The 72,089-nt window shown below is 33.3% G+C and overlaps 6 protein-coding genes across 6 annotated transcripts; 4 read left to right on the forward strand and 2 right to left on the reverse strand.

The window, feature by feature from the left end:
* The first annotated feature begins 11,633 nt into the window (after positions 1 to 11,633).
* LOC133802026 (LRR receptor kinase SERK2-like) lies at positions 11,634 to 13,022 on the forward strand. Its single transcript, XM_062240257.1, has 7 exons — positions 11,634 to 11,662; positions 11,942 to 12,013; positions 12,120 to 12,191; positions 12,295 to 12,363; positions 12,413 to 12,478; positions 12,813 to 12,878; positions 12,980 to 13,022. The coding sequence occupies exons 1-7, from the start codon at positions 11,634 to 11,636 to the stop codon at positions 13,020 to 13,022; spliced, it is 417 nt and encodes a 138-aa protein (XP_062096241.1).
* Positions 12,801 to 41,510, forward strand: LOC133801496 (probable LRR receptor-like serine/threonine-protein kinase At1g53430). Its single transcript, XM_062239717.1, has 10 exons — positions 12,801 to 12,878; positions 12,980 to 13,018; positions 13,114 to 13,148; positions 13,235 to 13,611; positions 13,693 to 13,888; positions 14,005 to 14,142; positions 14,390 to 14,508; positions 14,605 to 15,056; positions 15,141 to 15,291; positions 40,938 to 41,510. Exons 4-10 carry the CDS (start codon positions 13,435 to 13,437, stop codon positions 41,250 to 41,252), a joined length of 1,548 nt encoding a protein of 515 aa, XP_062095701.1. The 5' UTR covers positions 12,801 to 12,878; positions 12,980 to 13,018; positions 13,114 to 13,148; positions 13,235 to 13,434; the 3' UTR covers positions 41,253 to 41,510.
* Positions 41,511 to 43,547: 2,037 nt separating this feature from the next.
* On the reverse strand, positions 43,548 to 44,375 carry LOC133802027 (putative receptor like protein 25). The gene is made up of 2 exons (XM_062240258.1): positions 43,720 to 44,375; positions 43,548 to 43,563 (listed from the first exon to the last, which is right to left on the reverse strand). The coding sequence occupies exons 1-2, from the start codon at positions 44,373 to 44,375 to the stop codon at positions 43,548 to 43,550; spliced, it is 672 nt and encodes a 223-aa protein (XP_062096242.1).
* Positions 44,376 to 44,480: 105 nt separating this feature from the next.
* Positions 44,481 to 46,019, reverse strand: LOC133802028 (receptor-like protein Cf-9 homolog). The gene has a single exon (XM_062240259.1). It carries the CDS (start codon positions 46,017 to 46,019, stop codon positions 44,481 to 44,483), a length of 1,539 nt encoding a protein of 512 aa, XP_062096243.1.
* Positions 46,020 to 52,348: 6,329 nt separating this feature from the next.
* Positions 52,349 to 56,312, forward strand: LOC133801493 (uncharacterized). The gene is made up of 2 exons (XM_062239714.1): positions 52,349 to 52,518; positions 53,038 to 56,312. The coding sequence occupies exon 2, from the start codon at positions 53,695 to 53,697 to the stop codon at positions 56,080 to 56,082; it is 2,388 nt and encodes a 795-aa protein (XP_062095698.1). The 5' UTR covers positions 52,349 to 52,518; positions 53,038 to 53,694; the 3' UTR covers positions 56,083 to 56,312.
* A 6,035-nt stretch (positions 56,313 to 62,347) lies between these two features.
* On the forward strand, positions 62,348 to 63,313 carry LOC133802029 (uncharacterized). The gene is made up of 3 exons (XM_062240260.1): positions 62,348 to 62,504; positions 62,604 to 62,903; positions 63,051 to 63,313. Exons 1-3 carry the CDS (start codon positions 62,348 to 62,350, stop codon positions 63,311 to 63,313), a joined length of 720 nt encoding a protein of 239 aa, XP_062096244.1.
* The last annotated feature ends 8,776 nt before the right edge of the window (positions 63,314 to 72,089 follow it).

Genomic DNA, 72,089 nt, shown 5'->3' on the forward strand with positions numbered 1-72,089 from the left:
TCCCCACTGGAAAGGGCGGGGTCCGTTACGCCGTGGTGGCCATTGACTACTTTACTAAGTGGGCTGAGGCAGAGCCGTTGGCAACGATCACGTCTAAAAAGGTGCTAGACTTCGTGGTTAAAAGCATTATCTGTTGATTTGGCCTGCCCAAGAAGATCATCTCCGATAACGGCACTCAGTTCGACAGCGACCTGTTCACCGTGTTTTGTGAAAGGCACGGAATTGTGAAAAGTTTCTCCTCCGTGGTCTATCCTCAGGCGAATGGCCAGGTCGAAAATGTCAACAAGACTCTAAAGGCGAGCCTCAAGAAGAGGCTAGATGAAGCAAATGGCGTCTGCCCAGAACAGCTCCCCCAGGTCCTATGGGCATACCGGACCTTGCATCGGACTCCTACGGGTCATACTCCTTTCTCCCTAACCTTCAGGAGTGAAGCAGTCCTCCCCGTGGAAGTTAAGGTTCTGTCGCATAGAGTCCAGTCGTATGACCAAGATCGGAACCATGAGCTCCTGTGCCATTCCCTCGATCTGATTGATGAAAGGCGAGAGGATTCGCAACTCCAGCTCGCCCATTATCAGCAGAAAATCACCCGCTACTTCAACACCAAGTCAAAAAACGCGCCTTTGGCATGGGCGACTTGGTCCTAAGGAGAGTTTTCCTGGCTGGGAAAGATCCCAAAGAGGGAGTTTTGGGACCAAACTGGGAAGGACCATACCAGGTCATCGAAGTCATCAAGGAGGGAACTTATAAGTTAGCTCGACTTGATGGAGAGGCGGTCTCGCGGACTTGGAACGCCATCCACTTAAAGAAATATTATCAATGATCCACTTGTAAGGCCTGGAAGGCCACTTTTTATGTATTAATGAAAATCAGCTTTTTACGCATATTTGCAAGTGTAATCTTAAAGTAACCATGAAAGACCCTTTCCTAGTTACTTGGGGGGCATATGGTACCTGGATGTAACCAGGTCTCCTTAACGACTTAGATGTTGATTCTTATTGATTGACCGTTGTTTTCTTAAAAATGCGAGATATTGATAAGGGTTAACGCTGACTAAGTCCTATCCTGGTTTTAACCGGGTCACAAAACTTTGAAGTTAATTTAAATCTATTGATCGTTGTTCTTCTTAAAGAGCTCGAGATATGGATAAAAGTTAACGCGAACTAAGTTTTCAAATTAAGTTCCTGGTTTTAACCGGGTCACAAAACTTAGAAGTTAATTTAAATTTATTGATCGTTGTTACAAAACTTAGAAGTTAATTTAAATCTATTGATCGTTGTTCTTCTTAAAGAGCTCGAGATATGGATAAAAGTTAACGCGAACTAAGTTTTCAAATTAAGTTCCTGGTTTTAACCGGGTCACAAAACTTAGAAGTTAATTTAAATCTATTGATCGTTGTTCTTCTTAAAGAGCTCGAGATATAGATAAAAGTTAACGCGAACTAAGTTTTCAAATTAAGTTCCTGGTTTTAACCGGGTCACAAAACTTAGAAGTTAATTTAAATCTATTGATCGTTGTTACAAAACTTACAAGTTAATTTAAATCTATTGATCGTTGTTCTTCTTAAAGAGCTCGAGATATGGATAAAAGTTAACGCGAACTAAGTTTTCAAATTAAGTTCCTGGTTTTAACCGGGTCACAAAACTTAGAAGTTAATTTAAATCTATTGATCGTTGTTCTTCTTAAAGAGCTCGAGATATAGATAAAAGTTAACGCGAACTAAGTTTTCAAATTAAGTTCCTGGTTTTAACCGGATCACAAAACTTAGAAGTTAATTTAAATCTATTTGATCATTGTTCTTCTTAAAGAGCTCGAGACATGGATAAAAGTTAACACGAACTAAGTTTTCAAATTAAGTTCCTGGTTTTAACCGGGTCATGAAACGTAGAAGTTAATTTAAATCTATTAATCGTTGTTCTTCCTAAAGAGCTCGAGATATGGATAACAGTTAACGCGAACTAAGTTTCTCAAAAAAAAAATATATTGTAACCAAAGGCATGAAAAAGCGTAAATTAAAAGCGTTAAGGAAAATTGTCTCGAGGTGAAAACACCTCATGCAAAGGTTACATAAAAAATAATTAAAAATATTCAAAGGCAAAAAAGAAAAAGCGCCCTAAGCTCCGTCAGTTGGCCCCTTGGAGGTCGTTGTCTCACTCTGCTCCGCCGCACCAGAGCCTTCCCCAGTCTCCGAAGGCGGCGCCTCTTTGTCAAGGCGAGCTTGGAACTTCACCAGCAAGCGCGCCTAGAGACTCGGTGACATGAAGGAGAAGTCAGCCTCCGGATTGTAGACCCAGCAGTGATAGAACAGATCTTCCATGGACTGCTCCGAAGTGGTCCGTTCGGCCTCTAGGGCGGCCTGGATCTCAGTCTTCGCTGCCTCGAGGTCTTTCCGCGAGGTGGAAAGGGAGGTCTCGAGCTCTTGGACCTTCGAGCGGGTTCTCCAACTCGGCCTTCGAGGTCGCCAAGGCATCTTTAGTCGCCTTAGCCTCCTGAAGAGAGGCCTGGTGCTCGGTCCTCATATCCTCGAGCTGAGTCTTGGCCCTGACGATGCTCCGGTGGAGAGCAACGACGCCCTGCGAGAAATGAAAGATAAATTGCCTTAGAGGAAAAATAGGGCAAAGTGTAATGGTAAAAGCCTATGAAAAAAAAGAAAAAAGAAAGGGGGCAGCTTACCGTTAGGGTCATGCCCATTGAAGACTCCATTACGCCAACCGGGCTCATTGTTTCAATGGCCCGGAGTTCCTTCTCGGTGAACTTGTATATGTGGCTGACGGCGTAGTTCGCCGACTCATACACCGTTCCCCAGAAGGCCTCTGGGATCTTCTCCAGGTCCTGGGGATTGACTGGGATGCGTACATCGGAGGCCACCACAGCCGGAGTCCCGAGCTCCGTTCCTACGTCCTGGGTGGCGGCTGGAGCTCGGTGAGGTGGTGGAGGCATTTGGCCTGCTCCTATAGCAGGGAGAATCGCTCCCGCGACCTGGGCCGCCGGGGCTTTCTCCTTCTCCTTTGCCGGAGACTTGGTGGAGACCCCAGCAGCGCTTTTGGACCCCCGGAGTCTTTTCAGTCTTGGCCCGGCTGAGGGGTTCCCCCCGAAGACTGCGCCTCGCAAGCTCTCCTCGGGCTGAGACATCTCTTCTGTCAAAACAAAGACATGGTTACTACAAGTTAGCAATCATACAGAGAAAAAGACAAAGGGTTAAAGGTAAAAAGTATGCGAATACTAAGGGAGCCCTACCCCCCGAGCTGGAAGAACCTAAGACGATTACTTCCCGAACTGGTGCAAGTTCTGGCTCCGGGTCTGATTCAGGGCTAGATTCTCCTACATACTGCCTAATCCCCGGAGCTAAGACGCCCCTCCAGAGTGATGGCCATGTGCGAAGGTTGGTCCCATACTCCTTGAAAAGGATCGACCTAAATGCTAGGGTGTTATCTACTACTACGGTACCCCTAGGTCGGCTATCTTGGTGATCCAGCACGAGCCAGTCGACACAATGGAGCAGGGTTGTGTTCAGGTCCGGATCGCTTCGGTGACGATGGACGAGTTGCCTAGGATTGAACCTAGCCAGCCGGGGGTCTGCAGTGGCCCTATCTAGATTCCTAAACATATAAAGGTTACCTTGGCCAGAAGGACTGGATCCTCTCCTCGCCCATCCTCTGGGCGACCTCCAAGGTCCTCTTCCTGTTCCTCACAAGCGGAATTTCGTCACCCTCGTCCTCCTCACCTTCATCTCCCGCGACCTCCTCCACGTTGATAGGTCTGATGTCGCGAGCTGGGGGCAGCCCCCGGGGCCTCTTTAGGTTCAGGGTCTGATTTGGAAAAATCAGCTTGCAGGCCACCATCGTCTCGTCCGTCACGAGCACGCGATAATCCTTCTCACTGGGGGGCAAGCCCGCCAGTGTTTCATATTGTGCCCCGAGGGTCACAAATTTCTCTGTCCTCGCGAAGATGGCTGCATAATCAGTTTAAGTCAGAAGGGGGTACGGGAGGAGCTAAAGTGATATTTAAATGCATGAGCTAAGGTCGGAGAAAACTTACGAGGACGATTGAAGTAATGGTGCTCGCAGTTCCGGAACCCAGTTGACATGAAAAACTGGTCTTTGAAATCATTAGGGTGGCTGGGCAGCTCGATGACCGCCGCCGTATTGGGAAAATGGGTTAAGTAGTAAAACCCGTCGCCTCGCCCCCGCTGGTCCGGGCTGGCCTTGAGGCAGAAAAAATATAAAATGTCTGCAGGAGTGGGGACCTCCCACTCTTGCTTTTGGAATAAATACCTCAACCCTGCCAGCAAACGGTAGGAGTTGGGGGGGAGCTGAAATGGGGCCAACCCCACGTAGTTAAGGAAATCAGTAAAATACTGATCCAGTGGGAGGAAGGCCCCTGCCTTAAAGTATTCACTGCTCCAGGCCGCGAACGATTCGTCGAGCGGCACGCAGCTCCGCTCGCCCTCCGAGGCAGGTCGTGCTATAACAGAGGCTTTCCCCAGCGCGATGTTATGGGAGAGGAAGATTTTGGTAATCTTCGTTTGGTCGGTGATCTTTGAGACGATCCTCTCCGCCTCAAAGAATGCGTTAGGAGCCACCTCGACCTCCTTCTCCACTGCTGGCCCGAAGCGGGGGATCGGGGAGCTGGGTATCACCGCCTTTCCTCTGTCCTGCTGAGAGGCCGAGCTGCCAACGTTCTTCTGTGGGAGATTCTTCTTTGGAGCCATCTGGTCGCCTAAACGAACAAAAGAAAACACTTCAGAAAAGGCGACCCAAGCGGGAGGAAGAAGCAATTATTATTTGCACGAGCTGAGGTAAGCCCAGCCCGTGGAGAGTGGGACCACGCGGTTCAATGAACACGCGCATGTACTCCCAACAGATCCCTGATTACTCAGAATTCGTGTGTCAGGAGGGTCAGGATAGAATTTTCCTTGGGGGGAAAGTTTCAGTAGGCAAGAAAAATTGCAAAACCGCTGGTGAGGCGTGCTCCCTAAGCTACCCGGTTTTGCACCCAAAGTTCTATAAACTCCTACCCAGAAAATTTCCCTAGAAAAAAAAGAAAAACATCCTGAAACCCATATTCTTAAGTGGTTTCCTACAGCAAAAATTCCCTAGCCTAAAAGGCTTTCACCCTCCGTATCCACAAAACCCTTGCATGCGGCTACGGTAAATTTTTTTACCTAAGCTACAGTGACATATTTTCAAAACACACATGGTCAGGAAACTTACAGTGTGTGGCTGGGAGGTGGACGAAGGTGTCGTTTTGGTAAGAGCTTCGCCGGTGTATTAGCTTCCAAAACCTTGAAGAGATCCGTGCGCCTAAGCTTCTTGAACGCTGAAAAGGGCAGTGACAGAGTAGAGGGTTTTGTTCTTCTCAAAGGGAGAGAGAAGAAGAAAAGAAGTTCGGAAAATTTTGAATGAAAGGGTGGCCCATGCGTAGGGTGGCCACCCCTTTTTATATACGTGAGGGATCACGTGTAGAGGGCCGTTGGATGGCCCTGATGAGGGATCCGAGGCCCTCCACTCGAAATACGAAACGACGGCTGGGCATAGGCTAGGCCATTAAATGCGGTTCTCGTAAGACGTACCGTCACCTCCCACAGTGTTCCACGTATCAGGCGCCTGTGTAAGAAGTGGAATACGAAGAGTTCATGAGGAAGTCTAAAAGCCCCTACTGTGGTCTTATATACGACGTCATATACCACGAGCAGGAGCTTGGGGGGCAGATGTACGCCCTGATTTTCCCACGGGCTGATTAGCAAACCGAACTTCGGACTAATCATGATTAGTCCATGGACCTCCCCAAGACCGGAGCTCCTGTCTTGAGGTCGTGCATCCTTAGCTCGAGGAATCCCCAAGGGCTCACCCCCGTTGCCTAAGACCGGAGCTAGGACTCTGAAGGACGAAGGTCGAGTCAAGTATGCAGCTTGTGGTGTGTGCTAAATATGGAGGCTATGACCCTCTATAAATTCAACACACGCAAGGTAAACGTGCATATATCTGACATCACGTGCCGATATCTCCCTGACTTCTCGGACACGCAGCAGGAACGTGCGTGTTCAGGCACCCACGGCTGGGTTGGGCCGTGCGGCCCATTATCTCCTTACCTATCGATTTGACCACACTTATGTGTCAGGTTTAGGAATTAATCATGAATGTCACAGAATTGATATTACAAGTAAGAAGGTCACAGGATGACCTTCTTACCAACTTCCAGGTGCCTTCTCCTATAAATATGGAGATCCTGGGAGTTGATAAGGGTTGGAAAAAATAACCTCTTGTAAGGAATACTTTGTAACTAAATACTCAGAATATATCAATAATATTGACTAGTGGAGTATAAGGATTTTAACCTTTGAACCACTTAAAAAACGTGTCTTGAGTCACCTCTTTCATCCTCTAAGATCATATATCTGTTACGGTTCTACATCCAGCACTAATCCCTTTCTCTTCCTCTCTTAATTACCGGTTGGCGAAGAACCGCATCAACACAAAGGTTTTTGGCTGAGTTTCAGGTGGGGTTGCGGCTCTGTTCTAGAGTGTCGCGGCCTAAGCTTGAGGAAGAGGAAGGGAGAAGCTGCAGGGCCGTTGTGTCGCGGCATGGAGATGGAGGACCGCGGCCTGTGTTGGGGAATTGAGAGGGGGCCGCGGACCTTAGTGGCATTTTGGCCAAAAGTAGGTTTTTGGCTTAGGGATTCAAACCTTAGGCCTCAGGATTGATTTTACTACCCGGTTTAGTAGGATTCGATGTCTCGGAGGCTTGGTTTTGGTTTGGGAACCTTTTGTGATTTATTTTATTGATGGAATCCCCTAATTGGTTATGACCAGGTGACCATCATGGAACTAAAAGATTGATCGTTCTTAAGGGTCGTTCTTTTACTAGTTCTCGCTTGAACCAGAGGTAAGAAAACTGCACCCTATATATATGACATGCATGGTTATTATTGAGGCATGTTGAGTGTTTAAATGTGGACAATGATTGCATATTAGATGCTTAGCAAATCTTGCTTATTTGTGAATGGCATTGACTTACTAGTCAGAGTTGGCAATGGTGTCAGACTGTCTGTGAAGCTGTGATTTACTAGTCAAGTTCGACAGCGGTATTGAACACTGGTCGTATGTTACTGACTTAAGAGTCAGGAACGGCATAAGTGTCATGAACGCAGACCGATAAAATATTAGATCTAATCAACATCTGCATTGAATGACTCAATATGAGCATTAATGCCGGATCGACCCTAAGTTCGATGAAAACTAAAAGCGCTTGCCTAGTTCTATGACTAGTTATTCAGAGCCGGGGCCAGAAGGCCCAAGTGACCCTATCGTCACATGGCTAGAGGGAACAGAACCCATGTTAGTGACTCTATGGTCACTCGGTTGGTTTGCATTGGTGACTTGCTTATCAATCACTTATTCTGTTTAAGCTAGTGACATGATCACTTATTTGTAAAGGGAACGGTACTCATCTATAGTGGAGTCACGGGGAAATAATACGTTAGTAAATTTATTTGTTAGATTTATGATAACTTATTGGAGCTTGATTTCATAGGCCCATGGTCCCCATTGTACCTTGGATAAAATCATCTAGATAGTCTCAATTAATTGATTTAATTATCAATTAGAACTATCAAAGTTGACTAGGTCAATTTTGGATATTTCATAGAGTTATATATTTTTTAGAAGAAAAGAGAAATTATGGCAGATTTATTAATTTAGATAAATTGGTATCTAAATTAATAAATAAGTTTAAATCAATGTTCAAATTATAAATAATTAATTTGATAAAGGATTTAAATAATTATTTAATTAATTAAATCAATAGAAAATAATACAGGCCTTGATTTTAAGTCTAATGGGCTTATAATCAAATGGGAAATTTCACGGGCCTAAATCCCATGATAATTTCAACCTAGGGCTTTAAAATGGCTATTATTTTATTGATTTTTTAATTAAATTAAACGACATAATTGAGTCTATAAAAGGAGTTCTTAGAGAGAAGTCAAAACATAAGTTTTGAAAATTTTAATCACTGGTTTTCTGATAGTTTTAGATTCTCTCTAAACGCAAGTCCTTTTCTAAGCCTCTTTGATTATTTTCTCTTCTTCTTCTCTGTATCTATCTCACGTGTTGAGAATTTCCGTCACTAGTCTAGGTGATTCTAAGGATACATTGGAAGGCTGTGAAGAAAATAGAAGATTGGTTCAGTTTCTTGATAATACTCTGCGACCGAGAGGATACAAGAGTTAGAGAAACTGAAGGAATGACTCTTTCATTCCGCTGCGTATACGGTAAGTATTCTTATCTTAGTTTCTCTTTGAATTCAATTTTAGAAACATGTTCTAGGTTATCTCATATTAATTTGTTTAATATTAGATCTACATGAAAATAAATAAAGATCCTGTATAAGTTTTCCTAACAGTGGGGACCTCTCACATCTGCTTCAGGAAGAGATACCTCAGCCCGGCCAGTAGACGATAGGAGTTCGGGGGAAGTTGAAATGGTGCCAACCTCACATTATTGAGGAAGTCCGCGAAGTACTGGTCGAGGGAGAGAAATACCCCGACCTTTAAGTGTTCATCACTCCAGGTCATGAAATCTTCCTGGAGTGGTGCACAACTCCGCTCCCCCTCGTAGGGAGGTCGGGCGATGAGATCCCCGTCCCAGCCTCGATGTTATGGGACAGTAGGATCTTGTTGACCCTTCCTTGGGTCGTTATCTTAGAGACAATCCTTTCGGCCTCGAAAAAGGCGTCAGGAGCGACCGCGACCTCCTTCTCCACCACGGGGCCGAACTCAGGAAGGGGGAATCAGGGACGACCTCATTTCCCTTGCGAGATTGTTGGGACGATGAGCCAGCTACGTTCTTCTTGGATGCGCCTTTCTTGGGTGCCATCAGCTTGCCTATCGAATAAGAACGCCGGAGTTTTTAGTGGGCGACATAGAATTTATTGAACAAGAGAAATAACAAAGGCCAGGGGTCCTAACACGCGAGCTGATGCAATAACAGCCCATGTGATGCCACGCGTTGCCTATGCTACGCGCCTAGATTTTCCAACAGACCCCTGATATTCAGGGATCCGTGTGTCAGAAGAGTCAGGCCATTACTTGCCTTGGGGAAAGGGTTTTAAAGAAAAACCGCCTAAGAAACGTGACCCCTAAGCTACCCGGTTTTATACCCTAAAAACCTCTCGTCTTCCATATCCCGAATGTGTATTTCCTAAACTTACCCAGAAATCACCTAGAAATTACCTAGTTATGAACATCAAAATCCTAGACATGTTTTAGGATCTACTCAATATGCCTAAAATCGGAACCTATGCACCAAAGTTATTTAGGAACAGCCTACTATTGGTGACTATAAAGTGCAGATTCACATGACAAAGAAAAAGGAAGAAAATTGAAACACGCGAAAAACAGTAACATACAAGTCTCGGAAAAACAGGAAACTTACAATATGTTCTTCAAATGAAAGTTGCAAGCAAAGTGGAAGAAGGGCTCCTGGGGAAATCCTTGATGACTAGGTTTCCGAGGGTTTTTTAAGATGAGATTATGGGGATTTCTGGGATTTTAATCATAGGAGGAAGAAGAGTTTTTGAAGCTCGGAAAAGAGAAAATGAAGAAAAATTTCCAATGAAAGGTGGGGAGTACTGAAAATTGTCAGCCCTATTTATATGTAAAAGGCATAAGGAAACGAGGACCGTTCGATCAATCTAATGCGAGATACGAGGGTCATGATTCGAAAGATGAAACAACAACAAAAAGGTGGCCAGGCCATTTAATACAATCCTCGAAACCCGAACAGACGCCAATCACGGCATTCCAAGAGTCCAGTACTCAAATGATGGGCAGGGCCTGGATAATCGCAATGGAAGTTTAAAAGTCCCTGCTGTGAGAGTCACGAGTGGCGTCATAGAACATGAGCAGGGACTTGGGGGGCAAATGTACGCCCTGAAAATCAGCAAGTATCTTTTTAGGCAGCTCGGGTATAGCTGGCTAGCAAAAGGCTATAATCGATGTTCCACGTGTTAATTTTTCATCCGGGGGAATTTAGCACGATTCCCTAGATAAATAGCTCGAGCTGATGAGTTCAAAGCAACATACTGCCTAGAACCATTTGTGGAGTATAGCATCAGAAGGCACAAGCTGACGTTACGCTAACTCGTGGTACGCCAGAAGTCTGACGTACCCCAGGATCTTTATAAAGTTGACCACGCAATATAAATGTGCGTAAACAGACATCACGTGTCTATTTATTCCCGAATTTCCAGATACGCAATATAAACGTGCATGATCAAACATCACACGCTTGATTTAGACCATGCGATCCATGATCTATTTTACCTAATGATTAGACCACACTTCAATATAAAATGTAAACGTTAGTCATTAGTGTCACAAGATGATGTGAGGGATCAAGGGATCACGGGATGACCCCAACACCTACCCAGGGATCATTCTCCTATAAATACGAAGACCTTGGATAGAAAAGGGGTTGGGTTTTCTCTGTGTAATGCAAATATTATGTCAAAATAGAGAGAGTCATACACTAATAATATTGACTCGTGGACTAGGGGGATTTTAACCTCCGAACCACGTAAAAAGGAACGAGTGTTCTTACTATATCACTCTAAGTAGCTTAAAGAGTGATTATTCTCCTAACGGTTTACCTTTAAGCACTAGTTCATTCCAGCTAATTTTCATAATACACTGTTGGCGAAAAACCGCGTGAACAGTCAACTTTAACGAAATATTCTTATATTTAACACAATATACTTATATTTAACGGTAGTTTGTAAACACTTAAACTTAAATAAAATAAAATAAATAATTAAAAAAATTAAAATATGATATTTTTGAGATATTTTACAATGATAATTATTTAAAAATAATAAATAATTAATCAAATTAAAATAGGATATTTTTGAGATATTTTACAATGATAATTATTTAAAAATAATAAAATCATATGTTTTATAACTTAAATAAAATTTAATTAAACTTAAACTCACTTATTAGAATAATATCATATTAAACATATAATATAATTTACTGTTAATTAGCAACAAATTATTTTAAAAAAAAACTAACAAGAAACTTAAATTTAAAATTCACCTATAATATTTAATATTACATTAAACATATAATATATAATCTCTTCTTGTCGCTCCCAAATTCAAAAATCAGAACAAACATAAACTTAAACAAAAATAAAATTTTTTTTTTTTTTTTTGGTAAGCAAGCAAATTCATTCAACAAAAATCACCAATACAACCTACAGTCACCCAAGAGGGAGACCAAACCAATAAAGAACCAACAAATTCTAAACAACTAATTCCCCAAACCAGCTTTTATCTACTTCAGAAACACTATTCTTCACAAAATTACACCCTCTAATTTTAATGTCCCTTTTAATATGTGTAATTCTACAATCAACACTCCAAACTTTATCCTCCCATAAAGCAAGATTCCGCACTCTCCATTCTTATATGAATTTAATTTAATCTCTTGAAATAAGATCTAAATTAATTTGTTATAGGTATTTGTCAAGTAAGTATATATTTGAGAATATATATATATATATATATAAGTGAATTATTATACAAAAATATTTATACTTATATATATTAATATAATTAAAACACAAGACATAAAAATGGTTCCCATATATCATGCAAAAACAGGGTTGGCCGAGGAACCAATACAAAATGTGATATTTTTATAAAAATATATATATGGAGGCATTTGATATTTTTATAAAAATACTATGGAAGCTACCTCACCTTAAGGCAGTGTATGTAATATTTTGATATATATCCCATTCTAGTTATGTGTATACTAATAATATATAGCAGTAATGTATGATCTTTCTCAACCCCTAATTTCGCTCTTATAATTAAATTACTCCTTTGTTTTTTTTTTATAATGAGATTCTAATCTTGGGAAGAATATATGCTTTTTCAGGGCCTTTGAGAGCAACTCTTTTTCTGGAACTATTCCTTCTGAGCTTGGGAAATTGGTGAACTTGGTTTATTTGTGAGTACACCTAATCTTTTTCAACGTAATAACCACATTTGATTAGCTACATAAAGTTAAATAATGATATTAATTTAGTTTCTTAACTGAAATGGTGTGGCTGCAGGAATCTTAATTCAAACAATCTCACTGGAGAGTTCCCTCTTGATCTCACCAATCCCACCAAGTTAACTGAACTGTAAGTGTCAATGTAGACTATATGTCCATACCTGAAAATGAAATGAACCAATATTTTTGGGATGAGCAATCGTCCGTTTTATGTCACATTTTTCGCATTTCAGTAGGATCAGTAGTAACTACTTCACAGGAAGGATGCCTGAGTTTGGCAATTGTAAACAACTTCAGATATTGTAAGAACTGCTGATCTCTTATGCTATTGTGTTGCACAATAATGAATAGGTATTTAACAAGTAACTTATTCAGTGGACCTATTCCAGAATGGATCAAACTCAGAGATGGTCACTAGTAAGTTACCCATCTCAGAAATTGTATGCATTACAGCTGGCATAACAATGTGAAAACATGTTTAGATTCATGCTTTTATAATTTAGAGATTTAAGGAAAAATACAATGTTCTATGGTTAACAGTACTTGATACACATTATGGCCCCCCTTTGGATTATATTCAATCAATAGTTAGAGGAAGAAATCCTAGTTGCATAGATAAGATACAATGATTGGTTAATTCTGTTATGTTTCACAATTGTTAAACATTCTCTCTTTTACTTCCCTGTCAACTATTTCTTCTCTTGGTTTTACAATAATTAGCTAATGATGAAGTTTCTTACTACATATGCAGCCAAATAGATCTTTCTTACAATAACTTTTCCGAGACATCTGAACCATCTACTTGTCGAGAAACTTTGTAAGAATCTCTCTCTTTTTCTTTCTTTCTTTCTTTTATTCCTATATTCATTGCATGATCACAATCATGTCAAACTAAATACACTTGTGTTTTTTCATCAGCAATCTCTTCAGGAGCTCATCTGGACAGAAAAACAACTCGTAAGTTTCAAAAAACTAATGCAACAAAAAGTTCATTATTTTACATGATGATTATACTGATATACTAATGCTTTCTTTGAATATGATTAATATAGAATACTCAGCAAGTGCCTGACTCAATGTTCAGAAGGTAATTAAGTCCTTCAAAACTAATCATTATATTAACTCTAAACCAATTGTTTTGTATGGTATTAACTAATGCCATTTGATGTGTAGATCATTATTCATTTCATATTAATTGTGGTGGAAAACAAACTACCATTGGTGACATCACGTATGAAGGGGATCAGGACTCGGGAGGCGCTGCAAAATTTGTCCATAACCGAGCTATTTGGGGATTTAGCAGCACTGGTGATTTCTGGGATATTTGGAGCACCACAAAGGACTACATAGCAGAAAATGTGTCTGTACTGAGAATGAACAATTCAGATCTCTACACAACTGCGCGCCTCTCGCCTCTTTCACTAACTTATTATGGTCGATGCTTGGTAAATGGAAATTACACTGTGAAATTGCATTTTGCAGAGATAGTACTAAGAGACAACAGATCTTATTATGGTGTTGGAAGGCGAATATTTGATGTTTATGTTCAGGTAGTCATGATTTTTGTTGACTTTGCTAAAAGAATCAATGCAGCTTGTGAACTTGTGTTTGATTGAGTTAAGTTATTGTAGGGAAAATTGGAGTTGGAGGATTTTGACATTGAGAAGGAAGCTAATGGAGTTGATAAGGAATTTATCAAAGTAGTTAAGACAGTTGTGAGTCATAAGACACTAGAGATTCGCCTTCAATGGGCGGGGAAAGGGACGAGGAATGTTCCAAAGAGAGGAATGTATGGTTCTCTAATTTCAGCTATCTCAGTGGAGTCTGGTTAGTATTTGCTATAAGGAAGAAACTAACATGTTCATAATCAAAAGTAAATTGATTTTCTTAATATTTTTTCTGCTTTAAAAGTAATATCATCCCACTGATGTTTTCTATTGTAGATTCCAAACCTCCAGAAAAGAGCAAAGCAACAAAGTTCATCATCATTGGAGTTGTCTCAGCTTTTTGCCTTCTTCTCATAGTTTTAGAAATTCTTTGGTGGAAAGGCTATTTTAGGAAGAAGGAATCAAGGGATGAAGGTAATTAAAGATCATACTTTCATCAACTTTCTAAGGGTGGATTACTGAATTTTAAATATGAATTTATGAAGATGCCACTTAGTGAAAAGAAACTCCAATAGTCTTCTGTCAAGCTCAGGCTTAGTTATATTGACATAATCACTGAGAACACATTCTAGTTTCTAATTTTATTCTTTCTTATTTTTCTCACATTGCTTTCCTAGTTACTTTATCTATAACATGTATGAAATTGTTATTGATTGTACAGTTCTAAGAGGATTAGATCTAAAAACCGGTTTCTTCACGTTTAAACAAATTAAAGCTGCCACTAACAACTTCGATGCTGCAAACAAAATCGGAGAAGGAGGATTTGGATCAGTCTACAAGGTATCTATAACTTTTTAATTTTCATGATCATGAACTTGATGTCAAGATAGAATGAAGTACACAATTGAATGCATGTCATGTTTAATTTTATCGCAGGGTGTGCTATTAGATGGCACTATTATCGCAGTTAAGCAACTCTCATCCAAATCGAAGCAAGGAAATCGTGAGTTTATAAATGAGATAGGCATGATTTCTGCTTTACAACATCCAAATCTTGTCAAATTGCATGGATGTTGTATTGAAGGAAAGCAACTATTGCTGGTTTATGAGTACATGGAGAACAATAGCCTTGCAAATATTTTATTTAGTCCTGAAGAAGGTCAAGTGAAAGTAGATTTGAATACAAGGCAAAGAATATGCATAGGCATTGCAAGAGGTCTGGCTTTCCTACATGAGGAATCAGCAATTAAAATTGTACACAGAGACATCAAAGCCACAAATATACTACTAGACAAGGACCTTAGTCCAAAAATATCAGATTTTGGTTTGGCCAAACTAAATGATGAAGAGGAAAACACCCACATCAGCACCAGAGTTGCTGGAACTATGTGAGTTACAACTTTCTTTAAGCTAGAACATAATGATTAATTAACTATCATGGCAATGATACTAATAAATTGTTGTTATTGCAGAGGATATATGGCCCCAGAGTATGCATTATGGGGTTACTTAACTGATAAAGCAGATGTATATAGTTTTGGAGTTATGGCTATGGAAATTGTGGCTGGCAAAAACAACATGAGATATCGTCCAAATGAAAACTTTGTTTGCCTTCTAGATTGGGTAACACACAACTTCATAACATGTTCTTCAGCTCATAACTAATTATTTCATATTGGTAATGGTTTATCTTCTTCATATGCAGGCCCTTTTTCTACAACAAAAGGGAGATATAATGGAGCTGGTGGATCCAAAGTTGGGGTCCAAATTCAAAAAAGAAGAGGCAAAAAGAATGATCAAGGTAGCTCTATTGTGCACAAATCCATCACCTTCACTTCGCCCCACCATGTCAACTGTAGTGACCATGCTTGAAGGCCGAACTACCATCCCTGAACTGGTCATGGATTCAAGTATTCTTGATGATCCATTCAGGTTCACCGGGTTGCGAGACAAGCTTGATTAGATTTCACAACAGAGCTCAAGCGAAACAATATCATGGATTGATTCTTCCTCTAAATAAACTTTTTTTTTTTTCTTTAGTGAGAGTTACATTTGTTTTCATTATAGCTATGTCTAAATATTTAGGTGAGTTAATTGTATTCTAGAATTTATTAGGAAACAAGAAAAGAAAGCTATTCTTATATGATTTTATTTATCATATCCATGCGTTTTTTCTATATAAAAAATGGTTAGAAATAAATCATGTACAGCTTTGCTAGTTATTAGCCAGAGTACTCTTATATATCAGTTAGAAGTTAGTTGTGTTCTTGGTTATAAGTCTGTTATCTTAGTTACAGTTAGTTACTTGTATTGGTTACCATTTTGTATGAGACCATGATATTGGTGGTAATGATTTAAAACTAACATCAAACTGAGAATCAATTTCATGTGATTTATAACATGCAAATAATTTATTTTTTTTACACAATTTGGCCAAAATTATTCCAATTGTTTCTATGAGAAAACTACTCCTAAATGTGGGGAAGTTAATTTCAATTTTTTTTTATAAAAAAAATCATTTTCATTTTTAAATTAATTTCATATTAATTGAAAAGAATATCACAATTTTAAGATATGTTTTTTTGTTTAATATTTTAGGGAAAGTCTACGATAGGGTAGTACTTTTTTGCGGTTTTTTTTTTCAAAATATACTTTTTTTTGTGTGTTTTTTTTACTTTTTTTTTTCCATCATTTTTAAAAAAAAATACTACCTTAAGTTTTCAAAAATACGTTTTTTTTTAAGTTTTATATTTACAAAAATACGGTGTTAATGAAACAACTAAAAAATAACAATTGGACAACAACTAAAAGTCAACCCATTGGATACTGACATATTTTTATAAAAAAAAAAATTAAAATATATCTGAAAAAACTAAACAACAATTAGATATCACCACAACAATATAACAACTATATATAAACTTAAAAAAACTAAAAACCAATGTAAAAACAATTATACATAAATCTAAAAACTACTAAAAAACAACCCAACATATATTAAATATAAACTAAAATTATAAGTATTCTTAAAAAGCTTAAATTCCCTAAATTAATAACAAATATACTAAAAACTAAAAAAAAAGGCTCAATAATATGTATATATAAGCTGAGACCATTATAAATATACTAAAAACTAAAAAATACGAGAAACTAAAATCACATCAGCACGTGACCTATATAAATATAAATAAATAAACATTATTAATAAATATATGTAAATGTACCTATTTTTGACTAAATAAAACCAACATATATTAGAAATATGATACTCAGCCACATGTTGGACATATCACCACTCTAAGTGTCATTGTTGTGAAATGGTGGACCCACAATAGAGATGAAGTGATATGTTTGGCCTCAGTACGACGTGGCTTCATGTAATTGGCATGTGAGCTAAGCCATTTTCCAAGTCTTGGTCTTCACTTCATCGGTGCTCACGTACCTGAAACACACCAACAACCATTTTTGCTTTCTTCGAGCTTTTTCCAACTAAACCCTTTCTCATGGTAATCAGGTGGTAGTGAAGTCATTTATGCAACTCCCAGGCACGATTTTGTCAGCGTTTGACCCCTCGCAGGCGCGACTCCACCAGCACTCGAGCCGACCAGCCCTCTTCACAAGCTCATACCCCTCGCCTCTCCCGACAAATTGCTTCTTCTCTGGTCGAGGGAAGAAGTCGTATAACTGAAAAAAAAAAAAGTTTGAAAAGTAAAAAAGAAAAAAACTCCGTGTAAAAATAAAAATGTAAAATTTTCTCAACTTTTAGTGATATATATAAATTTCTCTACTTTTTCCCCTACCAGTACAACACACACCTTAAATGGGTATGTAGGGGTGTTCTTATTCCAATTTTTTTTTTTTTGCATGAAGATGATCATTATAGTTATAACATACCTCCTACAAATTTTATAGAAATTCTGAATAATTTATAGTACCGAAATTATTCCACTCGTGCTTATTTTTCTTATACGAGTGGAAAAGTAATTGTTTGAACTCTGTTTTCGGAATTGTAAATTATTCAGAATTTCTTGAAAATTTGCAGGAGAGGCACGTTATAACTATAATGAATATCGTCATAATTTTTTTTTTTTTGATAAAAACACCTCTACGTACCCATTTAAGGGGTGTGCACCCTACCGCAGCTTTCCAAATATTTTATATAATGAAATTTTTAGATTTAATATTAATTTTCTTAACAACAAATTTATAATTTTAATCTTGGCAAAAAAAAAAAAATTATAATTTTAATAATATGTAAAATCATTACGAATTAAAGTATAGATCATTGGCTATTGGAACAATTGACCTTGTGATAGTTAATTATTCAATACATAAAGTACTGTTTCACTCAAAGCAAGTACCCGACACAAACACAAAATGTTTCATTGCTTATTATAAACTAGAGAACAACATAAGTAGGTTTACATAAAAATGGAGCTAAGAATATCAACCCCAGAGCAGTCGCATAATCCTTTGGTTCCTTGCTTCAACTTCTTATATTAAACATTATTACAAACCAGTTTGGATTTTTCTCCATTACAACTTTCCCGATGAACAATCCTATCAAGAATCCACATCCATATCCTATGGCCACAACTTTCCAACCAAATTGAAGAGGAGAGAATGAATTTTCTTCAGATGACGGAAGTGGTGGTTCCAATGGCTTGGAGTTTTCACACAAGTCTGGCAGTGGAATACCACATAATCCCAAGTTTCCCTCGTAGGAACTTCTCTCAAATTTAGCCAATTGGTTTTGTTGTGGTATGGGCCCAGAGAGATGGTTGTATGAAACATTAAAGTATTGAAGGAAATGTAGTTGGGCCAATTCACTAGGGATCTCCCCTGAAAGCTCATTTTGGGAAAGATCTAAGGACTCGAGCTCTGCCAGATTTCCCAGTGATGATGGTATGTCACCACTGAGACGATTGCAAGATAAATCAAGAGAATAGAGCCTCTTCAAGTTTCCAACCACTTGAGAAATTTCCCCATCAAATTTATTGTTTGAGAGGTTTATGACAACAATAATATTTTGGATTCTTCCATAGAACATATTTATGCCTTTGATTGCTATTGTAGCTTGGAAATAAAAACTCCATGAAGAGCCACCGTTGGTTGTGTTTTTGAATGTTGAACTCATATAACCAAAGTCTTCAATGTCTGTAGTTGTCATGGCCTTCCAATTCTGGATGTATTTCAATGGTAGTTTTCCACTAAAGTTGTTGTAAGACATATCAATTATTCGTAACTTTGGAAAATAAAAGTTTTTTATGGACTCCCCAATTACTCCATGGAGTTCATTAGCTTGCAGCATAAGAATTTCCAACTCTGGAAGAGTGCCCAACCAATAGGGAAAAACATCATTGAGCTTATTGCTTTCCACATTGAGGTATTTAAGCATCTTACAATTTGAAAGCGACTTTGGCATATTCCCTTCGAATCGATTATAACCTAAATCAATCATCTCCAGTTGGTTTCCCTTCATAAAGTTGGGAATGTTGCCAGAGAAATAGTTCCAGGAGAGATATAACATTGAGAGGTTACCTAGACAATGGGGAAGCTTACCAACCAACTTATTATGAGAAATGTCAAGAATTTTAAGAGAACTAAAATTGCATACTCTATGCGAAAGCTCCCCTATTAAAGAGTTTCCAGAGAAGGATAAGCTGAATAATGTTTCTTTGCTAATGTTGAACAACCACTCTGGTATGGGACCACCAATATGGTTTTCATCAAGAAATAGTGTCTCCATTCTTTTTTGATGCCTAAGAAAGACTGGAAAGTTTCTTAAATTACAGTTTGACAATCCTAGTTCCTTGAATTGTGGAAATGTTTCATTTATACCAGGATTAACAATGATCACTGAGAGGTTGTAGTTGTAGTGCAAGTCTAGCTCAGTAAGGTTTTTTAGGCCAACGAATATGTCAAAATCGACAATGTCTCTCAAATCATTGTTGTATAGGTGAAGGGTTTCCAAATTTATGAGTTTCGACAATGACAAAGGAATTGGGCCACTAAAGTAATTTGATGACAGACTTAACTTGGTGAGTTGAGTTAGATTTCCCAAGGAAGAAGGGATTTCTCCAACAAAGTTATTTTCGGAAAGGTTTAGATAAGTGAGTTGGTTCAGCTTACCTATGAGTTTAGATGGAATCACTCCAGAAAAGTTGCAATTACTAGCATCCAACGTACTCAAAGAAGCTAGTTTTTCAAAAGGAATTTCCCCAGAGAAGCCAGTGCCTGCCAACAACAATGACTTGAGAGAATTGTTCTGATTAAGTACTGGAGGCAATCTTCCACTAAGATTTTTGTTAAACTGCACGCTGAGGCTTTGTAAGTCGGGCAGCTGAAAAATATCGACCGGGAATTCACCTTTAAGTTTGCAATCCCTCAATTGTAGGGATGTCAAGAATGAAAAATTTGCCAACGATTTAGGAACTGTTGAAGATATGTTGACTTTGCTGAGACAAAGCTCCTCAAGGCGTGTGAAGTTTGAAATCAAGCTTTCCAAATTAGGCTTCTTGAGTTGCAATGGATTGTTGCACAAATAAAGATTGGATAATTTGGACAGTTGTGAAAGTTCCGAGGGAATTTGGCCGACGAATGAAGAATATGATAGGTTGAGATAGGTGAGCATAGAAAGTCGGTTGATGGCAGTAGGTATTTGAGAGTAGTTGAAATGGTTGTTCGAAAGATCAAGTCTCTGGAGGTGAAGGAGGTCGAAGAGGGTGCTGTTTGAGTCAATAGGACCATTGAGAAAGCTGCTGCCGAGGTCAAGGCCTATCACATGGCCAGTCATCTCATCACACTCAACACCACTCCACATGCAACAATTTCTACTTGTTTCTCCTTTGTGTGTCCATGAGGTAACCTATGAATAAAACTGATCAGAATTTTGAGAAGCTGACTTTGTAATAATAAAGATTTCCTTAAACTGCAACAACGAAGACCTTTCGTCCTCATGACAAATTGGCTGGGAGAAAGAGAAACATAATAATTTCAGAAAGAGAAACATAAATATGTTACAAACAAAGCAAACCATGGATAGTCCCATCGTATAATAAGAAATAGTAGTGGCTTTATGTTTTATTGTTTCAGATGAATGAAGAAGTGATACTTTATGGTCTTCTATTTATATAGACAAAAAGCCATTATAGTCTCACTTCGGCTACATTGCCCAGACTCCATTTTATTTTATTTTTTAATTTTTTTTTCTAAAATAAGGTGGTAAATAAATTTCCAATGTAATGTCATATATGTCCACTCCACTCCACTTTATTTTCTTTTTCTTTTCTTTTTTCATCAGTCACTAAACTTTATTACAAATAAATAACATAATAAATTATAATTCAACATAGGGTTTATATTTTTTTAGACCCTGTATTTCTCCCCATAATTTGTTTGGACCCTATGTTTTAACAAATTACTTTTTGGACCCTATGTTTTGTAAAATGGTTAAAATAGAGCCCTAAACTCAATTTTGATGAAGAAAAAATTGAATATAACAACACAATTTTTAAGCAGAATAATTTTATTTTTGTTCTGAATTGTTAGTTTGGTAAATTATTTGTGATTTTAGTTGAGAAAACATTGACCAAAATCGGATTTAGGGTTCTATTTTAACTATTTTACAAAACATAGGGTCCAAAAAGTAATTTGTCAAAACACAGGATCCAAACAGGTAATGGAAAAAAACAGAGGGTCCAAAAAGGTATAAACCCTTCAACATATATAAATATATATTAAGTCAAGGTCAAGCCATCTGTCTTGTTAGAAATTGTCAATACAAATACAACTAATTTATATTGACAACGATTTAGTCGCAACATATATTTTATGTGAGTAAATATCATTTTTAATAACAACAAAAAATTACTTATGACTAAAATTTCATACTTAATCAGAAGTTGTCACTAATATAATTTTAGTCACAATATATTATTTTTAGTGATAAAGTTTATTGTGACTAAAAATACATTTAGTGATCACAAATTTTGATTTTTGTGACCAATACTTTTAGCCACAATCAAATAAGAAAATTTTTCTTTAGTCACAAATTTTTTGTTTTTAGTCACAAAATTTATTGTGACTAAAACTAAGATTTTTTGTAGCGTGTAGTTACATGATACAAAAAATACATGATCTGATTAATCAATAATTCCTTCATTTCATATCATGAGGTATCAAAATGCTTTAATTGTTTGTTTTATCCGATTAACAATCTTAATGGTTTGTTATTATGTTGTCTTTAAAAGTATATCACCAAATATTAATTTTATATGGGATATTTGTGTCATAAAATGATTCTTTTTAAATATTAATGGTTGGATCAATTACGAGGTGACACGTATCAGTCTAGTCATTATATTAATAAACCTAAAACGGGACGGTATTATAATTTTAGTGACTTTGGTACTTTTCACATTAAAAAAAGATTAAGTCCATACTAAATATTTTCTCTAAATTTTGGGTACTTCTGCTGCAAAAAATATATTTTATGCTGTTTTGATTGTGAATTGAGAAGAGATGAGAGTACTCGTACTAGATAAATATATTATTATTTTACTAAAAATGATAAAATTGGTTAATATATTAAAAGAATATTTATTTTATTGTAGGTGCTCAGGAGTCAATGGGAGAGAAAAGTCTTGATTTGGTGTTACTCTGAAAAAGAAAAGTTTATTTATGGCACACTCACTGACCCATCACACTGCTAGGGCCCAAAAGTATTCCCAATCCAATCAGTTGATTACCGGTGCTTTCAAATTTGTTTAGGGTAGAAAACCATAGATATTTTGTGTTTTTGCAAAATATTACTTTAGTAATGTGTAAATTTTTTTGGACGAAATTTTTATAAGAGGATAGTTGTAATATCTCAAATTTCCTAATAAGGCTTAGTGCTTGGATTAGGGGACTGTGAGACAATAATTGAGTTATTATGTAAATTATATTATGATATAATCATGCTTGTATTTTAAAGATATTACATATGTGTATGCGGGCCCGTTTCTTAAAATAGAACCCTAAACTCAATTTTGGTCAGTGTTTTCTCAACTAAAATCACAAATAATTTACCAAACTAACAATTCAGAACAAAAATAAAATTATTCTACTTAAAAACTGTGTTGTTATATTCAATTTTTTCTTCATTAAAATTGAGTTTAGGGTTCTATTTTAACTATTTTACAAAACATAGGGTCCAAAAAATAATTTATCAAAACACAAGGTCCAAACAGATAAAAAGAAAAAACACAAGGTCCAAAAAGATATAATTTTTTTTTTTTAAGAAAATATACGTTTTCTTTTAAAAATATACACATGAAAATGAGATGATGGTTGCCCAACTAATATCTTGTGTCAAAATACAATGAAAACACTAATTATTTCATTTTGATTATTACATATTTTATAGAAAAAAAGGATCCTTTCTTCTGAGTCAAGATAAACCAGGCTGACTGACCATACAACTCAATGGCGGTCTTAGCCAAACACACAGATAGTACCAACTATTAATATTAATCACTCAACATCTATGATGTCCCGTCAATTCTTGACATGTTCAAATTGGAATATGATCAAGAAATAAGTTCAAAGTTGAACCCCATTCTAATACGATAATTAATGCACAATTTCTATCCATATACATACTTTAAACACGCACAACATCCCATTAAAAATATATTTATTTATATATCTATTCTATATATTATATGTGTAGATAACGAAATTTTTTTATTTTAACGGTTTTTTATTTTTTTTAATGTTAACTTTAATGGAATATTCTTATATTTAACATAATATTCTTATATTTAATGATAGTTTATAAACCCTTAAAACTTAAATAAAATAAAATAAATAATTAAAAAAAATTAAAATATGATATTTTTGAGATATTTTACAATGATAATTATTTAAAAATAAGAAATAATTAAATAAATTAAAATATAATATTTTTGAGATATTTTCCAATAATAATTATTTAAAAATAATAAATAATTAAACAAATTAAAATATGATATTTTTTAGATATTTTACAATGATAATTATTTAAAAATAATAAAATCATACGTTTTATAACTTAAATAAAATTTAATTAAACTTAAACTCATTTATTAGAATAATATCATATTAAACATATAATATAATCTACATTCAATTAGTAACAAATTGTTTTTTTTTAAACTAGCAAGAAACTTAAATTTAAAATATACATATAATATTTAATATTACATTAAACATAATCTCTTGTTGTCACTCCTAAATCCAAAAACTAGAACAAACATAAACTTAAACAAAAATAAATAAATTATTTAATTAAAATATGATATTTATTTGAAATTTATATGACATTAATATAAATTTAATAAAAAATAATTAATAAATTTTATAAATAAAACTAATCAAACGTACAACATGCACATTACTTGTATCTAGTATCCATATAATATATGTTTCGATAAATATATATCTCTGGTGTAAACAACGAAAATTCTTAATTTTAACAGTTTGTTTTGTTAAATTTAATAGAATATTCTAAATATTTAACTGAATATACTTCTAAAAGTAATTAAAAATAAATATTTATTAATTATGTTAATATGAATTTAAATATTATAAAATATCATTATAACAATAATATATAATCTTAATTTTTATTAAAAAAATTATCATTTATATTTAACAAGAAAACATGTATATTTTTATTTGATCTAACTTATACAAATATATATATTCATATTGAATAACAATAAATATTACAAATATTTTACATATAGGTGTCATGTGTATATAAATAATATGGTTATGTAACTATATAAAAAACTAAAATAACATTTATCTTCTATTAAGAATAAACAAGTTTATTTCATTGAAGTGTAATTTGAATAATATATCATGAATGTTTTGTACCTTAAATAAGGTAGCATTCTTGGCCAATGTTCATGCATATATGAAAATCAAGTGGAATTGCCAGTGATATATTAGTTTGAGTGTGAAACTTTAAGGTTATTAGTGGGTTGTGTTCTTCAATCGACAATATTTATATCCTTATTTTGTTTAAAATTTTATAAGTTTTTTCAATACTTTTGCTATAAAATATTCTTAGTACTTATAAACTTTCTTGATTAATCTTGTTTTGAATTTGCATATCAAGTATATATTATATATAAGTCAAGCCAACTGCCTTCACAAATTGTAATTACATGATACAAAAATACATGTTCTGACTCTAATCCATAACTCATTCATTTCATATCATGAGCCTTCAAACTGCTTTAATTGTTTTTTTTTCTACTAACAATCTTAATGGTTTGCTAATTAATTATGTTATCTTTAAAATTATATCACCAAATATCACTTTAATATTTTACACCTAGCTTTCAAAAAAGACCATACTTTGTTTTTATATATCTTTTATATAAAAAGTGTGAAAATAACAAAAAAATTTGGTTTTAACTGTTTTTTATTTTTTTTAATGTTAATTTTAACGGAATATTCTTATATTTAATATAATATTCGGTAAATTATAAACACCGCTAATTTTAAATAAAATAAATAAAAAATTAAAAAAATGATATTTTTGAGATATTTTACAATAATAATTATTTAAAAATAATAAATAAATAATTAAACAAATTAAAACATGATATTTTTGAGATATTTTATAATGATAATTATTTAAAAATAATAAAATCATACGTTTTATAATTGAAATAAAATTTAATTAAACTTAAATTCACGTATTAGAATAATATCATATTAAACATATAATATAATTTAATTTATACGACATTAATATAAATTTAATAAAAATAATTAATAAATTTTATAAATAAAACTAAAAAAATGTGGATTACACATTATTTGTATCTAATATATATAAATATATATATATCATTTTACTATTATTATTTTTTAATCATTTTTGTTCATCTCAATGATTTTTTTTACTTAAAGAATGAATTATAATTTATAGATGTAAAGAGAACATTGTAATAATATTTGAAAAAAATTATAAAAGTAATAATGGGATGGAGTTTTTTTTTTTTTTTAATGTTTTCGAAAAAAAGGATTTATTTTATTGCAAGTGCTCACTAGTCAAGTGTGTTGCTTTCAAATTCCAAAATATGTGTATGTCGATCTTTTATATATACTTCCTTCTAAAGTCAATGGGAGAGAAAAGTCTTGAGTGTGACTCTATCATTTCAATTTTTTTTTTTATACGAAGGTGCACATATCGTAGTTATAGTAAGCATCCCACTAATTTTTAGAAAATTTTGAATAATTTATAATACCAAAATGGATTTTAAAATAATTTTTTTCACGTGCGTATAAAACAGACTTAAAAACAATTTATTTTCGTGTTTTGGGTATATGAAAAGATTAAAATTAATTTTTTTATATAACGGTATATAATATAGTTATTTAGAATCCCCACAAATTTTTTGAAAAAGAATTTACAATGGTGAAAATAATAAATAAGTTGTTTTGAATCTTGTTTTTTTACGCGCGCGAAACAAGTTATTTTGAAACTTATTTTCAATATTGTAAATTATTCAGAATTTTTTAAAAACTGATGAAAAATTTCAAATAAATATAATATACACCATCATATAAAAAAAATTAGAATCAAACGTAAAAATGCTCCTACCAGAAGAAGTAAAAAGCATGCCCGCACTATAATCGTCCGGTGCCAAGAGACAGTTTCTATGTCGATCGTTTGAGTGTTTCAGCCATTGGATTGATTTTATCTTATATCTAATGGTTCACTTTTACAAAAATACTAAATGATAATAAAAGAAGTACGGGTAAATTAGAGGTTATATGCTTTTTAGTATGCCTTATTTAAAAAAGTATGCTAACATCACTTAAAGTTGGAAAAATATATGCTCCAAACACATTATTGGACAAAATTACCCATCTTGGTTTAGTGTAAATGTGATGAATCTAGGATAATGAGCATGTTTAGAATAGGGGTTTATTTAAGGTACCATATCTTGGTTTATTTTCGTCCCATACCATTCATCCCTTAGATTGAAGTTGAACGTACCTTTTTTTTTTTTTTTTAAGTAAACTCAAAAATTTAATTCAAATGAGAAAAATAGACTAAGTCAATACATATGCTTTGAAAATCCAATACAACGAATTAATAAGCTAAAGGACAAGAAATAACGATAACAATGGCTAATAAGTTCAACATAACATGACATACACGCCAAGTCATTATCATCAACAAAATAATATACTATCCAAGATGATTGGTAACGAAAAAACACCTTGAATATTTTCTACCGATTGAAAATTGAAAATGTTATCATAGCTTCAATTATGAAATTTCCCCATGAAAATATGATCACGAAAGTGTAAAGTTGAACCAGTCTAAGATAATTAAAAAATGGTTTATACATTTTTGGAACCTGTATTTTTTTCCATTATCTGTTTGGACTCTGTGTTTTGATAAATTACTTTTTGGACCCTATGTTTTGTAAAATGGTTAAAATAGAACCTTAAACCCAATTTTAGTCAATGTATTTTCAACTAAAATTACAAATAATTTACCAAACTAACAATTCATAACAAAAATAAAATCATTCTGCTTAAAAACTATGTTGTTATATTCAATTTTTTCTTCATCAAAATTGAGTTTAAGGTTCTATTTTAACCATTTTACAAAACATAGGGTCCAAAAAGTAATTTGTCAAAACACAAGGTCCAAAATTGTATAAACTCATATTATAATCACAGAGTTATATATTTTTTAGAAGAAAAGAGAAATTATGGCAGATTTATTAATTTAGATAAATTGGTATCTAAATTAATAAATAAGTTTAAATCAATGTTCAAATTATAAATAATTAATTTGATAAAGGATTTAAATAATTATTTAATTAATTAAATCAATAGAAAATAATACATGTCTTGATTTTAAGTCTAATGGGCTTATAATCAAATGAGAAATTTCACGGGCCTAAATCTCATGATAATCTCAACCTAGGGCTTTAAAATGACTATTATTTTATTGATTTTTTAATTAAATTAAACGACATAATTGAGTCTATAAAATGAGTTCTTAGAGAGAAGTCAAAACATAAGTTTTGAAAAGTTTAATCACTGGTTTTCTGATAGTTTTAGATTCTCTCTAAACACAAGTCATTTTCTAAGCCTCTTTGATTATTTTCTCTTCTTCTTCTCTGTATCTATCTCATGTGTTGAGAATTTCTGACACTAGTCTAGGTGATTCTAAGGATACATTAGAAGGCTGTGAAGAAAATAGAAGATCGCTTCAGTTTCTTGATAATACTCTGTGACAGAAAGGATACAAGAGTTATAGAAACTGAAGGAATAACTCTTTCATTCCGCTGCGTATACTGTAAGTATTCTTATTTTTGTTTCTCTTTGAATTCAATTTTAGAAACATGTTCTAAGTTATCTCATATTAATTTGTTTAATATTAGATCTACATGAAAATAAATAAAGATCCTGTATACGTTTTCCTAACAGTGGGGACCTCCCACATTTGCTTCAGGAAGAGATACCTCAGCCCGGCCAATAGACGATAGGAGTTCGGGGGAAGTTGAAATGGTGCCAACCTCACATTATTGAGGAAGTCTGCGAAGTACTGGTCGAGGGGGAGAAATGCCCCGACCTTTAAGTGTTCATCACTCCAGGTCGCAAAATCGTCCTGGAGTGGTGCACAGCTCCGCTCCCCCTCGTAGGGAGGTCGGGCGATGAGATCCCCGTCTCAGCCTCGATGTTATGGGACACTAGGATCTTGTTGACCCTTCCTTGGGTCGTTATCTTAGAGACAATCCTTTCGGCCTCGAAAAAGGCATCAGGAGCGACCGCGACCTCCTTCTCCACCACGGGGCCGAACTCAGGAAGGGGGAATCAGGGATGACCTCCTTTCCCTTGCGAGATTGTTGGGACGATGAGCCAGCTATGTTCTTCTTGGATGCACCTTTCTTGGGTGCCATCAGCTCGCCTATCGAATAAGAACGCCGGAGTTTTTAGTGGGCGACATAGAATTTATTGAACAAGAGAAATAACAAAGGCCAAGGGTCCTAACACGCGAGCTGATGCAATATCAGCCCGTGTGATGCCACGCATTGCCTAAGCTACGCGCCTAGATTTTCCAACAGACCCCTGATATTTAGGGATCCGTGTGTCAGAAGAGTCAGGCCATTACTTGCCTTGGGGAAAGGGTTTTAAAGAAAAACCGCCTAAGAAATGTGACCCCTAAGTTACCCGGTTTTATACCCTAAAAACCTCTCGTCTTCCATATCCCGAATGTGTATTTCCTAAACTTACCCAGAAATCACCCAGAAATTACCTAGTTATGAACATCAAAATCCTAGACATGTTTTAGGATCTACTTAATATGCCTAAAATCGTAACCTATGCACCAAAGTTATTTAGGAACAACCTACTGTTGGTGACTATAAAGTGCAGATTCACATGACAAAGAAAAAGGAAGAAAATTGAAACACGCGAAAAATAGTTTCATACAAGTCTCGGAAAAACAGAAAACTTACAATATGTTCTTCAAATGAAAGTTGCAAGCAAAGTGGAAGAAGGGCTCCTGGGGAAATCCTTGATGACTGGGTTTCCGAGGGTTTTTTAAGACGAGATTATGGGGATTTATGGGATTTTAATCATAGGAGGAAGAAGAGTTTTTGAAGCTCGGAAAAGAGAAAATGAAGAAAATTTTCGAATGAAAGGTGATGAGTACTGAAAATTACCAGCCCTATTTATATGTAAAAGGCATAAGGAAACGAGGACCGTCCGATCAAGCTAATGCGAGATACGAGGGTCATGATTCGAAAGATGAAACAACAGCAAAAAGGTGGTCAGGCCATTTAACACAATCCTCGAAACCCGAATAGACGCCAATCACGGCGTTCCAAGTGTCTAGTACTCAAATGATGGGCAAGGCCTGGATAATCGCAATGGAAGTTTAAAAGTCCCTACCGTGAGCGTCAGGAGTGGCATCATAGAACATGAGCAGGGACTTGGGGGGAAAATGTACGCCCTGAAAATCAGCAAGTATCTTTTTAGGCAGCACAGGTACAGCTGGCTAGCAAAAGGATATAATCGATGTTCCACGTGTTAATTTTTCATCCAGGGGAATTTAGCACGATTCCCTAGATAAATAGCTCGAGCTGATGAGTTCAAAGCAACATACTGCTTGGAACCATTTGTCACTACAAGAATAAAGCCTATTAGCGGCGTTATTATTAGCGGCGGACTAAGTCCGCCTGTAATATTCAGTTTATCAGAGGCGGACTTGGGGGTCCGCCGTTAATAATAAGGGAGTATTTAAAAAAATATTAAAAAATTTATTAGCGGCGGACTGTACCACTAGTAGCGGCGGACCTCCACCGCTAATATTCCAAAATAAATGCCCGGGAACAGTTTTTGAAAATTTATTAGCGGCGGATAATCACCTATATTAGAGGCGGACTATCCGCCGCTAATAGTATCAGCGGCGAGTAATCACCTTTTATTAGAGGTGGGCCCCGCCGCTAATAATATTAATGGCGGCGGGAGACGATAATAGCGACGGGTCCCGCCGCTAATGCTCAACAATAATAGGCATTTGCACAGCCCTTTCTTCTCCGAAGGAAAACTTCTCTTCTCCGACGAGAAATTTTGCACAGGTTTGTTTTGGGTCTATTATATATATATTAATTCTCTTTATTTCTTTTCTTTTTTCGTTTGGTTTTGATAAACAAACTCCATTTCTTGTTTTCTTTTTTGATAAACAACTCTATTGTTTGTTCTTTTCTTTTTTGGGTTTAGCAGTCGGTGAGCATTCCGTGAGGCATCTTCCATGAGCATTCATGTGGCTCTTCCTGAGGTAAGCAAGTCATTTAGTTTTAAATACAATGGTTTTTCTCTATTATTGATATGCAAAATGTTAGTTGTAGAATGTTCACTTTAGACACTTAAATTTTGAAACTGGTATATGTTTTTTGCACTTTTACTAATAGTGTTTTCAGAGAATAATAATTTATTTTTAATTATTTTTTACTAATTTAATTAATTAAATAATAAAAAATAACAAAAGGGTATCTGTGTGTGTGTTGTTTAAGGTCGGGGGATTGAGATTGTGGGTGGACCGGGGGCATGGGTTTGGGGTTGGACACTTAAATTTTGAAACTGGTATATTTGTTTCTTCTATTTCAGACTTTAAGTGTATTAGATTATTATCTGTAAATTTTGTGTATAAGGTTTTAAATATTGTATTGTGGAAATATTAATTATATTTCATAAAAGTATAAAAAATTAAGAATAAATATAGAAATTGATAATTATATTTCATAAAAGTATAAAAAATTAAGAATAAATAATTATATATATAATAAATTATTTGTTGATTAATTTTTAATAATTTAATGAATTAAATAATAAAAGTTTGATATAATATTATCTAAATAAATAATTTAATTTAATTTGTTTATTGAATAATATTGTTAAATATAAATTACATGAATATAGAAATTGATAATAATATTTAATAAAAGTATAAAAAAATTAAGAATAAATAATTATATAAATAATAATTTAATTTTTGATTAATTTTTCATAATTTAATTTATTAAATTATAAAAGTTTGATATATTATTATTTAATTAAATAATTTAATTTAATTTGTTTATTGAATAATATTGTTTAATATAAATTACATTAATATAAAAATTGATAATTATATTTAATAAAATTATAAAAAATTATGAATAAATAATAATTTATTTTTAATTATTTTTTATTAATTTAATTTGTTTATTGAATAACATTATCCAATATTAAATAGTTATAAATTACATGAATATAGAAATTGATAATTATATTTAATAAAAGTATAAAAATTTATGAATAAATAATTATATAAATAATAACTTATTTTTTGATTAATTTTTAATAATTTTATGAATTAAATAATAAAAGTTTGATATAATATTATCTAAATAAATAATTTAATTTAATTTGTTTATTGAATAATATTGTTAAATATAAATTACACGAATATAGAAATTGATAATAATATTTAATAAAAGTAGAAAAAATTAAGAATAAATAATTATTGAAATAATAATTTAATTTTGATTAATGTTTAATAATTTAATGAATTAAATAATAAAAGTTTGATATAATATTATCTAAATAAATAATTTAATTTAATTTGTTTAATTTAATTTCTATTCATGTCAAGTTTTTATTTCATATATTTGTTGGTAGCTTTCATTTATATCAACAATAATAAATTTCTTTATAACTTTTTTATGTAACTTATCCATATCATATTTTATACTTTCATAAACTTAATTCCTAGAATTTAGTTACTCAATGTAATTGATTTTATTTCTTAATTTAAATCAAACAAGTGCATGCATTTTAAGCACTTGCAAAAGTTAGATTAATAAATTGACTAAAATAAATATACTTGTGTATGTCATTGTTGTAAGTGGTATAGAAACACTTGTTTTATGCTAGCTACTTTTGTGTTCTCTACTTTAATCATCTTCAATGGTGTATTTTATACTTATTTGCAATGTAATGCCTAACCAACATATTGCATTTTTTTTATACTTAGTTTTATATTATTTTGGTTTGAATTTTTTTCGTGTATCTTTTGGTATTAATTTTTTTTTTATCAGGACAGCGACACACCCACGACCCCGACACACACACGACCTTGGCACACCCTCAACAGGTGTGGATATATTTTTTGTAATTAATATCTTTTGTATTTTTTGAATAATTTATTTTGTATTTGTTTAGTGTATAATATTTGAGTTTTGAGTCCTTTAGTTAGTATCATTGGTATGTAAATCTTGACATCTATTGTTAAGATATATGTGTTTGTTCTTACTTTATTTTTTAATCTTGGTATGTAAATAATTATAGGACTGTTTTGGTTAAAAACAAAATTTAAGTGATAATTTAAATTAATTTATAAAATATAATAATAAATGATTTATTATTAAGTAAAATATAGTGTTTTTGTTAATATTGAATAAAGAAGATTTAAACTTGATCAATCCGATTATTAGCACCTATATTTTCTTTATCACAATTTTCTTAATTATATAATATTAATTAAACTAAGTGCTAGAAAAATATACAAATTCAATTAAAATTAATTTAAAATTTAAAATATTTTTTTAATGTTTGAATCATTTTAAATTTTAGTAATAAATTTTGAATTATTTTTTATTTTAAAAAAATTTGTAATTATTTTTTAAATTAAAATTGAAACAAACTAATTATATCACGTCTGTGTTACTCTATTGCCATTATTAGCGGCCACACCAAATTTTTTGAACTACTTATTAATTTTTGTCAAAAAAAAAATGTATTTAGTCAAATAAGTGAAAGCTTTTACACTACTAACTAATTTTCACCGCAACTTGATATTTTTAATAGGGAAACTAATTTTGTTTAGATTGTGAAATTTTTTGAAACAAATTTAAGATAGTTTATTTAATAAAAAAAGTGAGTATAGAAAAAAAAAACAACAATAAGTGCATATTATCATGTTATTTTGTTCTTTTTTCTCCTTTTTGCTTGAACATATATTATTATTATTATTATTATTATTATTATTATTATTATAATTTGTAAAAATAGAACAAAAAAATTAATTAGTAGTTAATTTATTTTCTTAGTCTCGGTATGTTTGTGATTGATGGTTGTTGACTACAACCATCAATTACATGGATATCGGCACATAAATGATAAGTTAAAAATATTATTAATAAAATTTATCTAATTATTTAAAAATATAAATTAGTCTTAAAGTCAAATAATAATTAATTTATAAAATTATTATTATTATTATTATTACAAATTAAAAAATTATGAATAAATAATAATTTATAAATTACATGAATATAGAAATTGATAATTATATTTAATAAAAGTTTAAAAAATTAAGAATAAATAATAGTTTATTTTTTAATTATTTTATAATAATGTAATTAATTAAATAATAAAAGTTAGATATAATATTTAATAAATTTTAATAAATAATAAATTAGTTTAGGAAAAAAAAATTAATTTGTTTATAAATAACATTATCAAATAAAACATCATAAAATAGCATAAGATATTATAATATTGCATAAGATTTCAAAAATGATAACAAATCTCCTTTGTTATCCATTTCTATTCACATTACTAAAACTCACACTCTTATAACACTTTAGATGGCGATTGACAAGACTTGGACAACATTGAGAAATCGTGGTTGTCAAGAATATTGGAATGGTCTGCAAGCTTTTTTGAGGATGGCGTCGGAACATAAAGATTCTGATGGAAGAATTAGGTGCCCGTGTGTAAGATGCAATAATAATAGATTTGAATCTTTGGATGTAGTTCGTGCACATGTATTCGATAGGGGTTTTCATCAAGCTTATGATAAGTGGATTTTTCATGGTGAGGTGGAAGAAATTGTTGCTGATGAGGTGGTTGATGAGAATGAAGACGATGAGATGATTCAAGTTGTGGAAGACTTCCTTTTACCGACAACTGAGGAAGTAGAAAGGGATCCCGGTGGAAGTCAGTATTATGACGAGTTATTTGAGGAGATTGAAGCGGAGTTGTATCCTGGCTGTGATTGGATTTCATCCCTGAACTTTTTAGCAAAGTTATTGCATCTAAAAGTTAGAGGGAAGATGCCTAACAACATATTTGATGAATTGCTGAAGTTGTTAAAGCTTGCATTTCCTAAGGAGAACAAAATCCCCGGATCGTACTACGAGGCGAAAAAGAGATTGAAAAAATTAGGGTTGGGATACGAGTCCATTCATGTGTGTCAGTATGATTGCTGCTTATTTTACAATGAGCATGCATCTAAAGAGACATGTCCAGTATGCGGAAGTAGTAGATGGATTACTTCTGAAATGACGAAAGGAAAAAAAGTGCCACACAAGGTGATGCGTTACTTTCCGTTGACCCCTCGGTTGAAAAGATTATACAGTTCAAGGATTACAGCAAAACACATGATATGGCATCACGCCGGGAAATCAAAAGATGAAGGGGTGATGCGACACCCGGTGGACGGCTCTGCGTGGAAGGACTTTGATGCCAAGCATCCTGATTTTTCAAGGGATCCCAGAAATGTTCGTCTGGGCTTAGCTGCTGATGGATTTAATCCATTTGGCAACATGAATCTTGCATACAGCATGTGGCCTGTGGTGTTGGCAAACTATAATCTGCCACCTTGGTTGTGCATGAAAGACAATTATTTCATGTTGACCCTCCTTATTCCTGGGCCAAAATCACCCGGTAAGGACATGGATGTATTTCTGAGACCATTGGTGGATGAGTTGAAGGATCTGTGGGTTAACGGAGTTGATACAAGAGATAGTACGACCAACAGGATGTTCAAGATGCGGGCAGCCCTTTTGTGGACAGTGAACGATTTTCCAGCTCGTAGTAGTTTGTCTGGATGGAGTGGTCAGGGATACAAAGCTTGTCCTACGTGTAATGAGGACACAACTTCCACCCGAGTGATCGGTAAGACTTCTTACGTTGGTCACAGAAGATTCTTGCCAAGTACTCATCGAATGAGAAGAGACAAAGAGTTCAATGGAGAAGTTGAGAGAAGACGTCCTCCAAGATGGTTTACTTGTGAGGATATACTAGAACAAGTTAATGCTCTTGCAGCGCAAGTTCCAGGAAAACATGTACAGTTTGGGGGTGTGAAACGTAAAAGAGGAGTAGATGAAGGTAATTGGAGGAAAAAAAGTATTTTTTACGAGCTTGAGTATTGGTGTACAAACAAATTAAAACACAATATAGATGTCATGCATGTTGAGAAGAATGTGTGTGATAGTCTCCTTGGCACCATCTTAGACAGTGATAAATCTAAGGACACCACTAATGCCAGACATGATTTGAAAAAGATGGGTGTGAGAGAATCATTGTGGATTTATGAAGATGAGAATGGGAAGCTGATGAAGTCGCACGCTCCTTGTGTGTTAACTCCGGCACAGAGGCAACAGTTTTGTCAATTTATAAAAGGAGTTAGATTTCCAGATGGTTTTTGTTCAAATTTGAAGAAGAAAGTGTCCGAGAATGATACAAATATTCTTGGGTTGAAGTCGCACGATTGTCATGTGATAATGCAACGATTACTTTCTCTCGGTGTTCGTAAGTTTCTTCCAAAATCTATATCGACCACTATTGCAGAATTGTGCAATTTCTTCAGGCAAATATGTTCGAGGACTTTAAATGTTAAAGATATGGAGGAAGCACAAAATGATCTTATTCAGATATTGTGCAAGATGGAGTTCATTTTTCCTCCAGCTTTTTTTGACATAATGATTCATTTGGTATTGCATTTTCCAGAAGAAGCAATATTGGGTGGTCCGGTATTTATGAGGTGGATGTATCCTTTTGAAAGATACATGAAAAAATTAAAGAATTATGTGGGAAATAAAGCTTGCCCTGAAGGGTCGATCGCCGAAGGCTATGTTGCAGACGAGGCTTTGACCTTTTGTTCAATGTATTTCAAAGGCATTGAAACAAGATTTAACCGTCTTGATCGAAATGAAGATGCAACTTATATCCCACGAAATCTTGCAGTTTTCCAATCTCAATGTCGTCCACTCACAAAGGGAACTTTGAAGACTCTCGATCATAAGACTCGTGAAATAGCTGAGTGGTTCATACTTGAGAATTCTCTTGAAATTGAGCCTTATTTAGAGTAAGTTTATTCTCTTATAAATTAGAACATGTGTGGTTATTATCATTTTTTTTGTTATCAAGAATCGTAACACTATTCTAATTAACAGCGAACACCTACAAGAGATTAAACAAAAATACCCAGATGGTGATCATGATCGTTTGCATAGGAAAAATTTCCGTTCGTGGTTTCATAAAAAGGTAGCTTTGAACTTTGAACTTTGAACAGTGATTTTATTAATGATATATTTTGTGAATCTAATATCATTCTAAGTATTTAGATATATGACCTGCACAAGTGTTGCGATATTTATAGCTATGCAAGTGCACACAGTCGCAAACTTGTAATAAAATGGTAAAACCAAGTATCGTCCTCAAGGACTGATTTATCAATTACCAATCAATTAATCCCTTAATTCTATTTGATTAAGCAATTATCAGAGATTTTAAACTAAGAAAAATACTAACAAAGCGCAGTGAAGAATTAAACAAATTAACAAAGAAAACACGATTAGGACAATTATGATTCTCTATTTTTCCACCATGTTATTTCCTAATGCAAACATCTATATCCCCTTCTCCCTATTAAAAAATAAGTTGCAACAACAATTCATAATCTGGTCAAGACTTATGAAATTCAATCTAAATGACAACTTCCTATATTTCTATGGTAAATTGAATCATGTAGAGGGCATTAGCCACGCAACTCAGAAAATAAACAAATAATCTAGATACTTTCGTTCTAAATTAAATTTGCATCCAAACAATCAAAGCATATCAAATTTCACTTTTCAGATTTCAATTTGATTCATAAAATAGCAATTAGAGGTGATCAATTAATAATCGCACAATTAACATAGATTGCAAGGAATTGAAAGAGATGAAGAAGAATATCAATTTTGCATTAAACCATAACAAGGGTTTCCAAAAGATTCACATAAAAGCCCTAAAAGAAAATTTAGCCTATGATATTCATTCTAGCCATATAATGGTTCAATTACAAACATGAAAATTAACAAAAAAAGATGAAAAACTTAGGGACGAATCCTCCAATATGGTGTTCTTACTCCAGCCGTCGTCGTCTTCAGCCCTCTTTCAGTCGCACCTATGTTTCTCCAAAAATCCCTACCAAATCCCCCAAGTGAATGGACCAAATTGCCCATCAAAAAATGATCAAATCTGTGAAAATCGCGTCTCTAGCGCTGTAGCGCTACTTCTGGAGCGCTATAGCGCTATTAACAGTGGAAAAATACCTCAAAATCTGGTGCACTAGCGCTGTAGCGCTCTTATTATGGCGCTGTAGCGCTAAAGTCAGAATCGACAAAACTCGGTTCGAACAGCCTGCAGCGTCAACTCATCGTATTTTGATCATAACTCCTTCGATATAACTCAGAATTGAATGATTCAAAAAGATATAGAAAGCTAAGAGAAATATCTACAACTTATATTTCTAGAAGTGTTTCCAGAAAGTGAATAAATCATGGTAAAAATGCGTCTTGAAGTCTCAGACTTGCGTTATAGAGCATAAACGACGTGTGTTGAGCATCTTCAATGTAGTATTTTCCACACATAATGTCTTGAAACTCCACAATCAACACGAAATCCATATTATTTATCATATTTAACATGTTTCTTCTCATTTCACTCCATATTATGCAATTGACCATTAAAACCTGAAACAAGAAGAAAACAAGCATAAATCTGCACTAAACAATCCTAAATAACTAAAAACACAACCTAAAACGATCTCTAAAACATACCTAAAATGACCCTAACAAATTCCCCCAAACTTAACCTTTACTCGCCCTCGAGTAAATAATCTAACTAGACTCAGACCTAACAAACCAAGTTGACATAACTAACCAATTCAAACACTCAAGACTGTTATGCATATATAATTCTCAGGAAAAACAATCATGCATTTTAAACTTTAATCTAGATTTTCAGTCTTAACAACTTCACAATTCACTGCAATTTCTCAACATCAAAGATCATTTACTCATAACTTGCAAATAAAATAATTTAACTACTTTATGCACATCAAATTCTCACCAACTAACCACAAACTCAAGTATTCCATATGCCTGCATCACTTACTATTCTCCATTAATATAAACAAATGCACAAATAAGAATCAATAGGACTTTATAAGGGTTGAAATAGAAGGCTTAGGTATAGGTGGACAAAGAGACAGGTTTTAGGCTTAATCATACCACAAGCATTCCATTAAACAAGCTTTCCCAAAAAATTCACACCACTCATCCCTTGTTACCCCTTTTTCTGTGCATGATTGAGAATGTTTATATTTTTTTCAATAAACTCCCCCAAACTTTGATTTTTCAATAAATAATTGTTTGGGAGCATAATCATTTTTCACTTTCTTTTCCTTTTCTTTCTTTAATTGCTTTCTTTCTCAATCAAAAGTAATTTCCTGAATAACACATAATACCAACATCCCCTTACACATTCACTCCCCTCATATAATGATTTTCATGCTCATGGTATGGGTCAAAAAGAGTAAATGGTATTTCATTTTACAGTTAGGCTCAAAAGAGTGTGTTAATCAAGAAAATGGTTATAAGGCTCGAAAGGGTTGACTAAGGATAAACTTTAATAAGGTTAGCTTGAAAGGCACAACCAGTCCAAAAATTGCCTATATCATTTTCCTAAATGTGCACGGTTTCAAATTTCATCTCAAATAGTAAGCAAGCAGGTTCTAGAATTTATACTTATATATATTAAGATAATTAAAACACAAGACATAAAAATGGTTCCCATATATCATGCAAAAACAGGGTTGGCCGAGGAACCAATACAAAATGTGATATTTTTATAAAAATATATATATATATATATATATGGAGGCCTTTGGTATATTAAAATTTGGGACTCTCTTAATTAGAAGTTCCATCCATGCTGATAATGCGTGCCATATACAAAGCTTGTAAACTCCTACTACCTTTTATTAACTTGTTCATGGTTTCATATATTATAATCATCATGACTGAAAATTATTAGATATTTCTGATTTGGGATCATTTTCTCTTGATATATATATATATATGTTATATTATGCAGTAAGTTTACAGGACAGGATCTTGATGGTGAGCTTCCTCACCTTAAGGCAGTGTATGTAATCTTTTGATATATATCCCATTCTAGTTATGTGTATACTAATAATATATAGCAGTAATGTTTCTTCTCCCTTGTAGTAATCTAGACCGGAACATCCTCAGTGTTGCAGGATCATTACTGTGAACAATTTATCAGGACGAATCCCTGTCGATTTAGGAAGAATATATGCTTTTTCAGGGCCTTTGAGAGCAACTCTTTTTCTGGAACTATTCCTTCTGAGGTTGGGAAATTGGTGAACTTGGTTTATTTGTGAGTACACCTAATCTTTTTCAAAGTAACCACATTTGATTAGCTACATAAAGTTAAATAATGATATTAATTTAGTTTCTTAACTGAAATGGTGTGCTGCAGGAATCTTAATTCAAACAATCTCACTGGAGAGTTCCCTCTTGATCTCACCAATCTCACCAAGTTAACTGAACTGTAAGTGTCAATGTAGACTATATGTCCATACCTGAAAATAAAATGAACCAATATTTTTGGGATGAGCAATCGTCTTTTTTATGTCACATTTTTCGCATTTCAGTAGGATCAGTAGTAACTACTTCACAGGAAGGATGCCTGAGTTTGGCAATTGTAAACAATTTCAGATATTGTAAGAACTGCTGATCTCTTATGCTATTGTGTTGCACAATAATGAATAGGTATTTAACAAGTAACTTATTCAGTGGACCTATTCCAGAATGGATCAAACTCAGAGATGGTCACTAGTAAGTTACCCATCTCAGAAATTGTATGCATTACAGCTGGCATAACAATGTGAAAACATGTTTAGATTCATGCTTTTATAATTTAGAGATTTAAGGAAAAATACAATGTTCTATGGTTAACAGTACTTGATACACATTATGGCCCCCCTTTGGATTATATTCAATCAATAGTTAGAGGAAGAAATCCTAGTTGCATAGATAAGATACAATGATTGGTTAATTCTGTTATGTTTCACAATTGTTAAACATTCTCTCTTTTACTTCCCTGTCAACTATTTCTTCTCTTGGCTTTACAATAATTAGCTAATGATGAAGTTTCTTACTACATATGCAGCCAAATAGATCTTTCTTACAATAACTTTTCCGAGACATCTGAACCATCTACTTGTCGAGAAACTTTGTAAGAATCTCTCTCTTTTTCTTTCTTTTTTTCTTTTATTCCTATATTCATTGCATGATCATAATCATGTCAAACTAAATACACTTGTGTTTTTCATCAGCAATCTCTTCCGGAGCTCATCTGGACAGAAAAACAACTCGTAAGTTGCAAAAAACTAATGCAACAAAAAGTTCATTATTTTACATGATTTAAAGTTCATTAAAGTCCATTAGTTTCAGTTAGTTACTTGTATTGGTTACCATTTTGTATGAGACCATTTCAAACTCAGTTTCTTAACTTGTTTTTTTTCTACTGCATTTTGGTAATGATGTAAAATCTTATTTATATGCTTGTTGAAGGCTATTTTCTTACAACAAAAGGGAGATATAATGGAGCTGGTGGATCTAAAGTTGGGGTCGAAATTCAAAAAAGAAGAGGCAAAAAGAATGATCAAGGTAGCTCTATTGTGCACAAATCCATCACCTTCACTTCGCCCCACCATGTCAACTGTAGTGACCATGCTTGAAGGCCGAACTACTATCCCTGAACTAGTCATGGATTCAAGTATTCTTGATGATCCATTCAGGTTCACCGGGTTGCGAGACAAGCTTGATCAGATTTCACAACAGAGCTCAAGTGAAACAATATCATGGATGGGTTCTTCCTCTAAATAAACTTTTTTTTTTATCTTTAGTGAGAGTTACATTTGTTTTCATTTTAGCTATGTCTATATATTTAGGTGCGTTAATTGTATTCTAGAATTTATTAGGAAACAAGAAAAGAAAGCTATTCTTATATGATTTTATTTATCATATCCATGCGTTTTTTCTATATAAAAAAATGGTTAGAAATAAATCATGTACAGCTTTGCTAGTTATTAGCCAGAGTACTCTTATATATCAGTTAGAAGTTAGTTGTGTTCTTGGTTATAAGTCTGTTATCTTAGTTACAGTTAGTTACTTGTATTGGTTACCATTTTGTATGAGACCATGATATTGGTGGTAATGATTTAAAACTAACATCAAACTGAGAATCAATTTCATGTGATTTATAACATGCAAATAATTTATTTTTTTCACACAATTTGGCCAAAATTATTCCAATTGTTTCTATGAGAAAACTACTCCTAAATGTGGGGAAGTTAATTTCAATTTTTTTTAAAAAAAAAAAATCATTTTCATATTTAAATTAATTTCATATTAATTGAAAAGAATATCACAATTTTAAGATATGTTTTTTTGTTTAATATTTTAGGGAAAGTCTACGATAGGGTAGTACTTTTTTGCGGTTTTTTTTTTCTTTCAAAATATACTTTTTTTTGTGTGTTTTTTTTACTTTTTTTTTTGTTCATCATTTTTTTTAAAAATACTACCTTAAGTTTTCAAAAATAAGTTTTTTTTTTAAGTTTTATATTTACAAAAATACGGTGTCAATGAAATAACTAAAAAACAACAATTGGACAACAACTAGAAGTCAACCCATTGGATACTGACATATTTTTATAAAAAAAAATCAAAATATATCTGAAAAAACTAAACAACAATTAGACATCATCACAACAATATAACAACTATATATAAACTTAAAAAAACTAAAAACCAATGTGAAAACAATTATACATAAATCTAAAAACTACTAAAAAACAACTCAACATATATTAAATATAAACTAAAATTATAAGTATTCTTAAAAAGCTTAAATTCCCTAAATTAATAACAAATATACTAAAAACTAAAAAAAAGGCTTAATAATATGTATATATAAGCTTAGACCATTATAAATATACTAAAAACTAAAATATACGAAAAACTAAAATCACATCAGCACGTGATCTATATAAATATAAATAAATAAACGTTATTAATAAATATATGTAAATGTACCTATTTTTGACTAAATAAAACCAACATATATTAGAAATATGATACTCAGCCAGATGTTGGACATATCACCACTCTAAGTGTCATTGTTATGAAATGGTGGACCCACAATAGAGATGAAGTGATATGTTTGGCCTCCATACGACGTGGCTTCATGTAATTGGCATGTGAGCTAAGCCATTTTCCAAGTCTTGGTCTTCACTTCATCGGTGCTCGCGTACCTGAAACACACCAACAACCATTTTTGCTTTCTTCGAGCTTTTTCCAACTAAACCCTTTCTCATGGTAATCAGATGGTAGTGAAGTCGTTTATGCAACTCCCAGGCACGATTCTGTCAGCGTTTGACCCCTCGCAGGCGCGACTCCACCAGCACTCGAGCCGACCAGCCCTCTTCACAAGCTCATACCCCTCGCCTCTCCCGACAAATTGCTTCTTCTCTGGTCGAGGGAAGAAGTCGTATAACTGAAAAAAAAAAAAGTTTGAAAAGTAAAAAAGAAAAAAACTCTGTGTAAAAATAAAAATGTAAAATTTTCTCAACTTTTAGTGATATATATAAATTTCTCTACTTTTTCCCCTACCGGTACAACACACACCTTAAATGGGTATGTAGGGGTGTTCTTATTCCAATTTTTTTTTCATGAAGATGTTCATTATAATTATAACATACCTCCTACAAATTTTATAAAAATTCTGAATAATTTATAGTACCGAAATTATTCCACGCGTGCTTATTTTTCTTATACGAGTGGAAAAGTAATTGTTTGAACTCTGTTTTCGGAATTGTAAATTATTCAGAATTTCTTGAAAATTTGCAGAAGAGGCACGTTATAACTATAATGAATATCGTCATGAATTTTTTTTTTTTTGGATAAAAACACCTCTACGTACCCATTTAAGGGGTGTGCACCCTACCGCAGCCTTTCCCAATATTTTATATAATGAAATTTTTAGATTTAATATTAATTTTCTTAACAACAAATTTATAATTTTAATAATATGTAAAATTATTACGAATTAAAGTATAGATCATAAGCTATTGGAACAATTGATTTTGTGATAGTTAATCATTCAATACATAAAGTACTGTTTCACTCAAGCAAGTACCTAACACAAACACAAACTGATTCTTTGCTTATTATAAACTAGAGAGCAACACAAGCAGGTTTACATAAAAATGGAGCTAAGAATATCAACCCTAGAGCAGTCGCATAATCCTTTGGTTTCTTGCTTCAACTTCTTATATTAAACATTATCACAAACCAGTTTGGATTTTTCTCCATTACAACTTTCCCGATGAACAATCCTATCAAGAATCCACATCCATATCCTATGGCCACAACTTTCCAACCAAATTGAAGAGGAGAGCTTGAATTTTCTTCAGGCGATGGAAGTGGTGGTTCCAATGGCTTGGAGTTTTCACACAAGTCTGGCAGTGGAATACCACATAATCCCAAGTTTCCCTCGTAGGAACTTCTCTCAAATTTATCTAATTGGTTCTGTTGTGGTATGGTCCCAGAGAGATGGTTGTATGAAACATTAAAGTATTGAAGGAAATATAGTTGGGCCAATTCAATAGGGATCTCCCCTGAAAGCTCATTTTGGGAAAGATCTAAGGACTCGAGCTCTGCTAGATTTCCCAGTGATGATGGTATGTCACCACTGAGACGATTGCAAGATAAATCAAGAGAATAAAGCCTCTTCAAGTTTCCAACCACTTGAGAAATTTCTCCATCAAACTTATTGTTTGAGAGGATTATGATAACAATAATGTTTTGGATCTTGCTATAGAACATATGTTTGCCTTTGATTGCTATTGTAGCTTGGAAGTAAAAACCCCATGAATAGCCATCGTTGGTTATGTTTTTTTTTAATGTTGAAGTCATATAACCAAAGTCTTCAATGTCTGTAGTTGTCATGGCCTTCCAATTCTGGATGTATTTCAATGGTAGTTTTCCACTAAAGTTGTTGTAAGATATATCAATTATAGGTAGTTTTGGAAAATAAAGGTTTTCTAAGATATATCAATTAGCTCGCAGCACAAGAATTTCCAACTCTGGAAGAGTGCCCAACCAATAGGGAAAAACATCATTGAGCTTATTGCTTTCCACATTGAGGTATCCAAGCATTTTACAATTTGAAAGCGATTTTGATAGATTCCCTTCGAATCGATTATAACCTAAATCAATCAATTCCAATTGGTTTCCCTTCATAAAGTTGGGAATGTTGCCAGAAAAATAGTTGCCGCGAAGATGTAACCTCAACATTGACTTACTGAAGTTACCCAAACAACGAGGAAGCTTACCAACCAACTTATTATGGGAAATGTCAAGGAATTCAAGAGAACTAAAGTTGCATATTCTATGTGAAAGCTCCCCTATCAAAGAGTTTTTATATAAGGATAATGAGTTTAATGTTTCTTTGCTTATACTGAACAACCACTCTGGTATGGGACCACCAATATGGTTTTTACTAAGAAATAATGCCTCCATTCTTTTTTGATGCCTAAGAAAGCCAGGAATTTTTTTTAAATTACAGTTTGACAATCCTAGTACTTTGAATTGTGGAAAAGTTTCATTTATACCAGGATTGACCACAATCACTGAGAGGTTGTAGTTCTCTTGCAGATCTAGGAAAGATAGGTTTTTTAGGCCAACAAATATGTCAAAATCAACACTGTCTCTCAAATCATTATTATGTAGGTTAAGGGTTTCCAAATTTATGAGTTTCGAGAATGACAAAGGAATTGGACCACTAAAATGATTTGAGAACAAACTTAACATGGTGAGTTGAGTTAGGTTTCCTAAGGAAGAAGGGATTTCTCCAACAAAGTTATTTTCAGAAAGGTCTAGAGAAGTGAGTTGGTTCAGCTTACCTATGAGAGATGGAATTACTCCTGAAAAGTTGCAGTTATGCGCGTCCAACTCTCTCAAAGAAGCCAATTTTTCAAAAGGAATTTCCCCATAGAAGCTAGTGCCTGACAACAACAATGACTTGAGAGAATTGTTCTGGTTAAGTACTGGAGGCAATCTTCCACTGAGATCTTTGTTAAACCGCACAGTGAGTAATTGTAAGTTGGGCAGCTGAAATATAATGATAGGAAATTCACCTTTAAGTTTGCAATCCCTCAATCCTAGGTGTGTCAAGGAAGAGAAATTTGCCAACGATTTAGGCACTGTGGAAGATATGTCAACTTGGCTGAGACAAAGCACCTCAAGGAATGTGAAGTTCGAAATCAAGCTCTCCAAATCAGGCTTCTTGAGTTGCAATGGATTGTTGCACAAATAAAGATTGGACAATTTGGACAGTTGTGAAAGTTGTGAGGGAATTTGGCCGATGAATTTAGATGATGCTAGGTTGAGATAGGTGAGCATAGAAAGTCGGCCGATGGCAGTGGGTATTCGAGAGTAATTGAAATGGTTGTTCGAAAGATTAAGTCTCTGGAGGTGAAGCAGGTCGAAGAGGGTGCTGTTTGAGTCAATAGAGCCATAGAGAAAGCTGTTGCCGAGGTCAAGGCCTATCACATGGCCAGTCATCTCATCACACTCAACACCACTCCACATGCAACAATTTCTACTTGTTTCTCCTTTGTGTGTCCATGAGGTAACCTGTGAATAAAACTGATCAGAATATTGAGAAGCTGACTTTGTAATAATAAAGCTTTCCTTAAACTGCAACAACGAAGACCTTTCGTCCTCATGAAAAAATGGCTGGGAGAAAGAGAAACATAATAATAAATTCATAAATATGTTACAAACAAAGCAAAACATTGATGATGATGATGATCCCATGATCATATAAGTAATATAAGTATATCTATAGTGAAGAACTCATACTTTGTGGTCTTCTATTTATAGACAAAAAACCATTAGTCTCAATTCAGCTACATTGCATAGACTCCATTTTGTTTTATTTTTTTTTTCTAAAATATGGTGTGGACGGTTTTTCAATTACCAGCACAGTAGGGCCCTCAAAGACTTTAGAATTAATCCCCATAACATCAGCAAAAATTCACTTAAGTCTCCTCAATCAGCTGATTATCAGGGCCTTCAAATTTGTTTATTTTGATTTATTCTTACAATTCTTTATGATGAGAAAAAATGTCTATGTTCAGGTCAAGACAAGTCAAGTCATCTAATTGTAATTAATTACATGATACATATGATCTGAATTTATCCATAATCCATTCTTGTTTTAAGTATACAATAATCCTTTCATTTCATATCATATAATGAGGTGTCAAAATGCTTATTATTATTATTATTATTATTATTATTATTATTATTATTATTATTATTATTATTATTATTAAATACACTACAAAAATTTATTTATTTATTATTTTACATTTAATTTTTAAAATACAGAATTAATACATTTTTTCTATATTTTTTTTTATATCGTTTATAGAGAGAATTATATTGCCAAGTGCATGTAATAATTGAACGAGGACACTATTCAATGTGATTAAGATATTATGGTATTTTCCAATTTCAATATGTCAAGGGTACTCAAATGGAGACAATATTGTTGTCGTTGACAGATGATCATTTTATGTTAAGTTTACATATACAACTAAATTTTATGTAATAGTTAACATTTAATGTTAAAGTTTCCAAACCGATTAACATTTTTATGATTAATATTTAATAATATTTCAATAGAAGAAGAAAGATAAGATAAGATGAAGGAGAGAAGAAACCAATAACATGAAAGAAAAAAAAAAGAATAATGAGGTGATTTAGTAGTAGAAGAAAGCGAAAGCAATATATATGGAGAAGAGAGTGAGAGAAAGAGAAGTGATGAGATAGATTACAAGAAAAAATATTTACAATAATTATGAAAATATACTACGAAGAACAATTTATAACACTTTACCAAATGCTAACATAACACATGTTATTTTGAGCTTTATAACTATTTTTCGATGTTATTGATAGTATAATTAACTATTAAGCTTATAAATATGATGTGAAGAGTAAAAAGTTATGCGTTTTTCATGGTATTTTTTTTAAGTGTTATAAAAATGTTATCATGGATTTCTTTTATAACATTTTATGTTTGTTATATTATGTTAACTATAATTATTATTGGTTCTACTCATAACTCACTAAAAAACACTTTATAAAATGTTATTATAGATGAATCCATAACAATGTAGTGTAATAAACAAGATTCATAAAACATTGAAATCCTATTAGGTAATCCAATTCAATACATGAAATATTTGATAGCACATAATTGAGTTTTAGTCTCATATGTTTCACACAAAAAGAAAGAAAAAAGCAAAAAAAAAATATATATATATATAACATTAAGTACATGATTCACATTGCGATCTGTCATCTAATATTGTTGGACATGCCTTCTTAGTCAAAAGCATTTTCCTGAGGAATAACACAGATAAAATTCAAATTAAACAATAGCATTAATCACGTTAAATAATAATAGTGGGGTAGACTTTGAAATTTGTTGATCATATATATATATATATTCAATGTGATTAATTGTGATATTATGATATTTTCCAATTTGAATATGTCAAGGGTAATGAAATGGAGACATTGTTGTCGTTGATAGATGATCATTTTATGTTAAAGTTCACATTTCCTACTAGATTTTATGTAATAGTTAACATTTAATGTTAATTAAAGTTTCCTAACCGATTAACATTTTATAAATAATTTTTAATAATATTTCAACAAAAGAAAAAAGATAAGATAATAAGAAGAAGAAGGAGAGCAAAAGAGAAATTAATAACATGAAAGAAAAAAAAATAATGAAGTGATTTAGTAGTAGAAAAAAGTGAAGTGAATATGGAGAACAGAGTGAGAGAGCAAGAGAAGTGATGAGAATCATGAAGCAAAATCATATTAGATTGAGACTATATTTGGTTGAAAGGAAAGAAAAATAATTAGAGAAAGCAAGTATAGAAATAAGAAAATATATATATATATATTTTATGTTGTTTGTTGAGGAGGAAGGATAAAAAAAAAAATATATCTATGAAAGTAAAAATTATAATTTAAAAGTTTTCTATGAATGATGATTTTAAATTATAATAAATATCATGTTGTTATCTTTTCTGTTAATAACAAGCTGGTTCTTTCTTAAAATCAACCCAACCATTTAATATTTTTCAATCTCTTTCAAGTCATATTATGTCAAATCATAGGACAGCTTGACTAGGTTGATAAATGATATGTAAAGAGAAGGGCAATACAAACATTTAGATTTGAGGATATAAGCTTCCTAATAACATTTATTTATAGAATGTTAAATAATCATTTGGTATATTGTATTTGATGGGAGTACAGATTTGATATCCTATATACATTTTCAATGATATTAATTTGGTATTGTATAATTTAAGGTTGTACATATTTAGTATACCTCTGAACTCAAATTTGATAAATAAATTTTATTAATATGATTAAACTGTTATCAATTATATGTAATAAAATAATTTAATTTGAATTTAAAACTCATAATTGAGAGTAGTTTAGTCATATTGACACAATTTTATTGATCAAATGTCAGTCTATGGTATCAATTATGTATAATTTCAAATTACACAGTACTAAATAACTATTATTGAAAACATTACGTACCACTACTACAAAATTGAGCTTTCTCTGCAGTTTTTTTTCTTAATACACTGCAGGTTTGGGAAATAATGAGTACCGTAGTGTATTCGAATACAGAGAAAAATTCACGACTTTTCACTGTGATTGTTTTAAACAAACAGCAGAGTTTTTCCCAAAATCCATTTAATCATTATATACCATATATAGTGAAGAAACATTTTATAAGTTTTTCTTAATATAATTTTTTCATTTTTATCATTAAATTTGTAAGTTATTTTTACTATAACATTTATTACTTTACTTTAAAATAAATCAAGTCTCTTTAAGAAAACTTGACTTAAAGTGCCTCAAAATTTCATTCTAGATAGTAAATTAGAAAAATATCATTAATTACAAGATTACATATGATCCCCAAGATATCTTTCTCTTTCTCTTCAAAATTTTATTTCTGCCTCATAGAAACCTTCCACACACTATGCAGATTAGATTGATCAACACTCTTTAATCCCAATGACCCCAAATGACCATTCTCAACATGGGAAAATCCATTTTTTTTTATCTTTTCCTCCAAAAATAAAAGGTCAAAAATTGTTATTGTTAAATGCAAAGTTTGTAATAAAGATCAGATCAGGCTACAAAAATAGTGCCTGCCCTTGAGGTTTTGCTAGGAGTAGAGTTCTATGATTAATAGAGGGATATGCTACTCATTTTTCAGCTCTTTTGTTTTGCTTCATTAAACTCAATTTGCTCTTGTTTTTCTTTCTTTTTTACTTTTACTTAAGCAAAACATGCATGAGTGTTAATAACCATATATATATATATTACCTTTATTAGTTATGTTCAAAGGTATCATGTAGAGTTATTAATGACCAAATATTGCTTATGTATTCCACAAATACTCTACATGACTATTTATTTAAATAGAATTTTAACAAATTTGACCATATATTATAAACAAGGTATACTCTATATGGCTATCTATCTAAATGGAATTTTAACAAATTTGACCATATATTATAAATAAGGTAGCAGACAAAAGTGAACGAAAAAAAAATGAATAAACTTATACAGTATACAAATAGCAAACATTCAAACTCAGATTTAGAGCATTGATCTCTTTCATATTTATAGAATACCAATAAAGCAACAACAAATGACATGATAACACCAGTTATTGAGTAAGACTTCAAAGTAACATAGCAATAACATAGATATTCATAAAAAGTCCACCATCCATATAATATAATAAAACTCATTACTATATGAATTGTTTTAAAATATTGACAAGGAAATTTGATGGATGGAAAGGAAATTGTAGTAAAAAGGCTTTACATGAGATCAAGGCAAAACCTTCAGCACAAAAGTCTGTCTTAAATAGCTTATAAAATATTAATACAAAAATTTTAACTTAAAAATTTATTAAAAATTTCAGCCCACATCTCCCCATAAATCTGGTTGTCACCCACATTCTCAAATATTTAAAAGATTAGTTTATGTAGGTTTTTATTAAAATTGAGACTTGATATTATTTTTGTTGATTAAAAATGTAAAATGATTGTTTTAGTAGATTGAAGTAATGAATTAGGTTTATTTATGAAGTTTTATAGAGCTTAAAGCTTAAAAATATGAAAATAAATAAATAATGGTGGTTTCAGACATTTCCGGGATAAAGAAATTCATAATTTTTCGATAGAGTGTTTGATTTTTTTAGACTATCACTACAACAAAAACGTTTATTACCGGCGGAGAAAACCGCCGGCAATAGTCAGCCAAACCGCCGGTAATGCTTTTACCGGCGGGCTCCGCCGGCAAAAATCCGCCGGTAAAAACCGGTCGGTAAAGGTCGTTATTGCCGGCGAAACTAGCCTCCCGCCGGCAATAATATGGTCGGAATTCATGTCTGACACATTATTACCGGCGGTTCCGCCGGTAATAACATATTTAAAAAAAATAATCAATTTTTATAAATTATATATAATTAATATTAAATAACTAAACTTATAATTAAAAAAACATTAATAAAATTTAGAAATAAAATCAATATTATTTAAATTAATATCCAAATTAAAAATACAACTTTAAAATACTAAAATTGTATTTTCAAAATAAAAAAACATACACTTAAATTTAATAATAAATAATAAAATCTAAACTAATTATTATTGTCTTCATCAAAAGATTCATTTAAAAAATCTTCAACATTAACTGTCGGTCACCGGAATCGCCGAACGCTGGAAAAAACTTAGGAAGAGTGGAGTCCACTAAGATGGGCACAGAGGAATCCGAATGGCTAAAAAAAAAACAATAAAAGAAAATGAAGTTTTTTTATATAAACAATAACATAATTATTTTCTTTATATAAAACTATAATAGAACAATATATAGACGTACCCCTTCGCTGTTACAGTTGCCGGCCACCGGAATAGCTTTTGGAACGCCGGAAAACTCCACGGGCAGAGAGTACTCGGCGGATTAGAAGAGAGAATCGGAAGAAAAAAAAATGGAGGAGAAGGAAATGGGGGAGGGGAATCGGGTTGCACAAATATATAGATTATTATTGCCGGCGGAGGTCCGCCGGCAATAATATTTCCGCCGGCAATAATATATTATTACCGGCGGAGGCCGCCGGTAATAATCCGCCGGTAATAAATTGAAATATTTATTGCGTGGCAGTTTTGCCGCCGTAATAAATTTTGATTATTGCCGGCGGGTTGTCCGCCGATAATAATAAATTTCCCGCCGGTAATAATTAAATAATTTTAAAAAAATAGAAATAAAAATAAAAAATGGATTAATACCGGCGGACTACATTTTCCGTCGGTAAAAATGGTATTATTACCGGCGAACTTTCTCCGCCGGTAATAATTCCGCCTGTAAAAATCATTTTTGTTGTAGTGTATCTTTCTATATTTCAGACCAATCGTTGTATATTTTCGACCACATGTCTAAATTTTAGACCACATGTCGAATTTAGACAAGTGGTCTAATTTCCAGATAACTCGTCCTATATTTTAATGATAAACTATTAAGCTAAAACCTATTAAAAATATGTTAGAGTGTAAAATTGAGCTTAATTAGAGTCTATTACCATAAATTTCTCTAAAAAAAATGCATTGTAAGAGCAGTCACACAGCAGTATCTATAAACTATCAAAATCTGTAAAATATAAATAATATGTGGTAGAAAAGTGTTCCAACAGCTCATCTATCCTCTATATCTTTTACAGGAATGTACTATAACTCCTCTACATTTATAGAATACTGTAGATGCATCAAAACATATTTTAATAATTTCTTTCTCTTTTCTTTTTCCTTGCCATTTTTCTCCATCATTTGGTGCCAAAATTTTTCTTCTCATACCTTTCTCTATTGCTTGGCACCAAAGAATAGACGATCTCCGTTGGTTGGGATATTGCTGGGCAAGGTGGCTATTTCTTGATTTGTTGGGTTTTGTTCAGCAGCTTTGAGTGTTCTTGGTCAGATTTCTCTCTTTCCCTTATTCTTCCCCTCTCTCTATATATACATATATATATGTATATATTCAAAACTGTGAAAGCTTTGGCAAAGTAGGGAGTTGGTGATCGATTATGTGGGGTTTTCAATCAATGATTATTTCCATGTGAGAAGGAAACAGAGAGAAAGATTCCATAGAAAAATGATTCAAGAGGTGAAAGTGAGCCAAAAACCTCTCCTCAGCCATTTCTATCCCAGATTTTAGAGCCATAGCTTCAATAGAAAAAATCCCCCTGTAGAAAGCAACTTTAGAAGTTGTGTCGTCACAACTCATCACATCATTTGACTAACAGTCTCATATATAAAAATTGATTTTAGTATAGTCATACAATGTCAAGGCATAGCTTTTTCAGAGATTTTTCATTCTTGCATATGTTAGCTAAAGTTGTAGAACACATTTTTCATTTGATTAATTTGTCTTGTATGCTATGGTGGGTTGTTCTATCATATATGATTAATATCATTTTACTTCTCTTGTTCAGGTAATGGAAGCTTGTTCACTTTTTCCTTTTATTGTTGTTATATTTTTTACTCAACCAATACAGTTTGATGTAGGAGAGTTTGATAAGAGGCAGTACTTATTTTAAAATTAATTTGTTGTGTGAATTTATTGTAATTAACTTAACTTAGTGTAAAGCATCTAAGCGTGCATATAAATAGGGCAAAAGTCAAAGCAGTATAATGCTTGTATGCTATGGTGGGATTTATATTTTATATGATGGAATATCATTTTTCTTCTCATTGTTTAGGTATAGTGGACGCTTGTTCACATTGCACTAGACATTTTGCTTACAAGAACTCAACACTTGGATGATTCAAGTTATTTATATGATTGAAATGGCAAAATTATTTTTATGAGAGTTTTAGCCACTGCCTACCATATATATTTGCAATAATTCTCTAATGAACAGCTTTCTCTCTCTTCGACACGCTCTCTCTCAGCGAGCGCTGGAGCCATGGCAAGAGGAACGGGGAAGAAAGGGAAGGCCAAAAGGAAGGTGGAGATCTCGCCCGTGGTACGAGCGGCGAGGAGATGAGGACCTACGTCGGCCGATGTTCAAAAATCCAGAACGGTCGATGCGGTAACAGGAGTCCCAGCCATTGATTTCTCGGACGCAGGGGATGACGACGGAGACTCGATGGATGAGGACGGTGGCTTCGGGGAGGCGCTGGGTCTAGATCAAGGAACTCAACTAGACCCTGGCGTAGAGCAGAGCCGGCTATTGCAGTTGGACATGGAGAAACAGACGCCTTCTTCTCCGAGGGCTCTGTTGACGCGGGAACAAAACCAGGAGACCCGTTTGGATGTGGCCAGTTATCTGGAAGCAACTATGAATTGCAAATCTAATCTGAAATCAGGTAAGGTTACCACTCCCCCCATTTTACACTCTTCGCATATTGTACAAAATTTGAGTAACAGATTTGGGGATAATGATATTGGGGGGAAAAAGAGGCCGAACAAAGGAGTTAAAATTGAAATGGAAGATATTCAAGATGAGATTGATTACTGGAAACCATCAATTGTTTGTTATGTTCTAGGGGCAAACCCACCTCTCAGTGTTATAGATGGTTTCTGCCGTAGAATATGGAAAGGGGATGTGGACAAGGTTGGTATGCTTTCTCCTGGAGTTTTCATTATTAGATTCTTAACAGAGGAGAAACAAAATTCAGTATTGGATGGAGGATTCATATTTTTTGATAAGAAACCAGTGATCATGAAACCATGGGAACCTTATAAGGATTACTCAAAAGAGGATGTATTGTTGGTCCCAACATGGATCCAAATTCCGGGATTGGATATTAGATATTGGGGGGAACGTTCCTTATTCAAGATTGTGGGTCAATTGGGTAATCCAATTCAGCTAGACAGTGTGACAAAGAATAAGGAACGACTAAATTTTGCTAGAGTTTTGGTAGAAGTTCAGATCCATCAAGAATTTCCAGGGGAGGTCTCGTTTACGAATGAGATAGATCAAGATATCACATTACCAATCAAATATGAATGGCTTCCAGTGACTTGTGGTTTTTGCCACGGAATGGGGCATACTGCTGAGGTGTGTAGGAAGAAAATTGAGAAAAAGGAAGAGAAAAGAGAGGAAGGGAAAAAGATGTGGGTGGTCAAGAAGGATGTTGCGAAAGAGCAGGCATCAGAGAAGGAAAAAGGACTTGATGCTGAAGTCTTTATTCCAGTTAAGAAGAAAGGGAAAATGATTACCTCTGTAGTTGAGCAGACCACGGTTTCGAACAATTTTCAGGTGTTAGGGGAAATTGGAGAAAGCTCAAAGGCTATACAGGAAAAAGACTATACAGTGGGAGGGGGGGGGGGGGGGGGGGGGGGGGGGGACCTCCCACTGGGAATGGATAGAATTCTAAGTTGGAATGTCAGGGGGATCAATAAACGCCACAAGCAAGAGGAGGTGAAAAGAATAATTTACACCATGAATGTGGGTTTAGTTAGTCTCCTTGAAACTAGAGTGCAGACCACGAATTTAGGGTCTGTATATCTTAATATGTTTCCAGGGTGGTGCTTTACATCGAACAGTGCGTGGCACAAAGGTGGGAGAATAATTGTTAGTTGGAATCCGAGTATGTTCTTGGTTAATGTTTTGCATTGTACCAGTCAAATGATGCATTTGGAAGTTATCATGGTTAGTACCAAGGAAAGCTTTCTGGTTACATTTGTGTATGCTTTCAATGAGGAAATTGGTAGGAATATGTTATGGGCTGACTTGAGAGAAGTTGCTACAACAGTGAGGAACCCATGGCTTTTGCTAGGGGATTTTAATGATATATTGAGTGTAGAGGAAAGAATAGGGAGTGGCAAGACTCATCATTGCTCAGGGGCGTTCAAAGAGTGTATGGATTATTGCCAAATGGAAGATGTCAAGTTCTCGGGCGCGTTCTTTACTTGGAATAATAAACAGGGCCCTGAAACGAGAGTGTACTCCAAGATAGATAGAGTAATGGGGAATCAAGTATGGTTGGATAGATACCAGAATGCAGAGGTGACTTTCATGAATGAAGGTAGTTTTGATCACTGTCCAGCCCTCTTACAAGTCTACCCGGAAGTGAGGTCAGGAAGGAAACCTTTTCGGTATTTCCGAATGTGGCAAAAGGCTCCTGGTTTTTTAGAGAAACTTCGCGAGGTATGGCAGGAGCAAGTTTATGGTGCTCCTATGTTTCAACTAGTTCAGAAATTGAGGAAGTTTAAAGGAAAGTTGAAAGACTTAAATAAGTTGGAAATAGGTGACATTAATGTGGATGTTTCTTGTAAGCTACAGGAACTCCATTCCCTTCAGTCGGAACTCCAAAATAATCCGCGGGATAAGGAGCTTATCTTCAAAGAAAAGGAGGCTAGGGAGAGGTATGAAGAAGCTCAGTCAAATCTAAATTCCTTCCTTCGACAAAAAACTAAATTGCATTGGCTTAAGGATGGGGATGAGAATACCTCTATGTTTCATGCGAGTATTAGAGCCCAAAGAATTACTAGCCGAGTTTATGCTATAGAGGATAAAGATGGTTGCTAGGTGCACGAGCCCCACCAAGTCACAGAGGCTTTCTTGAGTTTTTATGAAGATCTCTTGGGAACGGCCATGGCTCACAGGAAAAGCGTGATGTTAGGGGTGATTAATCAAGGGCCTCTGATCAACGAATCTCACAAAAGATTACTACAGCACCCGTATACAGATGAAGACGTTAAAAAGGCTACCTTCGCGATTCCAGGAAACAAATCGCTAGGCCCGGATGGATACAATAGCTTCTTTTTCCAAGACAATTGGGAAATGGTAGGGGAGGATGTGTGCAGAGCGGTGCAGTCTCTTCTACACTCAGGTAAGCTTCTCAAAGAAATAAACTCCACTACATTGACCTTAATCCCCAAGAATAAATGCCCTCGGTCAGTTATGGAGTTTAGACCCATTGCCTGTTGTAATGTTATTTACAAGATCGCCACAAAATTGATCTGTTCCCGCCTGCGGAAGGTTCTACCAGACATAGTTGCCCAGAATCAAAGTGGGTTTGTCCAAGGTCGATACATTGCATACAACATCATGGTTTGTCAAGATCTGGTGAGGCATTATGGGAGAGGGAAAGGCAAACCGAAATGCATGATTAAACTAGATTTGAGGAAAGCGTACGACACTATAGAATGGGGTTTTATTGAAGAAATGTTAAAAGCTTTTGGCTTTCCGAGTGATTTTATTGAGTTGGTTATGATATGTGTGAGAACTCCTAGGTTCAGCCTAATGTTCAATGGTTCTCTACATGGCTTTTTTGAAGCTAAAAGAGGCTTGAGACAAGGGGACCCAATGTCTCCCTTGCTTTTTGTGCTTGGAATGGAATATTTATCCCGCATTCTCATGAAAATTGGCAAGAAGGAGGATTTTAAGTTCCATGAAAGATGTGAGAAACTCCAGCTAAATCACTTATGTTTTGCAGATGACGTTCTACTTTTTTGTCATGGTGATTTCAAATCCATTTTCCGCCTGCTCCAAGGTTTGAAGCTCTTTTCTCAATCTTCAGGCTTACAGCCTAGTGTGGAAAAAACCTCAATCTATTGTGCTAACATGAATGAATATGAAGTTCAGCGAGTGATCCAAGTATCAGGCTTTCAGCGAAGTTCTCTTCCCTTTACTTACTTGGGTATTCCTGTCTGTGCAAAGAAAATACCAGCTGCAGAGTGTGAGGTGATTCTTGAAAGGATGGTACAACGAATTCGAGTTTGGAGTTCAAGGAACCTCTCTTATGCTGGAAGGGCTACTTTGGTGAACTCGGTTCTTATGGCTATCCACTCTTATTGGGCGCAAATCATGATCATTCCTAAGAAGATCTTACATAGAGTTAATATATTATGTAGGAACTACTTATGGAAAGGGATGGTAGACTCAACCAGCTCGGGTCAGGTAGCTTGGGGCGATATGTGTCGTCCTAAGAGTGAAGGGGGCTTGGGATTCAGGCGGATTTCCAAGTGGAATGAGGCAGCTATTGGCAAATATGTTTGGGCAGTGGCTTCGAAACAAGATACTCTTTGGGTACAATGGGTACATGCGGTCTACTTAAGTGATGGGGATTGGTGGGCCTATACGGCCCCAAGTTCCAGTAGCTGGTACTGGCGTCAGATTGTTCGAGTAAAAGAAGCATACAAGCAACTCAACTTGCTCCAATTGATCTCTTTGGGTAATTACAAAATTAAAGAAGGGTACACTCTCCTTTGCTCATCTCATTCCAAAGTCCATTGGAGAATGGAGGTGTGGAATAGGCTTTCCATTCCGAAGCATAGATTTATTCTATGGCTTTCGGTCCTTGATCGATTACAGGTGAAAGAGAGGCTTCACCGGTTCAAGATAGCCCACGATGACCAATGTGTAATGTGTGGAATGAGTAAGGAAACTAGAGATCATTTATTCTTTGACTGTCATTTAAGTAATCTCAGCTTTCTTAGAATAAAAGAATGGCTAGACTGGAAGGTGTCTACAACAACAATTCCAAAATTATTAAGATGGATTGCTAGGGCAAAACTCTCTCCTTTTAGGAAGCAGGTTCTGGCAGCAGCTCTTGCAGCTACAGTTTACCAGATCTGGTATTGCCGGAATGTTGCAATATGGAATCAGAGGGTTAGTACGGTGTTAGTTCTCACAAAAAGAATTCAAAGTGATGTGAAAAATAGAATTCAATGTGTAATGCCAAAGAAAGTAAATTTGATAGATAGAGACTGGTTTGAAAACCTATAATAGAACTCTACAAGCCTTTTTTTTGGTTCTGTTTAGGTTGTAATTTGTTTGATTGTTGGGCAATACAAGATCTGATTTACCCAAAAAAAAAAAAAAAAATTCTCTAATGAAAATTAGGAAAATAGGGGTAGAAGATGTTGTATTATTTTTTGTTTTTAATAGCAAAATCATATCAATGCTACAAAACAAAGCTTATAATTGTTGGGTTCATGGTTATCTGGAATTTTGTTCTCATTAAGAATTTACTAGTATAAGCTCTCTACTGCATGTGCATGTATATATTGTTTGTGTGGGAGTAGTTTCTCCAAATCCCAACTAATTCTGTTAATGAGTTGTTTGGTTCTCAACAATCATAACACCCTCATTAGCTTTCAGTCCTTGGTCTATAAAAGGACTTGTGGGATTCACTTGTTAACACAACACAACAAAACAGAGAAGAGAAAAACGAAGAGAGAAGAACACAGTGAAGACCACTACACAGATGAAACAACAGAAAAGCCAGATTAGACGAGAGAGCTCAAGTGTGGAAATCAAGATTGAGTATTGAGAAGGTTGTGAGAGCTGGGTTTGGGGAACTGTATTGAGAAGCACAACTGTTGGGAAAGTGCTTGCTCAGGGATTGAGAGGAAAACACCTGTGAGATTGAGTGTTTAGAGAGTTTGATCCAAGATTGTTCCGAGAAGCTCCATTGAAGTCTTGTACTCATTTCATTGATTGAATAAAGAAGAGATAGTGGTTCCTAAAACTAGATTAGGTTCAAGATCACATTGATCTTGTTTTGAACCAGTATATATACTTGTGTTGATTTATGCTTTCATATTTTTCGTTTTCTAATTGTTTGATAATTAGTCTTACTGATTTGTGTTCTTAGATTCATCTCTGGTTTTCCGAGATTCATCTGATGTTCTTGAACTGGGAAATTTATCCTCATTTCCAACAGTTTGTTTGAGTACTTTTTAGATTATATGTATAATACATAAGCCTTAACATCCATCACCATATGTTGTTGTAGTCATCTTTTTTTTCTCCTTTGAAAGGAAGAATTCTTGTAATGCTAGATGTGTGGACTTTAAGTTATAGAAAAAAGATGTATGAACAACTAAGAGGGTGTTTGACACCTTAACTCAAAAATTATTTTTTGTTTTTAAAAGCTAAAAATTGTTTTTTGAAAACAAGTTTAGGTGTTTGGTATTGTTTTCAGAAAACAATTTTTAAAAACAAAGTTACAAAAAACATAAAATTTTGAGAACAACAAAATGTTGTTTTCTGTTGTTCTCAAATTTTCTTTCTTTACTTTCTCATTTCTTATTTTTCATCATTTTTTCTTTCAAATTATTTTATCTCATTATTTATTACAAATTTTTAAAATATTTTTCTCTTTGTAAATATATTTGTTAATTTTTTATTTATGATTTAAAAAAAATAAAACTAAAAAATTGTATTTAGAAAACATTAACCAAACAACTCTTGTTTTTTGAAAACTACAAAAATAATTTTTTGTTCTCATTTCTGAGAACACAATTTTAAAAACAAAAAATAGAAAACAATGCCAAACAGGTTCTAAGTTGTCTAGTGTTCTTGATCCAACACTTTTTTCTTGAAGATGATTCTTGAGTAGTATATTTTAATATATAGTGCACCACTACACAATCTACTGTACTCACAAGTTGAGATAGTGTGTAATGACCCACTAATCTAGACTATTTGGACCATTAACGAAACTATACATAAAATCCTTAAAAGAACTTACATTTGCGAAAATACCATAATTTATTGAATAACTTGCAAAATAAGAGTTATTTACATAGTAAATACCAAAACGGATATGGGATCCCATTGTCTTTAAAACAAAAACATAATTTAAAATAATAAAACATTACATAATTAGTGCGGAAAATACATATAAAAAGATATAAAACCGAAACTACATCCTCGAATCGATTAACGCTCGGCCCCTTGACTCCATTCATCATCGATACACATCCTCCAAGCGCCACGAATCTTACCGCCTCTAAGCTTATTTTCCTGCACATAAAACAGAAAGGAATGAGCCTAATGCCCAGTAAGGAAAATCTAACACAAAGTCATATACATAATTTCATAAGAAAACATAAAGACTTAACATAACACATATAACATACACTTATTATAATGGCCATTATTACTTGGGGTCCCATAGACTAAACAAGCATATGCCCATGGGATTAGTGGGGTCCTACTAGCTAAGTAGGTCATATGCCCATAACCCATTTGGGGTCTTGTTAGTCATATGGGTCATATGCCCAAGCCTACAAACATACACATATACATATCATAACACTTTTAATAACATAAAACATATAGATAACATAAGCACATAACATATTGATTCTAGCCTATTTTCCTTACCAAAGTTACCGGGATTATGGACTGAGTTGGGACTTTTGGAACACTCCTAAAACCATAAGAAAGAGTGAGTCTAAAGAAAGGAGATGAAATGAAAGAGATGGAAAGACTAAACCATAAAAAAAACATACTTACCGACTTATATGCTTAAGAGCTTGGATTCCCTAACCAAAATAAAAATAAGGTTAGGGGACTGAGTAGAAGGTTTTGAGAAGGGAAATAACATAAAATACATAAAGGAACTAGAGTTTTGGGTTTACCTCAAATATTGCAAGATCAATCTAACCTCCACCGAAATACTATAGAACTCACTTCCCAAAGTGTTTGATAAGCTTATGATGTTTAAGCTTATAGTTTTTCCCCCAAACCAAGTGTTTACACTCTCACACTCACTTAACACTAGCAGCTTCTGAACTTAGAGCAAATGGTGAATAATGGCTGGGTACTAGGTCCTATTTATAGAGTTTGGGAATGAAAATATCTTGATTTTACTTGAATAAAAATAATGGCTTTTTAGGTGAAAATCATTTGAATAATCGTTCAGCAGAGGCTGAAGACTCGTTCAGAAGATGCTGGACTGTTGAAGGAGTTTGAATGGCTGAAAAGAATTCAAAAGTATTTGAAAACATGCTGGTGGAGGCGATATATCGCCCCCTATAGGCGATATATCGCCTGGACCTTTGTTCCCGAGGCGACCGTGCATCGATTCGTGTTTTCCGTATCTACGTGCTGCGATATATCGCCCCCTATAGCTGCGATATATCGGCATACGCTGAATATTTAAACACGAATTTACACATTTTTAGCTAAGTTTGAATGGAGTAAACAGCCTTGACTAAGCCCTCAACGTACTCAAAGCTGCTGACTGACCCTATAACATTCAAACTTTACCCTTATTTAATTTAATCCTCAAAAATACTTAATCCTTAATTACCATTCAAAACATGTGCTTAAAATCCTATTGGTTGATGTCTAAACCTTATAATATAATAATATAATCCTTAATATCAGTCACATTAGTCAAACCTTAGGTTATACTTAATATTCTTAAACTATAGGTTAAACTTAGAAAATCTATAAGTACTACTATGAGTGTCCAAATAATTCCCGGTCTGAACCAAAAATCCATAGTAACAAAGATAACACTAAACATACTATAATACTACTAAACAATTAGCTAAGTAAAGTTCTTGGACTCTACATAGTGTATACTTTTATTCACATGTTTCTTTTTTGGGCCTGACTTTGAAGTTCTATGCTATATATTGTTTCTTAATTCAACTTTTTTGTATCATTCTGAAGAACAATGTTCAAAATGTGTGTCTTATGTACTACTGCAGGGACCTTTTTATCTGATAAGAGATGTCTGTTCACACATGGCCCATCAAATTACCAACCTTTGGTTACAGAAAATCATAATACAAAGACATTGAAGTGTGAAGAATAGACTATATCCACCAATTTTCTACCAAAATAATTATTGCATTAAATGTACTAGCAAATTATTCCATTTTCTACCAAATTTTATATTATTTTTTCTTTTCTTTTTTTTTTCCATTCACTTGCTTATCATAAATTTATTGATATGTTGCCTAGTACTTATTGTAAAAGATAGATTTCACAAAATAATTTATTGATATGTTGCCTAATACTTTTTTTTTTCTTTCTTCTAGCTTGTATGGATCCAACTTATGAGTTATTCTTTGGCTCTTCAACATTTGACGAGGAGTTTGATTTAGATTTAACTCTTGTTATTAAAGAAGAACGTTCGGGTAATAAAAGGGGCTCAACATCACATATCTCCATTCGAAGAGATTCGCTTGAGGGCCACCAACGTATTTTTCAAGATTATTTTACTGAATAACCTACATATCCACCGAATTTACTTCGTAGAAGATTTTGAATGCAACATCATCTTTTCTTGCGAATTGAAGATGAAGTCGAAGCATACAAACTATATTATGTCCAAAGAAGAAATGTTACTGGAAGACTTGGTCATTCCTCTCTTGCAAAAATAACTGCTGCAATTAGAATATTAGCTTATGGACTATCTGGCGATTTTGTAGACGAATACTCAAGGATTGCAGAAAATACAACAACCAAGTGTTTGACGAAATTTGTTAAGGCTATCATTGGCATATTCTCCATAAAATACTTGAGATTACCAAATGACAATGATATTGCTAGATTGCTCACTATTGGAGAAATTTGTGGGTTTCCTGGAATGTTAGGAAGTATTGATTCCATGCATTGGAAATGGAAAATTTGTCCAAGTGCATGGAAAGGAATGTATTGTGGTCACATTCATGAGCCAACGATAATTTTAGAAGTTGTAGCATCATAAGACCTCTGGATATGGCATGCATTTGTTGGATTACCAGGATCTCATAATGATATTAATTTCCTAGAACACTCTTCTGTTTTTAAGGAGCTTACTGAAGGACACGCTCCAAAGGTCAACTACTCAATAAATGGACATGGATATTCAATGAGATATTATCTTGCTGATGGTATATATTTTTCGTGGTCGACATTTGTCAAAACAATTCTTGCTCCACAAGGTCATAAAAGGAAATATTTTGCAGCAGCTCAAGAATCAACAAGAAAAGATGTAGAACGAGCTTTTGGAGTGCTTCAAGCTTGATTTGCTATTGTATGCGGACCTTCACGATTTTATGATCAACAAACACTAAAGGATATTATGATGGCATGCATAATTTTGCATAATATGATTGTAGAAGACAAGCGACATACTTATCTTCGAGTAGAATATTTTGTTTACAAACAAAGCGATGAAATACCCCAAGGACCTATGTCCCACTAGCATACAAATGAATTTCTAAACTTTGTTCAATGCCATCATCACATTCGAGATCAAGCACTTCATTCTCAACTCCAAACGGATCTTATCGAACATTTATGGGATCAAAACCCCTATGGAGATTAGTCTGAAATGTCACCGGAGGTGCTTGCCGGTGTCGTGGAAACCCGAGGGTTCTCAGCCTTATTCCGATTGCCACAGTGGGTGGTGAGTCTCACCACCACCATTTTCGAGTTCCCTTCGACCTCTACTTCAAAACCCAAGGGTTAATTCCTCAACCACCGCCACTGGGGTGGCGCCGCCGTTGTCATCGTCGAAGCTCTGGCGTGAGCTTCGGCCAAAAATTATGTGGGGCGGCCCGAGGCTCGTTTTGAGCTTTAAAACATTCTTTTAGGACTTTGCGAGTACTGAAAATATTCTTTTAGGACTCGCAGTTTTTAAGGCTCTCAAATACATTCGCGCCCTGCGAGTCCTAAAAAGCCTTTTTTGTAGTAGTGTTAAGTGCTTGAATGTTATATTTCACTATATATATTTAAGCTAGTGTTGTATCTTTATTTTGAACAACATATAATCTAAACATATTTTGAGAATTTGAATATCTTTTATTTTTGCTTTATTTTCTAGTTTAGTTTATTTTATAAATTTTAATTAATTTAAAAGTATATTATAATTATATGATATTATATATAGGTATATATTGTAAATGTTAAAAGATATGAGGCTATAATGGGATATTGAAGAAAATATTTGAAATGAATAAAATATATTAAAAAATATAATGTTTAAATAATATAGAGAAAAGAATATAGAAACTGATATATGGTGTGTTGTAAAAATTTGATGTAAAATAAAGAAAGCTGAGTTTTAGTGATGTAATTTAAAGAATAGAGTAAATGAAAACAGAATTTAGTTTCAATATACAGCTCAACTCTGTCTCATTCCTACAACTAACCTAGCAACGGTCTAACAACTTTTTCTTAGGTAACAAATACCAGCTTCTATAAATAAGTCAAGTATGGACTCTTACCATAAAGAAGAAGAAAGTTTCACTACAACAAATAATACTTTTCACAACAAAACATCTATGACACTTTCCTTTTAAAGTCATAAAAATTTATATAAGTTTATTTTAAATGTCATGATGAAGTGTCATTAAAAATAAATAATAACATTTTAATAATAAATGTCATATAAATTACTATTAATGACATAATCAAAATGTTATTAAAGATATATCAAGTATGGCATTTCTAAGTTGTTATAATATTTTTGACAACATTTTTGTTATAAAGATTAGTTAATTAAAATTATTAAATTATAAAGTCTAAATTTAATAATCAATGTACAAAAGTTTAATTCTATATGTACGATCCTTATTAGTTTTATCTTACAACACTAATTAGTTTGATACTTGTTTTTTAAAAACTTTCAATTCAATTTTTCTTTTTACAAAGTCGACGATTGTATTTTCTTAGTTATCTCATAAAATTACACTTCTAGTTAATTACGTTAAACTTAATATTTTATGTATATATTACACTTATCTCGTATATATTTCTTATTGCAAATATTGTGGTTTGTTTAGACATTGAGAAGAAATGCACTTTATTTTTTATGCAATAAAAAAATCAAATTAATTTAAAATAAATATTTTGAAATTCCGTTTTTAGTAATTACCAAATTAATTAAACCATGTGAATTAATTAAAGTGCGGAATGATAATTAAATATTGAAACAGATTGCAGAACTGTCGGGACAGAATTCAAACTTGTCACGACAGAAACTGAACACAATAAAAAGACAATGCAAAACAATAAATAACATAACGAATTTTTACAAGGTTCAGAAAACTCTTTCGGATAACCTACTCCTTGGGGCCACGCCCAGAGAATAAAAACAATTAATAAAGAATCGCAAGTACAAAATATTGACTTAATGTAGTAACCGAGGTTACATTTCTCTTAGACCTCTTTATTTATGTGATTATAGGTTGTCTTTATTTTATAAAATAGATTTAACTTGAATTGTAGTGAAATAAGATTTAGTTTTTTTAAATATTTAGTGGTTATAATTATTATAGCATAGTATAGATTTATGGTATTAGTAGCCTTGTTTGTGGGAAAATGAGTGATTGTGTAAGAATAAATTAATTATAGTATTATTAAAAATTATTATGGATCGAGTCTACATAAAGCCCTAAAGCCCAATAAGATTTTGGGCTTAGTAAATTCAAAATCAGGCTAGAGAATTAGAGTTTGTTATTTTATGGTTAGTTAGGATATTTGTGGATTAGGTTATTATTTAGATAATTAAATAAAATTTTCGTAACTTTAGGGTACTGTAACTTCAGATCATTTTTGACCAATTTATATTTGAATTTTGGAAAAATAGTATTTCTAAAAGGTTGTAGATAATTGAATTAACTTTCTAACGACATAAAGATTGTTTAAATCGAACTCCTACAGATTTAGTTATGTTGATTTTAGTACAGGTGAGTCTAGAGTTACGAGATTTAGGTAGTTAGAGGTTGAGATATTTTTCCTAGGTAGTTTGATGTTAGATTATTCCTCAATTATTTAATAAAAATATTAATAAGATAATTTAGAGATATTTTCTATAGAAGTTAGGATATTATTTTATTTAAATTTAAATTTGGATTATAGTTAGAATGAAATTAAGATTTTTGAGAGCCTATAAAAAGAGCTTATTCCTTCTCTTTTTTTTTTTTTTTTTTCATTCTTGCTCTTCTTGAAACCCTCTCACACACACACTCTCCTTATTGTTGTTGTGCACCACCATCAAAACACAAACCCTAAGTCCAAAATCATCATCTCTTCATATCTTTGAAACCCTAGTACCCAAAGAGGCCAACCGACCAAGGTTATCTTTCTTATTGTCAAAACCCTACAAGCAAGCATTTAAGGATCTAGAGTTTTTCTTCAAGATCAAGGTTGAGGTATAGTTAACTTTTGATTGTGTAAGGAAAATTAGGTAGTTTAGTTTATGACCTAGTTTGTGATATGTATGACCCTAACATTTTAGGTACAAAAAAAAAGATAAGTGTGGCTGGACCTAAGGTGTTGAGAAACGTATGACGGACCTAAGGGATGTCTGGTAGGCTCGGTTGCCAAAATTGTATGACGGACTTATGTCCGGGGCTTAATTGCCACCTCTGTATAAGCACTTATCTTTTTCTTATACCTGTCTTGTTATTACAACCTATGACTATGACCTATGACCTAGGATATATTTTGATCTTGTATGAATAGTATAAATTAGCATTGCTATGAACTCTTGTATGAACTGATGGCATGATTGTTATGACTATGTGAATATATGATTTGTTAATTATGATGTGTTTATGACTAATGTTATGATTGTAGGATATAATTTATGATCTAGATCTATGTGTGATTTTTAGTATGACGGTGATATAGGATAGATTATGACCTTGGGTTATGTTATGAATATAGTATTGCATGTGAAATTATTTGTTGTGAGTTTATGATTGATTTCTGTATGAATTTCTGTGTATTTTCCTTACTGGGATTAGAAGCTCGTTCCTTTATTTTATTTTATTGCAAAATAAGTTAACCTTAGATGACTGGTGGCGAGCGAATTCCCAATAGCAAGACTGGTGTGAATATGTGGGGGTCGTATAGTCGCATGTTATTTTCTTAGGAAATTATGAACTTTATGATTTAATGTTGCCTAATTTTAATTTTATTTTATTGTAAAGACTATTATTTATTTTTCCTAAATCCGGGTTATATTTATTTTAAATTATCAATAAATAAGGCAACACTTTTTACGATTTATTACATTAATTTTTCAACATCTTTATCTTCTATAATTATAGTCAATATTTAGGTTGTTACACTTAAACAAAACAAGACTCCTTCTTGAGATTTGCCACGACTTTGTTGTACTTCTCTTCACTAATCTAATCTTGATTGAAATGCTCAACCACTTGAACTCCCTTCAATGGCCAGCGAGTGCTTGCATCCTCCCGACGCAAGGCTTGTAAAAATCCTCTCCCAGAGACTTATAAAAGTTGTGTTCAAATTACAATGTGTATTCACTCATGAACGTGGCATAAACTTACCACAAATACTAAACTCTCATATTTCTACAAGATCACGTGAATACTATGATCTTGAATACAAATAAGGAACTCTCACAAATATTACAATACACTCACAAATTATGCATCTAAGAGTTCACTTTTTCTCACTGCCTTTAGAGCACTATTTATAGAGTCATTTTTCGTGCTCATAAAGGTTGAGAAAGAATCTCCTAATAAAGGCAGGAATAATTGAAGATATTCTTGATTGATAAAGAATTACTTTTTTTAGAAGATGCTGATCTATACGATATTGGTGGGGACAACTCAGACTTGTGTCGGGTCGAAAACATGCTCAAGATAGAAATAATAATTAATGACATTAAAGATTCAGTTTCCTAAATTTTAAAATCTTGAGTTGCACGAAAATATAAAGTCAAATATTCCAGAAATGACTTTGAGTAAGTACTGAATATTTGTAAGATATTACTCCCCTTTATAATCAAATTGTGATAAAATACAATTAAATAAGCAATGTAAATATTCCACAAATCACAAGAAATGGAAAGTGAATTCCGAAAAGCACAATAAGGGAAACAAAAATTGAACTTTTAATAAAAAAGATATTTCTATAAAATATGCCAATTTTAGGATTTACATATTTATTTATGTTTGATTTGATTTAAATATGTATTTTTATTTAAAAAATAAAAGAAAAAAATACTTTCTAATTAATTGGGAATTTTTAAAAAATATGGCTTTTATAACATCAATGTGCAAAAATATGAGAATTATATTTTTCTTAATTTGTATGAGAAAGTTTACTAAAGAAAATACTAAAGCATGAGAAACACAATTAGTAGTTAACTAATATATGGAAATGCCACATTTTTTTTTATCATAGTTATGTCTTCTTTGTTTTTGAAGGTTTTTTTTTTTTCCTTCATTTTTAATTATTTTTTCTTTATTTTTTTCCTTACTTATTTTTTCTTTATTTTTTTCCTTACTTATTTTTTCTTCCAAATTTTCTTTTTTTTTTCTACCAATTTTTTCCTTCATTTTTTTTCTTTTCATTTTTCCATTCTTCTTCTTTTCATTTTTATTCATTTATCTATTTTTTTTCTTTCATTTGTATTGTTTTATTCATATTTTTTCAGATTTTTTTTCATTTCTTCCTTCTATTTTTTCTTCATTTTTTTTTCGTCCATTTTTCCTTTTTTTTTTTCTTTTTATTCATTTTTTATACCAATTTTTTCATTCATTTTTTTTCTTTCCATTTTTTCATTATTTTTCTTCTTCTTCTTTTCATTTTTATTCAATTATCTATTTTTTTCCTTCATCATTTCTTTTGTTTTTTTCCTTCCTTTTTATTCATTTTTTGTACTTATTCTTTTCTCATTCCATTTTCTTTCATTTTTTCTTTTTTTTCACACATATTTTAACATTACATAATTATTTTACTATTTTTTTATTAATTATCTTTTATTATTGTAATTTTTTAGCATTTTCTTTTTACTGTAACCCTTATAGGAACACCAAAATTTGGAAAGAAAACTAATAAAAATATGAAAATGTGAATGGGTAACCAGTTACCCTGATGAGAATATTCAAATCTAGAAAGAAAATTATATGAAGAGGATGGGAGAGAAGGGAAATGGGGTGGATTTGATTTTTTTTTTCTATCTTCATATCTGTGGTAATTGGTTACCTTTCCGTTCTCTATGAGTATATTTCTATGGATAATTGGTTACATTCACGTTCTTTGTGTGTATATTTCTGGGGGTAACTGGTTACCTTCACGTTCTAATGTGTGTATATTTATGGGTTCTTTATGTTAACTGGTTACCTATGTTACTAAAATTATAGTTACTTTTTTTTTAATGAAGTGTTCTTCCTCTTTTTCCTTCAAAATTGATGTTTTTTTTCATATTTAATATGAGTAACCTGTCATCCCTCTTATGGTAACTAGTTACCCCTCTTATGGCAGCAAGTTACTCCTCTCAAGATAACTAGTTACCCCTCCTAGTACATATTATTTAACCTAGCTCTATGATTTTTTTACATAACTGTCAAAGATCAATCAACTAACTGGTTACCTTACCCGGAACTTGAAAAAAGAAACGTACAATCTAAAAGAAAAAAAATGTTTATAATAAATAAAAAATAATTTTAAACACAATTCATATTACAAAAAATAAAAAAATAAAAATTTGCAAAACAACCAAAGAAAAATTTAATATAAAATTAGTAGTATAAAATTAATATAAAAAAATAAGCTAAAAAAGTAATAATCAAATTACAAACATACATTTCCAAATTAATAATAAAACTTGATTAAGAGTCAAACTATGTCATAAACCAACTTTTATACAAAAAAAATGAGAAAATAAACCCATAAAAGTAAAAATTCTTAAAAAAAAAAAAGGCCAGAGATTAACTTTTTTTTTTTTAAAAAAAACCATATTTTTGCACACTCTATTAAAATTCCCATGTAAAATGTAATTTCCTCATTAATTAATACATTAGTTTTTGCTTAAAGACCTCACGTTTTATTGTGCCAATAAGATGTAATATTTTGAATTCTTGTAATATGGCAATTTTACACAATATACTTGAATTTTTGCTACACGTTACTAGGATAAAAAGAACATGTAAATTAGTGATTTTTTAATATTTTTTTAAAAAAAAATACATATACAATATACTTAATTTATATGTTTTTTTTTTTTGCACTGATTTTTTTATTTTTAAAATAGCCTAATTATATGAATTTATAGTTATATATATTTTTGTAATTGGAATTAGTTCTGAATTTTTTTTAATGAAAATATGTTAACTTTCATTAATTAGAAATGGCATACATCACCATAGACACAATTACTTAAGTAAAATAGCTAGCCTAAACATTAATTGTAATGCCCTGAAATCCCTAATGTGGTTTAATGGCTGGATTAGTATGCCATGAAGGCCATAACTGTTTAATTATGTCATTAAATGATAATATGCATGATTATGTGAATTATATTATAATATGATGTTAAATGCGTGCATATGGGTCCACATTTCATTATAGGGGTGTTTTGGTAATTTGGCCCGTTGATGGCATAATTGTATATTTGAATGCATGTCGGTGACATATTGTTGAGACCACATTATAATGTGGGTTTGTTCGAGCTATTCGGCATGAGACGATCTTGGAATATTAATTAGCGGTCTAGTCATAACAGGTTTAAGTTCGGGGCTCGGGATGAGTCTCAGGGTGATTTTAATGATTAGAGCGTTGCCGGGAATTAAAGGGAAACGGGTTATGAATTCTTGATGTTTGAGATTATCGAGAATAGCGGGAATTAGAGAGCGTTAATTATGATTAACAGGATAGGTAGGAAATACCAATTTTGCCCTTGGGAGTCTTTAGAAACCCTTATTAGACCTAGGGGTATTTTGGTCTTTTCACCCCTAGGATAGATATAAGCCATTGAAGGCTGTAGAAAGAAGAGAAAACAGAGTAATTTCAAAGCTTCTCCCGTACCTGCTTTCTTCCTTTTTCTTTGTGATTTTTGAGCCATTCTTGAGGATTCAAGCTTGGGAAGTAAGCCTTGTGAGCTTGGGAGTGTGTTCCACCATTGAAGAGCATCATAATCTGAGATTGAGGTAAGTTTCTAGCCATTAAATTCCCTGGTTTGCTCTATTTTAGTTGTGGTTTTCAGTTGGGATTTCTAGGTTGAATGATTGGTTTTGTTGGGAGTTTTGGCTAGGGTTCTTGTAGTTGTGATGCTTGGGGTATGTGATGATAGTTTTTGGGTTCATTTGGCACCAAAAATTAGGTTTGGAAGCATTGGAATCGAGTTGGAATTGAAGGAGACGAAGAAGGAGGTTTCAGGAGAGATCTGTTCTGGGGGTAGCTCTACAACGCCCATCAGAGGGTGCGATAGCGCTACACATGATTTTTTTGGGCGGTTAGGGGTTCTGAGTATAGCGCTGGGGCGCTATTGAGCAGCGCTGTAGCGCTGCTCTATTCCTCCAGAATCCCGTTTTGAGTGTTTTTAAGGGTTTTTGGCTCGGGGTTTCAATCCTTAAGGCCTGGGATCGAATCTACTCACCGTGTGGGCATGTTTCGAGGTCCCGAGAGTGGGGATTAGGGTAAGACCCTTTCATTGTTGATTTTCATTAATGGAGGTTATAATTGGTTATGATTAGGTAACCGATAAGGAATCAAAATGTTGATCGTTCTCAGGAGTCGTTCTTATTATATTTCTCGCTCGAACCAGAGGTAAGAAAACTGCACCCTGTGTTTAGACATGCATGATTGTTGTTGAGGCATGTTGGTTGATAAATGTGGACGTTGATTGCATATTAAATGCTAGCAGATATTGTTTACTTGTGTATGGCACTGATTAGTCAGGGACGGCACTGGTCACGTATCACTGACCTAAGAGTCAGAAACGGCATAAGCATCCTGAATGCAGGGTCGAATGAAGATTAGATCTAATCGATATCAGCGTTGAATGACTCTAAGGCATTAATGCTGGACCGACC

This window comes from Humulus lupulus, chromosome 9, assembly GCF_963169125.1.
Source record: "Humulus lupulus chromosome 9, drHumLupu1.1, whole genome shotgun sequence".
NCBI lineage: Eukaryota > Viridiplantae > Streptophyta > Magnoliopsida > Rosales > Cannabaceae > Humulus > Humulus lupulus.

Coding starts and splice junctions, on each gene's coding strand:
- LOC133801493 (XM_062239714.1), top strand. CDS start 53,695: ATGGATGAGGACGGTGGCTTCGGGGAGGCGCTGGGTCTAGATCAAGGA.
- LOC133801496 (XM_062239717.1), top strand. CDS start 13,435: ATGAACAATTCAGATCTCTACACAACTGCGCGCCTCTCGCCTCTTTCA. Junction 13,612..13,692: donor TATTTGATGTTTATGTTCAG/GTAGTCATGATT, acceptor AAGTTATTGTAG/GGAAAATTGGAGTTGGAGGA. Junction 15,057..15,140: donor ACCAGAGTTGCTGGAACTAT/GTGAGTTACAAC, acceptor TTGTTATTGCAG/AGGATATATGGCCCCAGAGT.
- LOC133802029 (XM_062240260.1), top strand. CDS start 62,348: ATGGATCCAACTTATGAGTTATTCTTTGGCTCTTCAACATTTGACGAG. Junction 62,505..62,603: donor TTCGCTTGAGGGCCACCAAC/GTATTTTTCAAG, acceptor TGCGAATTGAAG/ATGAAGTCGAAGCATACAAA. Junction 62,904..63,050: donor GTTTCCTGGAATGTTAGGAA/GTATTGATTCCA, acceptor TTGGATTACCAG/GATCTCATAATGATATTAAT.
- LOC133802027 (XM_062240258.1), bottom strand. CDS start 44,375: ATGACAACTACAGACATTGAAGACTTTGGTTATATGACTTCAACATTA.
- LOC133802028 (XM_062240259.1), bottom strand. CDS start 46,019: ATGTGGAGTGGTGTTGAGTGTGATGAGATGACTGGCCATGTGATAGGC.
- LOC133802026 (XM_062240257.1), top strand. CDS start 11,634: ATGGTTCCCATATATCATGCAAAAACAGG. Junction 12,014..12,119: donor TTGGTGAACTTGGTTTATTT/GTGAGTACACCT, acceptor GTGTGGCTGCAG/GAATCTTAATTCAAACAATC. Junction 12,364..12,412: donor TGTAAACAACTTCAGATATT/GTAAGAACTGCT, acceptor AATAATGAATAG/GTATTTAACAAGTAACTTAT.